Source organism: Durio zibethinus, chromosome 22, assembly GCF_047325235.1.
Source record: "Durio zibethinus cultivar Kanyao isolate XHJ-2024 chromosome 22, ASM4732523v1, whole genome shotgun sequence".
Classification (NCBI taxonomy): Eukaryota; Viridiplantae; Streptophyta; class Magnoliopsida; order Malvales; family Malvaceae; genus Durio; species Durio zibethinus.
In genome coordinates, this window is record NC_143183.1 from 8,808,907 (window position 1) to 8,865,367 (window position 56,461).

At 38.2% G+C, this 56,461-nt stretch overlaps 3 non-coding genes and 5 pseudogenes across 3 annotated transcripts; all 8 read left to right on the forward strand.

Annotated features, from left to right (window-relative positions):
* Positions 1-16,096: 16,096 nt before the first annotated feature.
* Positions 16,097-16,251, forward strand: LOC149512565 (5.8S ribosomal RNA). Its single transcript, XR_016332235.1, has one exon. It is a non-coding gene; the product is annotated as a 5.8S ribosomal RNA (ribosomal RNA).
* A 254-nt stretch (positions 16,252-16,505) lies between these two features.
* On the forward strand, positions 16,506-18,397 carry LOC149512566 (25S ribosomal RNA; annotated as a pseudogene).
* A 16,431-nt stretch (positions 18,398-34,828) lies between these two features.
* Positions 34,829-36,632, forward strand: LOC149512567 (18S ribosomal RNA; annotated as a pseudogene).
* A 279-nt stretch (positions 36,633-36,911) lies between these two features.
* Positions 36,912-37,067, forward strand: LOC149512568 (5.8S ribosomal RNA). Its single transcript, XR_016332240.1, has one exon. It is a non-coding gene; the product is annotated as a 5.8S ribosomal RNA (ribosomal RNA).
* A 1,214-nt stretch (positions 37,068-38,281) lies between these two features.
* Positions 38,282-39,650, forward strand: LOC149512569 (25S ribosomal RNA; annotated as a pseudogene).
* Positions 39,651-48,517: 8,867 nt separating this feature from the next.
* Positions 48,518-50,297, forward strand: LOC149512570 (18S ribosomal RNA; annotated as a pseudogene).
* Positions 50,298-50,588: 291 nt separating this feature from the next.
* On the forward strand, positions 50,589-50,756 carry LOC149512571 (5.8S ribosomal RNA; annotated as a pseudogene).
* A 233-nt stretch (positions 50,757-50,989) lies between these two features.
* Positions 50,990-54,342, forward strand: LOC149512572 (25S ribosomal RNA). Its single transcript, XR_016332245.1, has one exon. It is a non-coding gene; the product is annotated as a 25S ribosomal RNA (ribosomal RNA).
* Positions 54,343-56,461: the final 2,119 nt, after the last annotated feature.

Consider the following 56,461-nt stretch of genomic DNA (forward strand, 5'->3'; position numbering starts at 1 on the left):
TCATCCTAGGAGGCTCAAATTTACTTTTTGTAAAAAATGTCATGCATGAAATGCAAAATGTTATCATGTTATGCACACATTTTATTCTCCTTTGTTAGAAATTTTATTAATTATTTTATTAATATTTATTTTTAATTGAAATTTTGAAGAAAAGGAATTTAATTATATTGAAGATTTTCTATAAATATTCCAATACACTGGTAATATTTTACAAAAAATCTTCTCACCTAGAGATTTCTTAAAGCATCTCTACTCGGAATACTTTTAGAATCCCATCATCGGATAAAATTTCTTTTCTTCTGATTTTTATTACTAATATTTTTATTTTATTAATTAATCAATTATTATTATTATTATTATTATATAAGAAAAAAAGAAAATTTTTATTGTATTGAAAATTTTTATATAAATACTCCTATACACTGGTAGTATTTAAAAAAATCTTCTCACCTAGAGATTTCATAGGCATCACTATTCGAAATACCTTTAAATCTCATCGTTGGATAAAAATTTTTTTTCTTATTTTTTTATTCTTTATTATTTTATAAGATTTATGCTAAGATTAATATAATTATCAAAAACTTTTATTATATATTTTTTGTTAATTATTAGTAGAAAACAACAAAATTTTATTATTTTAAATTTAAACATTTTAACATGCATAAATATTAAGAATAATAATAAAAATAACAAAAAGAATATTTAAAAAAAATTACCTGAACCGGACCGGTTAATGGTTCGGTCAACGAGCGATTTCGTTCGACAGTTCGATCACGTTTAACGGTTCGGTTTGGCAATTCGATTATGGTCCAGATTAGGTTCAGCGGTTCGGTTTCGATTCAGCTAGACCAGTTAGAGGCTGATTGAGAAGTGGGTCGCGGGTCGGGTGTACGAATCCCGGGTCAAGTCGTGGGTTGACGAGCAGATCCTAGGTGCTTAAAACGACATTGTTTCGGGCCTTTATTGAAACGATGTCATTTTGGTTTTGGCAGTTTATATAAAAGGTTCTAAATTTTTTTTTATCATTCTCCCCCTTTTCTAAAACAAAAATGCTTTTTTGTTTCTCTTTTTTTTTCAGGCCGACCTAGGGCCGGTGGCGAGCTCCAATTACCGTCACCGGTGTCAAAAAATTCTAAAATTTTTCAAAATGTTCCTCTCAACACCCTAAACACAGATCCAACCTCATTTTCACCAAAAAGTATCCTAAATTCCTTAGATCTGCTGGTGAAGTTTCAGTCAAACCCTTCATTTTTATTTTCTCTCTTTTTTTTTTGAAATTGATTTATTTTCTTTGTGCAGGAACTCTCGGCGTTGGGTTCCCCATTCCAAGGGATTGAGTTTTTTTTTTGTATTTTTTTGGTATATTTTTTTCTGGCAGAAAGATTTTTTTTTCTTTTATAGGTTTTTCTTCCTTCTTCGTTCCTCTCCTCTCTTTCATGTTCAGCCAGGAGCTCTATTTATATAGCTCCAGTAGTCAATGGCATAAGGCTCAGCATGGGGTGCAAGCTCGAGCCCCATGCTACGTTTATTTGTTTCTATCTTATTTGACAGTGAGGGTAGTGGCTGTCAGCAGGATAGGTGATCAGAGGGGTGGAGGGTAGGGTATGGTGATCAGAGGAGTGGGGGGTAGGGCATGGTGGCAGTGATGTCCCTGACTTTTTTTTTTGTTTTATGTTTTTGGTATTTTGTATTATTTTTGGTATTTTTTTGTATTCTGTATTTTTGTTTCATGTTTATTATTATATTTAATAATCTTTTTATTATCTTATTTATTTAATAAAAAATAGCAAAGCTATCAAGGATAAACTTGATGCTATAGCTGCCCCTCTTTGTACATTGTTGAGAATCAGGAATAAGGCAAAGACAAAGATAACAATTTTGTCCGGAATCCAAATGGATTTTTTTTTCCTTTTTTTTTTTTGAACATAGACTACTAAAAAAAAATTTTTTTTTTCAAATAAAAAATATTTCTCTCACTTGAGGCTCGGCAACTTTTGAAATTTTAAAATCTGAAAAAAGTCTCCTCTTAGCAAAGGCTCAACAATTGTAAAAATTTTATCTTGAAAATGGCTCATCTCAGCAAAGGCTCAACAACTTTAAAAATTTCATCTTGAAAAGCTCCTCTTAGCAGACGCTCAATGACTTTAAAAATTTATCTTGAAAAAGCTCTTCTCAGTAGAGGCTCAACAACTTTTGAGAATTTAAAATCTAAAAAAGGCTCCTCTCAGCAGAGGCTCAACAACTTTAAAAATTCACTGGAAAAAGCTTCTCTCAATAGAGGTTCAACAACTTTAAAAATTCTCATCTTGTAAAAGGCCCCTATCAGCAGAGGCTCAACAACTTTAAAAATCTCATCTTAGAAAAGCTCCCCTCAACAGAGACTTAACAACTTTAAAAATCTCATCTTGGAAAAGCTCCCCTCAGTAGAGGCTCAATAACTTTAAAATCTTATATCTTCTTCAAATCGAGTTCTCATCTTTGATCAAGTAAATTTTTCTCTTTTGAAATCTTTTGTTTAATTAGAAAATGGAATGTCTCTATCCTCATTATTCATGGATGCATGTACTGAGTGCTATAAATGCAATGCATGTAATGCAATTAGAATTATTCATTATGGTAAAAGGGCTCTCGAAATCTCTCGCTTTTTGCTTCTTTTATCAAAATTCTTAATAATTGCCATATGATCAACCTATTCTCAAAATTTGACCAATGAATTCTTCCTTACCAATACTTTTCTTCAAAAGTCTACAACATCAATGTCTTGTCATGTTTTTGTCCTTCTTTTTCATTTGCCTTTGTTAACTTTTTAAAAAGTAATGCTAAGATCTTTCATGTTTGTTTTTCTTTTCATTATTTTAAGTCTAAGACCAATAAAATGTGATCACACATTTCTCCTATTCGTATGGCGGTCAAAAAAATGAGAATAAAGAAATAGATAGGTGTTATTTCCAAAAGAAGGATAGCATATTTTATTAGACTGATAACAAGTGCATGGCAAAGTATTTGAGTTGAAACAAAGGCACCCAAATAATGATCATAAGATAATCATGAACAAAATATTCCCAGATTCTTTTTCTAAAACTAAATTAGATGACTTCCTTGATCCTTCAGAGTTCATCAAACTACATATGCCCTTGTATTATGGAATGATGCTTCTTCTTCGCATCCAAGCCACATTTTTTTGGTTTTCAGCTTAAATGAGTCATTATTTTTCATTTTTTACTTTTTTTTCACTTTTTTCTTTCAAGCAAAATATTTCTTCACAGCATCTGAGTTTATCAGAGTAGGTAAATCACTTTCGTCCATTTCTGCCAAAATCAATGCCCCACCAAAAAAGGCCTTTTTCATCACATACGAGCCTTCCCAATTTGGTGTCCATTTTCTTCGATTATCATGTTGATTTGAAAGGATCTTTTTCAGCACTAAATCTCTTTCCCTCAAGCAATGGGGATGAATTTTCTTGTTATGTGCTCTCATCATCCTCTTTTGATATAATTGACCATGACAAAGTGTTGTAAGTCTTTTCTCTTCAATGATGTTCAACTGCTCATAACAATTTCAAACCCATTCTGCTTCCTCTAATTCTACCTTTATCAGGACTCTCAGCGAGGAAATTTTCACTTCGACCGGTAGCACAGTTTCCATTCCATATGCCAAAGAGAACGGAGTGGCCCCAGTAGATGTTCAGATTGATGTTCTATAAGCATGCAAAGCAAAAGGTAATTTCTCATGCCAATCTTTATAAGTATCAGTCATTTTCTCTAAGATTCTTTTGATGTTCTTGTTTGTAGCCTCTACTGCCCCATTCATCTTTGCATGATATGGTGTCGAATTACGGTGATGAATCTTGAACTGAGTGCAAACTTTATTCATCATTTTGTTATTCAAATTTTTGGCATTATTAGAAATAATTGTCTCTAGAAGCCCATATATGCATATTATCTCTTTTTTTTTGAATTTGCATACCACAAATCGGGTTACACTAGCATATGATGCGGCTTCTACCCATTTTGTGAAGTAATCAATCATCACAAAAATGAATCTATGTCTATTAGAAGCTTTTGGAGTGATAGGACCGATGACATCTATACCCTACATAGAGAATGGCTATGAAGGAGTCAAAACATGCAATGCTATTGGAGGAGTGTAGATCTTGTCAGCCTAGATTTGACACTTATGGCATTTTCTAGCATAATCAATACAGTCACTCTCCATTGTCAACCAATTGTATCTAGCCCTCATAATTTATCTAGCCATCATATGACCATTTATATGTGCCCCACAAACTCCATCATGCACTTCTTCAATAATCCTCTTCACTTCAGCTGCATTCACACACTTTAAGAGTACTTGATCTCGACCCCTTTTATAGAGAACGTCTCCATCAAGAAAGAAACTCATAGCCAACCTTCCAATAGTTCCCTTATCATTTTCTGTTACATGTTTTGGTATTGCTAGCTTTTAATGTATTGCATGATGTCATGATACCATGGGTTCCTATCAACTTTTTCTTCAACACCTAAACAATGTGTTGGTTCATCCTTCACATCTAGCTTGATGGGTTGGATTTCAGTATTTGCATCTTTTAATCATTGTAGCTAGAGTAGCCAATGCATCAGCAATTTGGTTTTCCTCTCTCGGTAAATGCTCAAATTAAACTTCTTCAAATTGTTTGACCAACTGAGAGATGTACTTATGGTACTGTATCAACTTGGAATCTCTGGTTTTTCGTTCTCCTCGCAACTGATAGATGACTAGAGCTGAATCTTCAAACACATCTAATACGTTGATTTTATTTTCAATTGCTGCTTGTAGACCCATAATACAGGCCTCGTACTTAGCCACATTATTTGTGCAATTAAAAGTTAACCTGCCAGTAATGGGATAATAGTGCCCATCAGGAGATATTAAAATTGCCCCAATACCATGACCCAAAGCATTAGCAGCTCCATCAAAATACATCCTCTAAGACTCTTCAATAGGTTTATTTTCTTTAATGACCATCATATCTTCATCAGAGAACTTCAGGTTCATTGGTTCATAATTTTCGGCAGGACGATCAGCAAGGAACTTGGCTGCGCCACTTTTTTTTATAATTTTTTAAGTCACATAAATGATATCATATTCTGAAAACATAACTTGCCACCGTACTATTCTTCCTATCAATAAGGGCTTTTTGAAGATATATTTAATAGGATCCAGCTTTGCTATAAGCCAATTAGTGTGATAAAGTATGTATTATCTAAGCCTTCAAGTTGTCCAGGCTAATGCACAACATATCTTCTCTAATGGTGAATACTTGGACTCATAATCAATGATTTTTTTGCTCAAGTAGTATATTGCTTGTTCTTTTCTATCAGTTTCATCTCTTTGCCCCAACATACATCTCATAGAATTTTCATGTACTGTTAAGTATAAGATCAAAAGCTTTCTTAGAACAGGTTGTACAAATATGGGCAAATTTGATAAGTATTCTTTGATTTTGTTAAAAGCTTATTGGCATTCATCATTCCATTCTCCTGGATCATGTTTTCTAAGAAGCTTGAAAATAGGATCACACTTATAGGTGAGTTGAAAGATGAAATGAGCAATATAGTTAAGTCTCCCTAAGAAAACTCGCACTTCTTTTGGGGTACGAAGAGGAGATAAGTTCTGAATGGCTTGTACCTTATCTGAGTCCACTTTGATTCCTTTTTCATTGACCACAAAGCCCAATAGTTTTCTTGATTTGGCACCAAATGTACATTTAGCAGGATTCAATTTCAGCTGAAATCTTTTCAACCTGTCAAATAGCTTTTTGAGATTGACTACATGATCTTCTCCTTCATGAGATTTCATAATCATATCATCGACATATACCTCTATTTCTTTATGCATCATGTCATGAAAGAGAGTCACCATTGCTCTTTGATAAGTGGTGCTAGTATTTTTTAACCCAAAAGGTATGACTTTGTAATAGAATATCCTTCACATGGTCACAAATGTAGTTTTCTCCATATCATCTTGAGCCATCTTGATCTGATTATAGCTTGAGAAGCCATCCATAAAGGAAAATATAGAATGCCTAGTAGTATTATCCATTAGAGTATTGATGTGAGGTAGAGGAAAGTTATCCTTAGGGCTTGCCCTATTCAGATCTCGATAATCACACACATTCTCACTTTTTTATCCTTCTTAGGAACTGGCACTAACCATTCAGGATATTTTACCACTTCCAAAAATCTAGCATCAAATTGCTTCTTCACTTCTTCTTTAATTTTAAATAGCATCTCTGGTTTCATGAGTCTTAGCTTTTGTTGCATCGGCTTACATCCTGATTTTAAAGGTAACTTGTGCTCTATAATATCAGTGCTGAGTCTTGGCATATCCTAGTAAGTCCATGTGAACACATATACATATTCTTGGAGCAACTTTTTTAGCTTCTGTCTTTTAGCTAGTAAAAGAGATATACCAACTTTAACTTTTTTTTTGTTTTCGCCATCTCCCAAATTCACTAATTCGATAATTTTCTGGTGGGGTTCAATTGGCTTATCTTCATGTTCTATTAATTTTAACAAATCAAGAGGCAATGTGTAGTTATCTGAATCTTTCTCATTATCAAGTTAATCAACATGAATTAAGTTTTCAAAATCAAATCCAAAATTATTGCCATGATTATCTTCGTGTTCTTTGTTTGGGACCTTGCAAAGGGTAAGATGAAAAGAATATTGGCACACAAAAATAGAATGGCAAGAAAATGATGGAAAGAGAAGAATGGAAAGCAAAATGAAGATGAAAACAATAAAAGAAATGCGGATGCATTTTATAAGTTTTTTATTAAAGCAACAAACATAAACACACCATAAAAAATCTTTTAATACTCGTAAAAAGCAATTAGGGATTTAAAGTTTCACAGTACATTACTTTTCCAAAGTTTTAAAGACAATAGGCAACTCTATAACTTTCCAATTATCCAGCTAAAAATATGGAGGACAAGGGTACACGAACAACTCTTCACTTTTACTCTTCTTTTCTCCATCATCCATCATTTGAATGGCTAGCTCTAAAAATTCTTCCAATAATCTTACACTTAGGGCTTCCAATAAAGCTAGATAAATATATCCTCATAAATGAAAGGAATCATAGAGATATGGAATGACCATAAGCTCTGACTCTGGCTCATATCCTCTAAGATTAAATATTATCTTATCTCTTTCCTTTTTCACCATTCTTATTCTATCCCCTCTTGTTGGCTTATATCCCAAGCCAAATCTATTTTTTTTTTTATATATGGTCGATGGCTTCGTGATTTCTTGTAGGTTCTTCCCAAGTTTGGTTTTAGGTCTCCATCCTATCTTGGTAAGTTATTTGACTACCATTTTAGTTGTCGTAGACAAGTGTGGTGAATACAATTTAGATCCTCCAACTATATATGTTGCATTGACAATCTCGAAGGATCTATAAAAGCATTCCAGAGCTTTATCTACTGATTTCACATAAAAAGTATTTATCGATTGAGTTACCAATAAATCTTTTTCTCTTACCACACATGTTAGCTTCCTTTCAACAATGAATTTGACTTTCTAATGTAATGAGGATGGAACAGCACCTGTCATATGGATCCACGGCCTACCCAATAAACAATTATATGAATGAGAGATGTCCATAACTTGAAATTTCACGTTAAAAGTGCATGGGCCAATCTATAATGGCACTTTTATATCTTTCAGCACCTCTCTTCTGATTCCATCAAAGGCTTGCATTATCATATGACTAAGCTTCATATAAGATCCATTAACAGGAAGTTTTTTCAAAGTAGTCACAAGCATAACATTGATGGATGAGCCATTATCAATCGAAACCTTAGCCATTATATGAACTTTACATTTCACAGTAATATAAAGAGCCTTGGTACTTCCTCGACCTTCAAGAGAAATTTTTTTATCGCTAAAAAAGATATAATTTGAAATTGTCAGATTGTTAACAAGCTGTTCCATATATTCAACAAAAGCATTGTGAGATACATATGCTTGATTTAGCATCTTCAGCAAAGCATTATGGTGTGACTTTCAACTAAGCAATAATGACAATAATGAAATTCTAGCTGGCATCTTGTTAAGTTGTTTTACCATGCTATACTCGCTATGTTTTATTAACTTTAGAAAATCACATGCTTTACTCTCAGAGACTGGCTTCTGACATTCTTTTTCTGAGGCTGCGTCAAAACCACTCTGACTTTTTTTTTCTTCTCTTACCTTAGCTTTTTCCTTTCTAGCTTTTTCTAGAGCCTTTGAGGTATAACACCTCCCATTTCGAGTCATACCTCTTACGCCCATTATGTTTACAGTATCTGGGTTGACTACAACATCAAAATCATATTTTCATAGTACTATTTTATCATTCTGATATGGAAAAGGGTCAAGAACTTTAATTGTCACCACTGGTCGGAAGATAGGCTTTTCTAGCTTCGATGTTGGCTTCTCATCATAATAGATAGTTATCGATCTACACACAAACTTATTCTTTGAATCAGTGGTAGACACTTCAACTTTCACCAACTCTTCTCTCTCTTGATAAAACTCTATTCGACCCATATCCATAAACTTTTGTACCTTTTGATGAAATTGGTGACAATTCTCGATAGAATGTCCTAGAACACCTTTGTGATAATTACAGCTTTCAGTTGAGTTAATCACTTCAGAGCATTTTTGAGGTTCTATTGGCTTTAACATGTCAGCTTTGACTAAGACTTCGAACACCTTAGCCATCGAAGTCTTAACTTCATTTATTTTTTCCTTCATGTGGCTTCTTTACCCATCAATTAAGGCATTTATTAATGGTCTGGTATGATTTGGTAGAGGGTTCTCATTAACATTTAGAGTCCCTTGTTGGTTGGTATTAAAGTTCAATATCCTTTCATTGATCAACCCTTGCACTTTATGCTTCAAAGCATTACAGTTCTCAGTGGAATGACCTGAATTCCCATAATGATAATCACAATGTGCATTGGGGTCATACCATTTGAGAAATAGAGGTTTCAAAGGTTCAACGATAATAGAAGCAAGCAGATGTTTTTCAATAAGTTGAGGATACAAATCAGTGTATGTCATGGGAATGGGATCGAAAGTAATTTTTTCTTGGTTATTGCTTAGGGCTCTCAAACCACTATTAGGACTAGGTCTCCATTCTGGTCTGGTGGATGTAGCAAGATGGTTGTAGGTGGGTGTCTGAAAGGTTGGCTAAAAATGAGGTGGATAAGCTGGTTGTGGTAATGACCGAAATGGATAAGAAGTGGATGTAATATTATTTATGGAAGGGTAATGGGTTTGGTAGACTGGTGTAGGATAAGGTGCAAAACCTTTGAATTGTTGCCCCATATAGTTCACTACTTGAGCTTTATTCTCTTTTTTTTTAGGAGCTTCACTTTTTTTTGCTCCACTTGTCTCTCTTGCATCAAACTTACCATTTTTTATGGCGTTTTCAATGATTTCACCTGATATCACCATATCTGTAAAGTTCTTGGTTGCATTGCCTATCAATCTCTCATAGTACAGTACTTTTAGGGTGTTCACAAATAAAACAGTTATTTTTTTCTCAGTGAGAGGAGATTGAACTTGTACAGCCATATCTTTCCATCTTTGTGCATATTCTTTAAAGCTTTTAGTTGTTTTCTTTTCCATACCTTGTAAAGATAGATGATCTGGAGCTAAATCCCTGACATGCTGATATTGTGTAAGAAATGCCCTTGTGAGCTATTGCCAGGAATGAATATGAGTACTATCTAGTTGGACATACCATCAGTTACAGATCCTGTAAGGTTATCTTGAAATATGTGCATCAATAACTTCTCGTCATGAGTATGTGCTGTCATATTATGATAATACATAGTGATATGAGTCATTGGACATTTTGTGATGTGCTGTCATATTATGATAATACATAGTGATATGAGTCATTGGACATTTTGTGCCGTCATATTTTTCAAATTTAGGGACCTTAAGTTTTGGTGGAATGACCACATCTGGAATTGAATAAAGGTCAGCAGCATCTATGAAGCCATAAAAATTCATTCCCTCTATAGCCCTAAGCCTTTTTTTCAATAACTTCATCTTTTCTCAAGCACTGGTATCTTCCACTTTCTCAGGTGTCTGTATCCCTAGCTTTTCTCTTTCCTTGGGATCATCCAAATTAGGAACTAAGATTGGCTCAAGTGGTTTTTCCATCATAATGAAATTGTCTTGAAGTAGATATAGATGTCATTCCTGGATAAAGATTGGGATATCTACCGGGAGTAAGAATTGGCACTATAGTTCCTTAAGAAGGTTAGGTTGATCATGGCTTAAACCCTAGATGGTAGACAAGATCTACCATATCTAGTGATTACTCTTAAAAGCTAAGATTTTCGTCCACTGTTTTTTCCTTGTCAAGTTTCCTGAGCATAATCATTATTATATTGAGATCCCTTCTTAGTTCTTCTTGAACTTTTTTTATTCTCTCAAATTGACTGGCCTGTTCTTGCTCTATGATTTTTGTTTGAGCCCGGTATTGTATGAATGATGAGTAGGTTGGGTCAAAATTTTTGATGGGCGAGTTATTCTTGCACCTTTATTACCACAAAGTATTTTTTTTTTTTAAAAGAAAAAGGAAAAAAATTAGAATGCTATGTGTTAAAAATTTTATTTTTTACTTATTTTATGAAAAATGATGTACATGATGCATGAATGCAAGTGGGAGATATTTGCTATTGGATGAATTTCAACATTAGAAATTTTTATTGATTCCATACAACTATTATTATCTAGGATTTACCATCATAGAGTTATATCCATAGAAGCGTTTGACTTGTTCGTAATGGTCCTTTGTCTCGTCTAGAAAGTTCACTAGGCGTTGTCCATATTCCCCTATGAGATTGACTTTTTTTCTTAATGCTTTTACTTTTTCAACCATCTCTCATACTTTCTTCACTGCCTTGCAAACTTGATTAGTCAAGTGCTCTATGTACTGTTGCCTTCCTAAGCTTTCTAACTTCCATTTCATGTGAGTATCCCTTTCTGAATCACATGTAAAGATCTAATCTTTTTCCCTTCTATGCTACTCATCTATTATTGCTGAAATATGGCTCTTGTGGTCTTGTAGTTATATCTTTAACCCTTGGATCATCTGGTGAAGTGATTCTTTTTCATTCAGTACTTCGAAGTGCTTTCTTCTCTCTTTTGCAAGCATGACTTTTAACCTTTCCTTTTTGTTTTGGCATTCCACCAATTTTGCTGAGGTTGTAGAGTATAATCCCTTCCAATTCTGACATTCTTGAGAAATTTTGATGGTCTCCTTATACTTTTCTTGAGCTTTGCCCTTCCATTGGTTCATTCCCTCTCGGAGCTCATCCATTTCACATTATCGACTAAGGTAAGACTTGGTGACTTTTCCAGTTTTGAATTGAACTCGTAACCTCTTATTTTCTTGGTGTAGATCTTTCAAATCACTATTGGCCACATCTTGTTCTTTTATGGCTTTTTCTAAGCTACTCTTTTGTATCTCTACTTTATACTTCAATTGCCTTACTTTCTCGTGAAGTCTCAAATTTTCTCTTCTTATTTCTTTTTTTTTAGCTTCTAATTCTTTCTTGACAAGCTCAACTTCTGTAATTGCACCTCTTCTGAAAGATTAAGCAATTGATATGAGCTGTCATCAGGAGGGAGTACTATGCCTCTAGGTCACCTTATTTTTCAAATCTGGTAATCAAAAGTGACTTTGTCGATGAGAGGCCCTAATCTCATTCTTCGTGTTCTCTTCCATGCTTAGATTAACTACTCTAAGATTCTTGATGGATTTGGTTCCCCATAAATGAATTCTACTTGGACCAGGCCATGAGTAGCAAGAACAAACTGCTTTACACTAAATTGCCGAAGCACCATTAATGGAGCATAACTTATAACGCCCCATAGCCCTAATAACAATATCCATGGATCATTTTCTCCATGATACAACAAGGGCACACGAGGCATCCAAGGCGCCATCCATTCAATTTCATCCCCAGTAAGCCTTCGTAAGAAAAGAACCCACTCTTCCTTAATCTTCAATGTTGACTATTGGCTTTTACAAAACTCTTTGATTGGTGCCTTATTTCAAAGATATGGTTTTGAAAATGCACTCTTCCTACACTTGAAATGACTTCTAACCCATACGTATAATAGAGCTGCACATCTTATGAATTATCCTTTTCCATTTTATAGATAGAAATTTAATGACTTGATGGTTTCAGCTAGGACTACTGGAGCAGGTTTAATTGCTTGGGTTTTAATTTCCTTAAAAAAGTCTACCACAGTTATCTCAATGTAACCCAGAGTCTTTGAATAGATTACCATGCCATACAACGCTAAAGCAAATACAGCCATACCTTGACATCATTTAAATGCTCTTGAATGAAGTTTTAGAGAAAGTCCCAACGGACGTCGAGATGTTCACCTTTAGTCTTCACAAAGGAATCGATGGTTTCTACTTTAACCCCCATAAGCTTGGCTAACTTTTTGCGATAACTTGATTTTAGCTTTTGGGTAATACTTATCTGGACATTGTAGTTTTATCCCGAGCAAAATCGAATACTCCTCGATAGTTAGCACCAAATCTTTCTGATTAAAAGTGAAGCATCTATAGGATAGATCCCAAAGCTGTATAGTTACCTTGACCAGTTGTTCATCAATCACTACTAAAATAAGGGATGCAATCTGTCCATACTTTTTGTCAAAGCTTTCTTTTCTTTCTTCACTTAATTGACCCCAGACAACAACTAACTCTTTTAAACCATTCTGTGTGAGATCTAAATGCACTTTCTTAGGTAATTTAGACACATAACTGGTAGGCAAACAATCTCTATTTTTTTGTTGAGCTTCTTTCGACCAAACATGTACTTCATTATATAGCTCACATGGCACATTGACTGAGGATGAGCAAATTTGTAGTTCTACGGGATCCATGAAAACTTCTTAGGAGAAATATGTCTTAGAGTAAATGTCTCGATGCAAAATTGTATGATATGACTAATGCAAAAAAGAAAAAGAAAATTAAACAAAATTGAGTTAGTGTAATGATGTGGTTTAAGAAAAAAACATTTTTTATTTTTTAGTGTTTTTTTCTTTTGTGTTTTGAGATTTTTTGTTTGTTTTGTTTTGTTTTGTATTATACACAACTTTTATTCTTAGGTATTTCCTACAAGAAGGTGGACGAAGCTCTACATAAGGCTCATTTCCTAGGCTTATTATATGCTAGGTTTGGATTGACAGGGTCTAAAGGTTCCCAAATTGTTCCTCACTGTCGTCCATGTTAGACTAGTAAGGCACCCCGATCTTCACCCATTACAGGCTACGAACAGAAAGCATTCAATTCAAGTGAAAGTATTTCGCTTGCCATTGCGGAAATTATCACCTTACGAGAGCATAAGTACTTTACTTCCTCCTATAAAGGACGGAGCCTGAGTATAGAGCTCATGCATGAGATGCATCGTGCTATTGTATGCAAATATATCCTAATTTATTGAGAGTAAAAAAATAATAATAAAAATAAAGCATAAGAGACATAGTAAAAGAATTGTGTGTGAATTTTTTTTCTTTTTCTTTTTCTTTTGTTTGTTGTTTTTTACCTTTTATTGTTAAAACGGAAAAAAATCTAAAAAACTGATTAGGACTATTTAAATAAAAAATTGAGGATAACACGCAGTTAATTTTGGCCTGACTCTCAAAAATAAAAGGCTTCCCTAGTGGAGTCGCCAAGCTGTCATAACGGTTTTGTGTTTGCCCAATGAATTTGGAAATAAAATAAAAAATAATAGTCACCACCAATCTTTTTTTGGCTAGGTGCGATTGACCACTTACTAAAATATATCATTTTAATAAAGTTTTAAAATTAATTAAAATTTATTAAAAAGATAATTTTATGGTCTACGAAACAGTCTGAGTTCGGGAGTCCGTTATGCATGGGAAAAGATTAGCACCCCTATAACGTCCGTTAAAAACAGTACCAATTAACAACATTTTATCCTTTGTTTTTGATAAAAATAGTTCAATTTTTGGTGTTCGAAAAATAATTTCCTTGATTTTTTATTTATTAGAAAAAAATTTTATTCTTGAAAAAAATAAATTAAAGCCTTTTTAATGAAATAATTCTTAAAATGTTCCAGTACGTTGGTAATATTAGAAGAACTTTTTCTTACCTAGAGATTTCTTAGGCATCGTTTCTCGAAATACCTTAGAATCTCATCCTAGGAGGCTCAAATTTACTTTTCGTAAAAAATGTCATGCATGAAATGCAAAATGTTACCATGTTGATGCACACATTTTATTCTCCTTTGTTAGAAATTTTATTAATTATTTTATTAATATTTATTTTTAATTGAAATTTTGAAGAAAAAAGAATTTAATTATATTGAAGATTTTCTATAAATATTCTAATACACTGGTAATATTTTTAAAAAAATCTTCTCACCTAGGGATTTCTTAAAGCATCTCTACTCAAAATACTTTTAGAATCTCATCATCAGATAAAATTTCTTTTCTTCTCATTTTTATTACTTATATTTTTATTTTATTAGTTAATCAATTATTATTATTATTATTATATAAGAAAAAAAGAAATTTTTTATTGTATTGAAAATTTTTATATAAATACTCCAATACGCTAGTAGTATTTAAAAAAATCTTCTCACCTAGAAATTTCGTAGGCATCACTACTCAGAGTACCTTTGAATCTCATCGTCAGATAAAATTTTTTTTTCTTATTATTCTTTATTATTTTATAAAATTTATTCTAAGATTAATATAATTACCAAAAACTTTTATTATATATTTTTTATTAATTATTAGTATAAAACAACAAAAATTTATTATTTTAAATTTAAACATTTAACATGCTTAAATATTAAGAATAATAATAAAAATAACATAAATAATATTTTAAAAAATTTAAAAAAAAGATTACCTGAACCGGACCAATCAACGTTCTGGTCAACGAGCAGTTTGGTCCAGTAATTCGGTCGCATTTAGCGGTTTGATTGCGGTCCGAATCAGGTTCAGCGGTTTGATTCTGGGTCAGTTAGATCGGTCAGAGGCTGATGGAGAAGCGGGTCGTGGGTCAGGTGCGCGGATCTCAGGTGGGGTCGTGGGTTGACGCATGGATCCTGGGTGCTTAAAATGACGCCATTTTGGGCCTTTATTGAAACGACATCATTTTGGTTTTGGCAGTTTATATAAAATGTGGTAAATTTTTTTTTGTCATTCTCCCCCTTTATTCAGAAAAAAACACCATTTTTTTTCTTTTTTTTTTCAGGCCGACCTGGGGCAGGTGGTCGTCCGTCGCGATGGTCACCACAGTCCTCACAAGCAACGAGCTCTGATCACTGTCGTCAGTGTCAAAAAATTCCAAAATTTCCCAAAATGTTCCCTTCAACACCCTAAACACAGATCCAACCTCATTTTCACCAAAACGTATCCCAAATTCCTTAGAAATACTAGTAAAGTTTTGGTCAAACCCTCCATTTTTATTTTCTCTTTTTTTTTTTGAAATTGACTCTTTTTGTTTTCTTTGTGCAAGAACTCTCGGCGCTGGGTTCACCATTCTAGGGGATTGAGTTTTTTTTTGTATTTTTTTTTTAGCAAAAAAGATCTTTTTTTTTGCAGGGTTTTCTTCCTTCTTCGTTCCTCTCCTCACTTTCTTGTTTGGCCAGGAGCTCTATTTATAGAGCTCCAGTAGTGAATGGCATAAGGCTCGGCATGGGGTGCAAGTACGAGCCCCATGCTGCTTTTATTTGTTTCTGTCTTATTTGACAGTGAGGGTAATGACTATCAACGAGATGGGTGATCAGAGGGGTGAAGGGTAGGATATGGTGATCAGAGAGGTGGGGGGTAGGGCATGCTGGTAGTGGTACCGAGAAAGGCACCACTGCCATCCTTGATTTTTTTTCTGTTCTATTTTTTTTATTTTTTTTGGTATTTTATATTATTTTTGGTTTTTTTTTGTATTCTATATTTTTGTTTAATGTTTATTATTGTATTTAATAATCTTTTTATTATCTTATTTATTTAATAAAAAATAGCAAAGCCATCAAGGGCAAATTTGATGTCTATATAACTCTCAACAATAGATGTCTTAGCTGTTGCATCGATGAAGAACATAGCAAAATGTGATACTTGGTGTGAATGTAGAATCCCATAAGCCATCGAGTCTTTGAATGCAAGTTGTGCCCTAAGTAATTAGGCTAAGGGCACACCTACCAATGTGTCATGCATATCACCCCCTCCAACCCCTCACCCATTATACTCTAGGTGAGAGGGCAAAAGATGGCCTCTCATGATCTCGTCAGTTGTGATTGGCCCAAAAACAAGTCGTTGACAACAATGGTACAGTGACTATCAATGGTCAAGCTCTCAGTGTGCCTTGCCTCTAGTGATGTACGCTCATTGTCCATTCGAACCCCATCAAAGCCCTTACATTGCTCAGTTGATGCTTACATCATTACCCTAAGTCAAGTGAGATTACTCATTGAGTTTAAGCATATCACTAAGTGGAGGAAAAGAAACTTACTAGGATTCCCCTAGTAATGGCAAATGAGCTAGGAAAAACCCATCTTGAGAATTGGGTGCCCTTGATGTTTGAATTGTAGTTTGGAGAAGTGTCCTCAATGATGATTGGGCCTAAGTCCCCTAAAAAGGGGTGACAAAGAGGGTGAGAGCCCCATTATGCCTGAACCCTGTTGCACCATAAGGCATTCTCTCCAAGTCATGTTGTTTAGGAATATAGCCCTAATTGAGTGGTAAATTTCATCCAAGGCTAAATACGAGTGAGAGATTGATAGTAAAAAAGTACTACAAAGGAAAGATGAAAAGTACTTTGAATACAGAGTCAAAGAGTACTTGAAATTATCGAGAGGGAAGCAAATGAGGGTTGACAATGCACCCCGATCAAATATGGAACAGTAAAAGTTGATCCAATGATTGGCTCAAGATGTGGATTGACACTGATCACAGCAGTGGCCCAAGCTTAGTCTTTTAATATGCTTGTGGAGACGTTGTCGATTTTGGATCATAGCATACACCATCTTAGCATGCCTCGACATCCGTATGCTCTCACCATCAACCTGTGGGCTCTCATTTGGCTTGTCTTAAAATAGAGACTAAGGAGTCTGACATGTGTGTGAGTCAACAGGCTAGAAAACCCATAGGGCACAAGGAAGCTGATTGGTAAGACCCTTCACAAGTACACTACCAAGAGACCTTGATCTTCTGATAAGGGTTCGAGTGTGTGCATACTTATCAAGACTCAAAATATGGTGAACTATGCTTGAGCAAGGTGAAGCTAAAAAAAACTTTGGTAGAGGCTCATAGCTATATTGACATGCAAATAGTTCATCTGACATAGGTATAAGAGCAAAAGACTAATAGAACCATCCAGTAGCTAGTTCAGTTTAAAGTTTCCTTCAAGATAGCTAGAGCCCTTAACGAGTTCTATCGAGTAAAGCCAATGATTAGAGGCATCAAAAGAGCAAACCTTCGACCTATTCCCAAACTTTAAATAGGTAGAACAATGTGACTGCTTAATTGAGCCATGCCACAAAATCAAAAGCTCAAAATGGGCCATTTTGGTAAGCTGAACTAGCAATGTAGGATAAACCAGAAGCCAAGTTACAGTGTCCAACTATGTGCTAACCTAGAACCTACAAAGGGTGTTTGTCAATTAAGACAGCAAGATGGCGGTTATGCAAGTCAAAATCCACTAAGGAATGTGTAATAACTCATTTGTTGAATTAACTAGCCAAAAAATTGGGTGGTGCTTAAGCACGTAACCTATACCCGATAGTTAAAACAAAGGTTAAGCCTTAATAAGTAAAAGGGTAAAACGATCACTACAAAAATTGAAGAGTAAGCTTGGGTAAAGCAGCTGTCAGTGCAAATCTTGCTGGTAGTAGTAAATATTCAAATGAGAACTTTAAAGGCTAAAGAAGGGAAAGGTTCCACGTGAACAACACTTGCACATAGTTTAGTGGACCTTAAAAGATGGGGAAAGCCCATCTAATAGTGCGTTCAATGCGAGCTTCGAAAGGGAATCAGGTTAAAATTCTTGAATCAAGGCTATCAATTGATGACAATGTTAGGGCATCTAAAGATGTTGGCTAAGGCATTAAGAAAAGTTATCTTTTTTGTTTAATTACTTGCCTACCTTAAAAATAGCTTAATAAGAGGTAGGGTTCAGCAAGCAAAAGAGCACCGTATGTCATGTGGTGTCTAATGTGCCCTTAATGGCCCTTAAAAATCTAAAAGATTGAGTGTTGTCCGTACCCAATCCATAACTTGGTCAATGGAACAATGTAAGCCCTTGAAAATTTGGCATACTCATAATTGCATTCGGTCTCCAAGGTGAACAGCCTCTGGTTGATGGAACAATATAGGCATCGAAAGTTGGAAAAATGGTTCATAACCTCAAGAAAAATATTGGCTTTGAGGGCTGGGCATAAGGGTCCCATTTTTGAACCCATCGACTACAGTGCACTACTCGAGCTACTACTGTGGCCAAAGTAAGTCATAGCATGCTAGTCAGGGGATGGACTAGGAACAGCTCCCTGAATGGCCTTCCTTGTATGGTGAACAGTTAACTCAGAACTAGTATAAACAAAGGGAATTTGACTGTTTAATTAAAATAAAGCATTACAATGGTCCTTGTGAATTCTCACTCAATGTGATTTCTACTTTGTACTCTAAATGTCAAAGTGAAGAAATTCAACCAAGCGCAATTAAATGACAAGAGTAACTATAACTCTCTTAAGGTAGCCAAATACCTTGTCATCTAGTTAGTGACATGCATGAATGGATTAATGAGATTCCCACTATCCCTATCTACTATTTGGTGAAACCATAACCAAGGGAACTAGCTTGGTAGAATCGATGGGGAAAAAAGACCCTATTGAGCTTGACTCTAGTTTGACTTTGTGCAATGACTTGAAAGGTGTAGGAAAAGTGGGAGCGTTTTAGTGAAACTGAAATACCACTACTTTTAATGTTATTTTACTTATTTCATGAATTAGAGTTGGGGCACAACTGATGTCAGGAATCGATGGTTGAGATGTCGAAGAGTAATTGTAAATAAAAAAACTCACAAAGAAAACAACTCATAAAAATTTGAATAATGGAAGAATATGGTTATTAGATTAAAAGCGATAGAAGTTCCTCACCAAGGCTAAACACTAAGGGATATAGAAACACTACTTGAAGAATTCAAATTAAGGATATAGAACTATAGAAGTTCACGATTCCAGGAAATCGACCTAAGAGATATAGAACTTGAGAACAATCTCAAAGATTGCTTAAGGATAAAACAAACTCTATTTTGCCTTCTATGAAGAATAACAAAAAAAGAGGCTAGGAACATCCCTCCAAACATGTGTGCTTTAAAAGATTACCTTTTATTTTGGATTGCTAAATTGATGGGATTGCCTTGAATCTTGTGTTGCTGAAATGGTGCCTAAAATTATGGGATTGCATGTGAACACAATAATTTGTAATGTGAACACAATTATCTACCATTTACTTCTGCAAATTATGGCCTTACACATTGATAATGTGCTTAATATTTGGTGTTTAGGTTCATCTATGAATATAACCATAATTCTATCCATCTTTATGCTCTCATTTTTCAACTAGTGTAAAACAACCTCTATATTCTAGCCCACCTTATTTCTACATTTATTTAGTGGATTTGGACCAAGGATAAGCCCATCTTTTTTGGATATGTCCTTCTTAGTTTCAGCCCAAGTCATAAGATGTGTTGGCACTCTGGTGTCAATCTCTTTAGGTTGGAAATGACTTGTCCTTAAGTTTGAATTAGTCTTCTTGCCATGGTAAAGTGACAAATCAGCAACACTAAAGGTAAGAGATACTCCATAAGTGTTAGGAAGCTCTATCTTATAGCATTCTCCCTAAAACGTTAGAGAACTTTAAATGGACCATTTACCTTAGATTGTAATTTTTCAAACTTCTCTAGAGGAAATCTCTCTTTCTACAAGTTAATCCACACCAAATCACCTTCTTTGAACTCCACATGTCTTTAATACTTGTTTGTTGCCTTTTTATATTTCTCATTTTGTTGCAAAGTCCTAGCTATCACTCATTCATGTAATCATTTGATACTCTTAGCCATTTCTTTTGTATCTCTACTAAATTGTTGATTAGTAGGGAGAGGAACAAAATCTAAAAGGTTGATTGGATTCTTATCATACACTACCTCAATAGGGCTACAACTAGTGGTTTGGCTTATTGAATGGTTGTAGGCATACTCTACTTGAGGTAAAACAATATCCCATTACTTGATATTTGTTCCCACATAACTTCTTAACAGTTGCCCAAGCTATGATTAGTTACGTCTATTTGACCATCTATTTGAAGATGATGAGAAAAACTATACTTGAGATTGGTGCCAAGCTTCTTTCAAAGGGTGTGCCAAAAATGACTAAGAAACTTACATTCTCAATCAGACACCATAGATTTAGGAACTCCATGTAGCCTTACAATTTCTTTGAAATACAAATCAAAAACATTAGAAGCATTTATAGTTTTGGTACAAGGAATGAAATAGGCCATCTTAGAAAAATGATCCACAACCACCGTGATGGAGTCTTTGTTCCTTTGAGTTCTAGGTAGTCCTACTACAAAGTATAAACTAACATCCTTCCAATGAGTATTAGGCACAGGCAGTGGATTATACAATTTAGTGTTTGATCATGACTCTTGGCAATGTGGCACACTCTACATCATTTAAGGTATTTCATCACACCCCTCTCCATTCTCAGCCAATAAAACCTATCGTGCAAAAGAGCAAGTGTCCTGTCTTTTTCAAAATGTCCACCTAGTGCACCATCATGAGTTTCATTGATTAAGGCCTGTCTCAAGGAACATGAGGGAATACAAAGGTTGTTAGTCTTGAAAAGGTAATCATCATGCAACAAAAACTGGTTGTGTGGTCCTTACCTGTATTCTTCCCAAATTTAGCCAAAGTAAGGGTCTACCTCATAGAGCCTTTTGATCACATCAAATCTAATAATGTTAATAGCCATAGTCCTCAATAAATAGTGTTTTTGGCTTAAAGCATCTAGCACCACATTTTGAGTTCCTGATTTATGCCTAATAGTGAAATTATAGGCTTGAAGGAACTCTACCCAAGCTATATGCCTTCGGTTGTGCTTGTGCTGGCTATTGATAAACTTCAAGGCCTCATGGTCTGAATATAAGACAAATGGCTTGGCAAGGAGATATTGCCTCTAATGGAATAAAGCTCTATATATGGTGTAGAACTCCTTGTCATAAGTTGAATACTTCCTCTTGGCTTCGTTGAGCTTTTGACTAAAAATTGCTATAGGCTTTCCTCTTTGTCTTAAAACATCACCTATTCCAAAATTGGATGTATCACATTCCACTTTGAACACTTGATCCAAATCTGGTAGGGATAGGATGGGAGTATTGGTGATCCTTGTCTTTATGAGCTCAAAGCTGTGTTGGGCTTCTTTGGTCCATTTAAAAGCTTCATTCTTTAACATTCGGTGATGGGAGCCATAATAGAGCTAAAACCCCTAATGAAACACTTATGAAAAGATGCAAGGCCATGGAAGCTTTAGATATCATGTAAAGATGCTAGTGTTGGCTAATTTAAAATTGCTTCAACCTTGCTAGGATCCATCTTTCTTCTTTCATTTGACACCATATATCCTAGAAACACAAGGTTAGAAGTAAAGAAACAACACTATTTTAGGTTAAAGTTTTTGTTCCCTCATTATGCAAAACATTGTTGTAGATGATTCAAGTGTTGGCCTTCATCTTTGTTATACTCTAGAATATCATCAAAATATACTACTATATATCTACCAATACAAGGTTTAAGGATATGATTTATAAATCCCATGAAAGTACTAGAAGCATTGGATAAACCAAAAGGTATTACCATCCATTCATAGAGACTATCCCTTGTCTTGAAAGCTATTTTCCACTCATCTCCAGGCCTCATTTTGATGTGATGATAGCCACTGCTTAGGTCTATTTTAGAGAAAATAGTTGCTCCATGTAGTTGGTCTAGTAAGTCATCTAAGTGTGGAATAGAAAAGCAATATTCAATCATGATTTTGTTGACCGCTCTACTATCCACACACATACACCATGATCCATCCTTCTTAGGCACTAAAAAGGTTGGGACTACACAAGGGCTCATGCTTTCGCGCTCCATTCCTTTTCTTACCAATTCATCAACATGGTGTTGTAAATCTTCATGCTTTTTAAGACTCATCTTATAGGCTGCCTTGTTAGGTAGAACAACTCTTGGGATAAGGTCTGTATAGTGTTAAATATCCCTCATTGGTGGTAGACTAGCTGATGACTTTTCTTGAACAATATCTTGAAATTCTACCAACAATGGTTATTTCACTATAAGGGGCTCCTCACTATCTTCATTCTCCTCAATTAATGCTAGTGCATATATAGTACCACCTATCTTAATTTTTTTTCTATAATAGGCCTTGGTAAACAAGCTACTTTTTTTTCCCTTTGGTTAGTTTTGACATCACTATGGGCTTGGTAGAGCCTAGGATGATTTTGCTTTCATCCTTTACAAATGTGCAAGTGTTGCGGTAACCATCATAAATAACCCTCCTATCATATTGCCAAGGTCTTTCAAGCAATAAGTGGCAAGAATCCATTAGAGTTACATCACACCACACTTCATCATTATATTACTTTCGTATGGAAAAAAGAACTAAACACCTCTTGCTAACCTTGATTTCATTCTCTTTTTGTAGGCAAGATAACTTATATGGTTAGTAGTGATCCATTATTTTAAGGCCTAATTTTTGCACCATAAATGTAGAAACAATGTTTTCAAAACTTCCATTATTGATTACAGAATCACATACTTTCCATTGGGTAGTACACTGAGCATGGAATACATTTTTACACAACCAATCTTCTTCCTTAGTAAGTGTAGTACTTAAGCTACATTGTATAACTAAGGATGCTCCATAATCACCATAGGTTACCTTTTCTTCCTCTTTGAGGTTTTGATTCTCTTTAACTAGCTCCTTTTCATTTTCCTCTAAGTCTTCCTCTACTAGAGTCACAATCTTCCTGTTTGGGCATTCTAAGGTAATGTGTCCAAGTTTTTGACACTTAAAACACCTTTAGATTTGTGCACTAGGCTAAGGATTGCTTGTTAAGGTTCCATTTTTCTTTTAGGGCTACTTTGGATTAGGCTTAGAAGAAACAATAGTTTTGAAGGCTATTGATATAGCCTTTCTGGGACCTAATTCTTTATTGCTACCACAAGCCTCCTTTTGTTGTCTTTCCACCTTAAAGGCAAGCTTGTGGACATCATTGAAAGTCTAATAAGGTTGTAGCTATACCACATTAGCTATCTCGATCTTCAACCCTGTAAGATACCATGCAATAGTCTACTCTTTTTGTGCCACTATTTTACATTTCAACATGAGGTGGTCAAACTCAGCCATATACTCCTCCACTGAGAGATCTCTTTGCTTCAAGTTATAAAGCCTAAGGAAGATGTCTTGCTAGAAGTTGTTTAGGAGATACTTCTTCTCCAACTCTCTTTTCATTTTCTCCCAAGTTGCAATTTTTCTCCTGCCCTCTTTTTCTATTTGCTTTTTCATATTTTCCCATCAAAAAGATGTATGCTTTCTAAGTTTAATAGCCACTAGCTTCACCTTGTGATGTTCAGGGGTGTCAAGGTATTCAAAGATACGTTCCACTGTGTGTAGCTAATTTAAGAACTCTTTAGGTTACATTTTCCCCTCAAACTTAGGAATCTCTATCTTTAGATTGAATATGCTATGCTGAAGTTGGTTTCTACATAAGTAGTCCCTAACTTGCTGTAGGTGAGGTGGGGTGTTATTGTCAGAATCATTTTTGTTTTCATGGTATGGATTGACCTCTCTTTCATCTTTTTCATTCCTCATTCATTGTCACCTTATTTCCTCACTTTTTTATTACATATGCAACTATTGTTATAGTTGGAAGATTTGTTGCCACATCTCCTCTATGAAGGCATTCCTTAGGTCATCATTTGTAGTTGCTGCAACATTGGTGTTGGCTTCAACATCTTTTGCTAGTGCTTGACAATGACAACATAAAATAGCTTTGATACCAATTTGATATAGAGAATTGATGGTTGAGATGTTGAAGAGTAATTATAGAAATAAAAACTCACAAGAATTTGAATAATGGTAGAATATGGTTATTGAATTAAAAGGGATAGAAGTTCACCACCAAGACTAAACATTAAGGGATATAGAAATACCACCTTGAGAATTCTAATCAATGATATAGAACTATAGAAGTTCACCACTCTAGAAATCTGCCTAAGAGATATAAAACTTGGGAACAATCTAAAAGACTGTTTAAGGATAAAACAAACTCTATTCTACCTTCTACAAAGAATAATGAAAAATAAATAGGCTAGGAACATCCTTCCAACAATGAGAGCTTCAAAAGATTGCCTTTCCTTTTTTTTGGATTGCTAAATTGTTGGGATTGCCTTTAATCTTGTCTTACTAAATTGGTGCCTAAAATCATGGGATTTGCATGTGAACACAATTATTTGCCCATTTACTCTAGCAAATTACAGCCTTGCACACTGGTAATGTGTTTAATATTTAGTGTCTAGGTTCATCCATGAATCTGACCATAATCCTATCCATCTTTCTTACTTTCCTTTTCCAGCTTGTATGAACACAACCTCTGCATTTCAACCCACTTTATTTTTATACTTATTTAATGGATTTGGACCAAAGATAGTCCCATCTTATTTTTGGATATGTCCTCCTTAGTCTCAACCCAAGTTGTAAGACGTGTTGGTGATTTGGTGTCAACGACCCCTTCTTTTAGACCCAAGGCCAGCCTCGATTTGTCGATCTAGGTGAAAGACATTGTCAAGTGAGGAGTTTTGTTAGAGTGGTACCTTTGTTAAAAGACAATGCATGTGTCCTAAGTTAAGCTCAATGAGAATAAAAAACTTGTGCGGAATAAAAAGGTAAAAGCTTGTTTGATTCTGATTTCTAGTATGAATACAAACCATGAAAGTGTGGCCTATCGATTTTTTAGACCTTTGAAATTTGAAGCTAGAGGTGTAAAAAGAGTTACCATGGGGATAACTGGCTTATGGTAGCCAAGCATTCATAGCAATATTGTTTTTTTATCCTTTGATGTTGGCTCTTCCTAGCATTGTGAAGCATAATGCACTAAGTGTTAGATTGTTCACCCATCAATAGGGAACATGAGCTAGGTTTAAACAGTATGAGATAGTTTAGTTTTACCCTACTAATGGTAGTGTCACAATAGTAATTCAATCTAGTACGAGAAGAACCATTGCTTCACATAATTTGTCATCATGCTTGGTTGAAAAGCTAATGGCACATAGCTACTGTGCACAAGATAATGATTGAACACCTTTAAATCAAAATCCAAGCTAGAAGTGATACACGTACCTATCACCCTATTAGGGACTACAATGAGGGCCTATGGCCCCAAGGGTATGTGTTATTGGTGTAGCCCCCATAGCGGATAAGCCATTTGAGCCTACTCGGAGCTAAATTACCATCGACTGATAGGTAGAATCATTTGCAGATGACTTAAATACATGATATGGTATTATAAGTGGCAGAGTGGCCTTGGTACCCTGATTCATTAAGATTTAACCCCTTTGTCACTTTAATTCATCCCACCCCCCATATACCCACCAAAGTCCTATCACTTTATTTTTTTACATTGCAACCCTTTAAGGTTAAGGATGAATGGTGTTCTCCATTGCAACCAGTTTAATTGGGTGATAACATCCTTCCCTCAAGCATCCAAGTAAATGACAATCGATTGCCCTTGGTACAGGCACTTGTCTCGAACTCCTTTGGCATGCTAGTGCAGATTATTACCTTGAACACCATCGATAGCATCTAGCCCTTGGTTGGTGTAAACAATCGCATCCAACACCATTAATGATGTTGGTCTATTGTTGTCTCAGACACCATCAGCATATGCCGGCCCCTTGGCATAGGATGTTGCCTTGGACACCATCACCAGATATTGGCATTTGGTGTAGGCACTTGCCTTGACCACCATTGGCACAAGTAAGCCCTTAGTGCAGGTTGTTGCCTTGGACACTTCTTTGGCAAATGCTAGCACTTAGTGTGCCATGTGTACTTAACCTTCCCACCCAAGGCACTTGTCTACCCCCTAATTGCCATCGGCACCAACTAACACTTAAAGCATGTGTTCGGGCTCTAGTCTTAAGCCAAACTCCATGCATCATTAGATAAGGAATTGATTCTGTTTGCTTAAAACTCAAGTGCTTAGCATAATTCTAGCTTGTCAAAGATTGTGCTATAGTATTGGGACTTCTAAAAGCCCATAAATCTAATATTTTCTAGACTAAGTTCAGGTGTGTACGCACCTAGATCTAATCGTGCATTGGCACCTCCATCATCAATGCTTGCACCTGAGTCTAACCACGTGTCAACATCTCGATCATCAGTGCTCATACTCAGCTTTGATCATGTACCTACAACTTAATCATCAATACTTGCACCCGATTTTGATTATGTGCTCATGAATCATTCACCAGTACCCGCACTTGGGCCTAGCTCAATTATGCTAAACCTAAACATCATGCATGAGCCTTTGAAGTCTTGATCACTACCCATATCGCTCTTTTGGGCTAGTTCCTTGGGACTGAGGCCTCCAGTAGGCCTCAAGGCATAGTCCCCCTAGCTGTTGGACCTTATCCCATTAGAACTAAAATTGCTACTTGACTTGGAGAAAACCCCTAGGCCAGGACTAGCTTACGAATTGTGACACATGCATATGCTCAACCATCATTGTGACATGTTGGCCCTTAGCCTTAGCACATGCTTCAACCACTGTCAGCACATTCTAACCTTTTGTGTTCCTTTGACCACCATTGTCACATGCTGGGCCACACACCATAAGTAGGTAACCAGGGCTCAAGCTACGCACCATGTGCACCATGCTGGGCAGTAGGTGGTTTCAAGAAAATCTTCATATTTCTACCATGCCAATGCCATTTTTATGGCATTTAAATTCATACAATGGTCCTCTAAGCCTTCATGTGAAGTTTCATGGCATGATGACTTATTTTTTATTTTTTATAATTTTTAGAATTTTTAGTGGTTCGAGATTTTTTGAAAATCTTTTAGGATTTTTGGCCCCAAATTTGGTATACATGATCCTTGTATTTTTGTTAACATCTACAAAAAAATTTAGCTAAAAATCAAAGTGTAGAGGATTTTGTGGCCATTTGAAAAAAGCATCCCCTTTTTAAACACTTGAATGGCTACTGGCTACAAACTTGTAAAAGCTCTTATGCTCTTTAAAGGGGTGTGAGTTGTCAAGGTTCTTTAAGGGATAGAGGGCCAGTATAAGGGCTAAGGACTAGCACCCATCACACATTATGTGCATACACCCCTAATTGTCGAAACCCCAAATGTTGTAGATTAGGTTATCCAATGATGCTCCGGTGATGGTGCCTTACGTAAAAAAATACAGCTCTAGTACACGCCCAAGCCTTGCATGTGCACCATGGCCCAGAATCAAACTTCAGCCAAGGCCTTGACCATCAATAGCACATGCTGGTGCATGGTACAGGCAGATGCCTTAACCATCATCTACACAAGCTGGCCTTTGGTACAGACACTTGCCTAAACCACTATTAGCATAAGCTAGACCTTGGTATGAGCACTTGCCTCAAACACCATTGGCATATGCTGGCCCTTGGTGTGGGCACATGCTTTAATTAGCATCAATATAATCTAGACCTAGTGCAGGTGTCACGACCTATGTATGCTTCTCAGACCATGGTTGATACTTTTAAAGGGGCTCCAGATGGGTTAAGCCTTGGTATAGGTATACCAAGCTCAAGTATAAGCACACCAAGCCACAAGTGACCCAACAAAGAACCAAAACCAAGTAGACCCAATAGATAGAAACTTATAGAAGGATCTGAAAAGTCCTAAGGATAGTATAGTTCTCTATACAATTTGAACTCTTAATGTATATCTCATGTAATCTCTTTGTAATCTTCAACTCTGTAATAGCCATTAGATTGAGTCAATCTTGGCCATTGATTCATGAGGGCTTTAACTATAAATAGAAGGCATCCCCACCCTTATTGGATGTATAGAAACACTTGAGTGAATATAAGTTATAGCATTTCCAAGCATGTCTTACTTTCTAGCCTTTTCTAGCTTTAGAGTGCCTTTTGATGTTTTTTTGAGTACTCACTCTTTGAGAGTTTTTTTAGGCTAACTTAAGCATATATGAAAGGAGTCCAGCCTGAGGCCACACAGAGTATTGGCATAAGTCCCAGGCTCATGACAGTTGGTAGTAGAGTAGGTTTTGCTTCAAGGTTGAGTTTGGATTACACTCGAGGTGTTCAAAGAAATAGCATCTCAAAGTGATGTTGGTAGTCAAAAACCAGAGGTGTAGGAGCTAGCTAGTGGAAAGGGGAAAAAGGCTACCCCAAGGAACATGATGTCAACCTTGGATGGCTCTTAGCTAAGGTGGAAATGATAGTGTCAGACCTCAAGGAGAGGTTCATAGAGATTGAAAGAGATCAAGGAAGGATTCCATGATGCCCTCATTGAAACCATAGACATGTTCACCTAAAAAAATAATGCCTTAGACACCTTGGTGAGGCAATGTACAAGGAGATGAATGAGCTCAAAGGGGAAGTCATGGCATGCATGGTTGCCACTAGGAATATGGTGTTACTTATAACAACTAGGGTTTGAGTGAAAGTTCCTAAGATAAAAGAATACAAGGAGCTATGTTCGTAAAAGATATGGATAACTTTTTGTGGGGAATGGAGTAATTCTTCTAAGCCATGGGCATTAATGAGGATGCCACTAAGGTAAGCACATCCTTTATGTATTTGGTTGAAATTGAGCTATTGTGGTGGAGATGCAGGTGTGATGATGCAAGCCATGGAAATGCTATTATCTTGATTTAGGAAGAGTTCAAGGCAAAGTTTAAACAGTAGTTCTACCCTAAGTATGCTAATGATGAGGCAAAAGTGAAGATCCACGAGCTCAACCAAAGAGATAAAGTGTCAGAGCATGTTTGAGAGTTTTTAAAATTAATGCTCTAGATTTCAAACCTTAGAATGGAGGAAAGTTTTTATTGTTTCATGGATGGACTCAAACGATGGGCCAAGAATGAGTTGTAGTGATGAGGTGTTAAAAATTTGGCCAAAACCATGATAGCTGCTAAGTCCTTGGTAGAGATCTACCATAAAAGAAGTTTGAGTCATTCAAGCCAAAATGTAATGGTAGAGACCGACAGTCTAAGGAGAGAGATAAAGGCCAACAGTCCAAGGATAGGGACAAAGGTTAACAAACCAAGAATAGCCAAGGCAAGCCACCATTTAGGAAGTGAAAGCCAATTAGTGGAATAACAAAGATTGTAAGCCACTGACTTGTTTCATTTGTGAAGGTCTGCACATGTCAAGAGACTAGCCCAAGAAAACCAAGATATCTACCATGAACAAAGTGGATGGTAAAAGATCAGAGAAAAAGACCATGAAGCTTGGCTCAATTGTGCTAAATTCAGTCCAAGCAAAAGCGAGCCGTAAATAGAAAAGACTAATGTTTATAGACATGATGATTGCAAGCAAGAAACTAAATGCACTTGTAGGCACAAGAACATCTCACTTGTTCATATTTGGAGATGCAACCCAGAAGCTGAATTTTAAGGTGCAAAAAAAGCTAGTATGATCAAAATAGTTAACTCCTAAGAGGTCCCAACAATTGGAATAGCATTTGGAGTAGAGCTATAACTTGGTGAATGAAAAGCCAAGAAATCAATTGGGGTAATTCTTCTAGATGATTATGATCTTATTATTGGTTTAGAATTCCTTAAATAGTGCACTTATGGTGTTTTTTGCCAATCATATTTGCATATTGAATCATTGATACCCATGCATTATGTCAATGAAATGAGAATTGAAGTTAGGGACCAAGATGCTATTTGCTATATTGTTGGCCAAGGAAGTGAGTAGAAATTAAGACATTTTCCTTGTAACCTTAAAGATGGAGGAGTCTAGGTAGAATAGTGTTGACACCTCCTTGGAATTGCTAGAGGTGTTAAAGTCATTCAGAGACATGATGCCCACTGAATTACCTAAGAGGCTACCACCAAAGAGAGTTGTGGATCATAAATTTGAGCTGGTGTCAAATGCTATCCCACTAGCTAGAGCCCTAAATTGAATGTCTCCCTTGAAGTTAGAAAAGTTAAGGAATTAGCTCAATGAGCTTATTGATACAGGCTACATTAGACCATTTAAAGCCCCATTTGGTGCCCCAATATTGTTTCGATGGAAGCATGATGGGTCCTTGCGACTATGTATAGATTATAGGGCACTAAACAAGCTGATAATGAAGAACAAGTACCCAATCCCACTCATTGCAAATTTGTTTAACTAGCTTGGAGATGTTAGGTGCTTCAGCAAGCTAGACTTACAGTCAGGGTACTACCAAGTCATAATTGCTGATGGGGATGGCCTAAGACAACTTGTGTTACTTGTTATAGATCTTATAAGTTTTTAGTGATGCCTTTTGACTTGGCCAATGCATCGTAACGTTTTACACCTTAATGAACAAGGTACAACAGCCATTCTTAGATCATTTTATTGTGGTTTCTCTTGACAATGTTGTAATTTATAGTCAGTCATTAGAAGAGCTTGTGGAGCACCTTAGACAAGTGTTCTAGGTATTTTGAGAAAATGAGCTATTCATAAAGAAGGAGAAATGTTCCTTTGCTCAGAAAGAGGTGCTATTCTTAGGCCACATTGTTGGAGGTGGCAAGATCTAGATGGATGAAGCAAAGTCCAGGCCATACTAGATTGGAAAATGCCACCAAGGTCATAAAGTTGAGACCATTCCTTGGGTTAATGTACTATAAGCACTTCATCAAAGGCTATTCTACCATCACCACACCATGCTCAAGAAGGAGAAATTATGAGATTGGAGTTAGGAGTGCTAGCAATCCTATGATCGATAAAAACATGCATTGATTGAAGAGCCTATTCTTGCTTTGTTGGATCACACTAAGCCGTATGAGGTGCATATGAATGCATCAAACTTTGCCATTAAAGGGGTGCTAATGCAGGAGAACCATTTAGCTGCCTTTAAGAGCTAGAAGCTTAATGAGATCAAGCGTAGATACATTATCCAAGAAAAAAAGACAATAGCAATTATGCACAGTTTGTGCATATAAAGACATTACTTGGTAAGATCTAAATTTGTGGTTGGAATCGGTAAGGTTGCAACAAGCTACTTTCAAATGCAGAAGAAGCTGTCTCCCAAATAGGCTAGATGGTAGGATTTCCTTATAGAGTTTGATTTTAGTAAGTAGCATAAGGCAGGGAAGGCTAACTTAGTGGCTAATACCCTCAGTAGGAAGGTGATGCTTGCTATCATCAGTCAACCTAATAGTTCCCTAGTGTTGCATATTAAGGGGGACTGGCCCATGATCCTGTAGCCAAAATGCTTATGGAGTATGCCCAACAAGGTAAACCTAGATGTTTTTGGTTACAGAATACTTTTTCAATAAAGGGAATATGATATTTATGCTATAGTATGCAAAGTTCCATAAGGAAGTTATGTAGGAATACCATGACTCCAGGTGGGCTAACCACCCTAGAGTGCATCGCACATTAGCAGTGGTATAGGACTGATACTACTGGCCTTACTTGTAAGATGACAATGAGGCCTATGTCAAAACTTATCTTGTCTACCAGCAGGACAAGGTGGAGTAGAAGTTACCAGTAGTCTATTGAAGCCATTACCTATACCAAAGCACCCATAGAAGAAAATTTTATTGGATTTTATAGTTGGACTACCCAAGTTAGATAGGTTTCAAAGCATCATGGAATTGTTGGACAAATTTTCCAAGTATGGAACATTCATTCTAGCAACCCAGAAGTGTCCGATCGAGGAGACAGCCAGCTTAATCTTAAAAAATGTAATGAAGTATTAGGGCATACCATAAACCATCATTAGTGATTAAGGCAAGCATTTTACTGGGTAGTTTTGGATAGAGTTATTCAAGCTATTATAGTCAAACTTAAACTTTTTCACTAGCACGTATTCGTAAACTAATGGGTAGACTGAGTGAGTTAATGGTTTATTAGACATCTACCTCAGGCGTTATGTTAGTGCAATGTAGCAAGATTGGCTGAAGCTATTGGATGTTGCCTAGTTTTCTTACAACTTGTAGTGGAGTGAGGTAACAAGCAAAGTCCATTTAAGTTAGTGATAGGCTAGTAGCCACTCATTTCAGGTACATTAAACCTAATCTAGTGGCTTATAGATTTGCCAAGGCTTGGCAAGAACAAGTAGACCTTGCAACAATCTATCTACACAAAACAACCAGGAAGAGCAAAAAGTAGGCAAATCACAAGTGATGAGATGTGCAGTACCAGTTAAAGACTTACTGATGGGAAGTTACACTCAATTTTATGCCATAAGGGATACATAAGGGCCTAGTCTAGAGATATGAAAGACCTTTTAGAGTTTTGAAAAGAGCAAGCAAGGTAGCCTACAAGCTAGAAATGCCACCAAAGTCTAAGGTACTCCCAATTTTCCATGTCAACATGTTAAAGCCATTTCATGAGGATTAGGAGGATCTAGCATGGGTAGAGTAATAGCATGCACCCATGGGGATAAAGGCCACGTATGACAAACAGGTCTAGTGCATTTTAGTTGATAAGATTTTGAGAAGGCAGAATTACAAGCCAAGGCATGAGTATTTAGTGTAGTGGATAAGACTTCCCAATAGTGAGGTATGTTGGGAATTAGTTAAAGATCTTTGGCAGTTTAAAGACTAGATCAACCAGTTTCATTCACAGCATATGATAAGGGCATTATGGAATCAGGAGGGAGAGAGTGTGATGGCCCATACAAGTTTTCCAAACTGAGGTTAACACTTCTAGAAAAGCTTCGGATAGACTAAGCCTTGTTACAGGCAGACTAAGCTCAGGTGTGAGCACATCAGGCCATAGCAAACCCAATAGAACGCCAGGCCCAAGCAAACCTAATAGATAGAACCTCCTAGAAGGATTTGAAGACTCTCAAGGATAATATAGTTCCCTATACAATTTGAACGCTTGATGTATATCTCTTATAATTTCTTTATAATCTTGGACTCTATAATAGCCATTGGATTGAGTCAATCCTACCTTTGATTCATGGGGGCTTCAACCATAAATAAAAGGGCCTCTCCACCCTTATTAGATGTATAGAAACACTTGAGTGAATAGAATATATAACATTTCCAAGCATTTCTTACTTTCTAGCCTTTTCTAGCTTTAGAAGCCTTTTAATGTTCTTTTGAGTGCTAACTCTTCAAAAGTATTTTTAGGTTGACTTAGGTGTACATGGAGGGAGTCCAACGTAACATTGCATAGAGTGTTGGCATAAGTCCCATGCCCATGACACAGGCACATGCCTCAATCAGCATTACTAGAAGATGGCCCTTTGTGTAGGCAGTTGCCTTAAACACCATTAGCACATGCCTCGATGACCATCTGCACCTATAGACCTTTATTGTGGGATATGCTTGTTTGGAAAGACTATCCCCATTTCAGACATTTTAATGTTTACTGCTAGCATATCTATAAAATCTTATGCTTTTTAATGGGTGGTTATTGAGGAGTAGGTGAGCGTGATGGGCCTATCATTGCATACATCCATGATAATGTCCTTGGAGGAAAATCTAGGCCATGCATGCATTATGGTCATGTTGTCTAGTGATTGTTTGCTTCTATGACCCGTAGGTGCCTATGACCTTTACCAATTGGCATGTATACAAAAAAGAGGTTCGACTATGCCATGCTCAAACTTGTGCCTACAGTTGATGCTATCCTAAACCAAGTCCTTGAATCAAGCAATGACTCCCTAGGGTGGTGCAAGTAGAAGCTACAATCATGAGCTTGGTCTAGCTAAGTTTATCAGGTATTTGGTAGTCTTGCAGTCCCTTCTCATCAACCACAAAAATGCCTTGGCCTGGCCAAGCTCATGCATGCAGTTGATGTTGCCCAAGAGTCTAAGATAATGTCCCCCTATGTTGGTGATAGTAGAGTTTACGTTTGTGGTCCTAGCCAGACCAAGCATTAGTGGTGTCATACCATTGTTGCCTGTCAGATGGCAGGGGTAGTCTCGTGGCCCTTGCTTATGTTTTTTCTATGCCAAGTAGTTATAGTGTGGCCTTGTATGTCATTTCCTCCACTCACTCATCAAGTAATCAATTGAGTGGCTTATGGACCAATGTGCATAGATGCTGCCACTTGTACACAAAGGGCATATGAGTGGTGCTATGGTTGTGTATGTTGGCAGGCTTCATGCTCAATGCATGAAATTATCGATCGATCATCCTCTTTAATCTCCCTCTATATGGTCATCGTACCTCAAGGGCATAATTGGGATCCTATGTTGTATATCTAAATCAATGAAAATCAGATGTCTTGCCATCCCTCATCCATTTAGTGTCTTTAGGGGTTACCAATCAAACCTCAATTATGCCTCATGTCCCAAGTGTGCCACCCAAACCTTTATGGCCACATTGGTACATTGGTGTTCGATTATGCTCTTGGATGCAAAATGTTTTGTGGGCGTGAGCTCTTGGCCCTTGTTTGTTCGATGCTATGCATTTTACATGCTTGACATGCATGACACTGGTGCTCCATGTTGGCTCTCTGCATCACTCAGTCGATGTGTTGAGGCTTATATAGTGCAAATGTCTCAAAAGAATGCTACTTAGATGATCCTGCCAGAAGTCATATGCTTGTCTCAAAGATTAAGCCATACATGTGTAAGTATAAACTAATTTAGACTAGACAACTGTGAATGGCTCATAAATCAGTTATAGTTTGTTTGATGGTATCTACTACTCGGATCACATTAATAATTCTAAAGCTAATACATGCAACAAATCTTGACTTCTAGAAAGGATGCATTTATTAGATAAAAGGTCAACATGGGCTTTGCCTATTGCTCTTGTGATTCATGATAACTTGATGGATCACATGGCCTTTGTTTCAATGATGCATCATTCAAATTTCTACCCTATCAACTTTTAATGGTTAGATAGTGACCTATCATGGTGGTGGCGAGTGATAGAGAATTAGGGTTCAATTCTAAAAAGGAAGGTTGAAAAATGGCTATCACATCTAAGGAAGGCAGCAAGCACACAAATTACTCAATCCTAACATGGGGAAGTAGTGATAATAAATAATAATACTAGGCTCTAGGAGTCTGGTAATCCAAATTAGTACAATCTAAATCCTTTAACGAAGATCCATTGGAGGGCAACTTTGGTGCCAGCAATTATGGTAATTCTAGCCCCAATAGCATATATTTAAGTTGTCATAGTTAAAAACCTCATAGTTGGAACTAGGGTTAGGTCATTTAGTTTGCCTTATGGTGAGCATAAGTTTATTCATGCCTACTACTAACGATGCACTCCTAGCCTTAATTGGCTGGATTATTCCTTTGACATTATTACTTTGAAAAAATTAGAGTGCTCAAAGTAGGCCATGTTTATATACATTAGCATGGGATAACATCATAGGATTTTGGTCCTATTATGTTGCCATTATGATCAGAGTAATGATTAAAAGGGATAGTCAGGGGCATTCATATTTCATAGTCTAAGGTGAAATTCTTGGATTTATGAAAGATGAACAACTGGAAAGCATTTGCCAAGGATGTTTTCATTAATCAAGAATAAAAGTTGAGGGCTCAAAGATCATTAGATACCATACCAGTCTCAACCATAAATGATGCCAACCAAGGATTGGTGGATGTTACTTTTAGGACTCTGTTGGCATCTTATGACAAATCAAAGTTTTTCAATTCCAATGGGAGTATGGTTGCAAGGTTTAAACTTAAAGGAATTGACAAAAGGGCAACACCATGAATGGTGCCTATGACTTAATTTGACTCAATACAGGGAAACTTACTAGGTCTAAACATAGTAAGGATTGACAGATTAAGAGCTCTTTCTTGATTCTATGGGTGTTGGTGCATGGTTATTCTTAGTTGGTGGAGCGATTTGTCTAGTTAATTCTATTAATGAATGAGGCCTCAGCCTGTTAAGTAGCTATGGGGTGGTGATCCTTCGTGGCTAGCTTCTTAAAGAGACTACGGCTATCGAGGCCAAGAAAGTTTGAGGCAATAATAGGTCTATAATGCCCTTAGATGTTTTGGGCCACACATGTGCTACACTGATGTATTCAATGAGTCTATATTTTTGGCTGACAAGCCTAGATAATCTTTGAAATTTCATCATGATAGGGATAGATCATTGCAATTGTCAGTCTTCAACAAGGAATTCCTAATAAGTTTGACTCATCAGCTCATGTTGAATATGTCCCTGCCCTTTGTACACTTCGTCCATTAGTCCTATCGATTGAATGGTCCAGTGAAGTGTTCAAATTGTCATGACGTGGATGATTTTCTAATCACAATGTCATGAAAAGTCTATTAAATCTTATCATTTAGAGGAAGGAGAAGTCATAACAAGGTTTTTGTAGGTGAACCTGTGGAAGGATTATTATTCAAATCCGCTAAACAAATGACCCACAAATGCGTTAATGAAACACTAATGGGCAGAGGGTGCCTCTATGCCCTTAGCCCCTTCCAGCCTTAGGAATATGCAATAGTCTCTTCGTTTTACCTCTCAAGTGGGCAAAATGATCGGTATCATTTTTCATGACTAAATAACAAACATTTGGCATGATTTCAGAATGAAAAAGATCATGCGTGCTGTCGCCATCCCATTTGTCGAGTGTGAGTGGGTGGCACTACGATTCCTTTTATTATGAAAAGCCAAAATGACTATTAGTAATGGATATCTCGACTCTTACATCGATGAAAAACATAGCAAAATGTGATACTTGGTGTGAATTGTAAAATCTCAAGAACCATCGAGTCTTTGAACATAAGTTTTGCCCAAAGCCATTTGGCCAAGGCCATGCCTGCTTAGCTGTCATGCATCATCGCCCCCTCCAAACCCCCACCCATCAGGCTTTGGGTGAAGGGGGAAAGATGGCCTTCCATGATCTCATTGATAGTGGTTGGCGTAAAAGTGAGTCTTCAACAATGATAGCATTGTGACCATTAGTGGTAAAGCTCCCAGTGTGCCTTGTCTTCGGTAACAAACGCTCATTGTCCACCAATGGAGGACTATAGTGATACTAACATTCAAATCATTTGTTTGACTTGGGTATAGGGGTAAAACACTAATTGAATTGTCTAGTAGCTGGTTTTTTTCGAAGTTTCCCTCAAGATAGCTAGAGCCTTTAGTTAGTTTTATCGGGTCAAGCCAATGATTAGAGCCATTAGGGGCACAACACTCTAGAATTATTCTCAAACTTTAAATATGTAGGATGGCACGGTTGCTTCTTTGAGCCACTCTATAGAATCAAGAGCTCCGAGTAGGCCATTTTTGGTAACCAGAACTAGCAATGTGGGAAGAACTAGAAGCCAAGTTACAGTGCCTAATTATGCACTAACCGAGAACCCACAATGGTGTTGGTTGATTATGATAGTAAGACAATGGTCATGGAAGTCAAAATCCTCTAAGGAGTGTGTAGCAACTCACCTGTCGGTTCAACTAGCCCTGAAAATGGATAGCACTTTAGTGTGTGACCTATACCTAGTCATCGGGGTAAGGGCCAAGCCCAGATGAGTAGAAGTGTACGGTAATCACTGTAAAATATAAGGCATGAGCCTAGGTGGAATGGTCATCGAAGAAAATCTTGGTGGTAGTAGCAAATATTCGAATGAGAACTTTGAAAGCCAAAGAGGGGAAAGGTTCCATGTGAATGGTATTGCACAAATGTTAATCGATCTTAAGAGACAGGGGAAAGCCATCTGACAACTCGTCTAGTGAGAGCTTCAAAAAGGAATCATGTCAAAATTCTTGACCCAGGATGCGACAATTGACAGTAATGTTAAAGAGTCCAACTATGTTGGTGGAGACCTCAAGAAAAGTTGTCTTTTCTATTTAATGACCTACCCACTCTGGAAATAGCTCAACTAAAGGTAGGGTCCAATGGCCAGAATAATACAGCATGTCACATGGTGTCCAGTGCACCCTTGAATGGATTCATAACCTTTAGAAAATGATTCACTTTGAGGGCTGGCCATGCTGGTCCCAATGTCAAACCCATCGATTGCCAATGAATGGCTCGAGCTACTCCTATGGCAAGAGTGGGTAATCGTATGCCAATCGAGGGATAGACTGGGAATGGCTCTTTTAGTGACTTTCTCAAGTGATGAATAGTCAACTTAGAACAATTATGGATAAGGGAATCTGACTATTTAATTAAAACAAAGCATTGTGGTGGTCTCTGAGGATGCTCATGCAATGTGATTTCTACCCAGTGCTCAAAATGTCAAAGTGAAGAAATTCAACCAAAAGTGAGTAAATAATGGGAGTGACTATAACTCTTTTAAGATAGCCAAGTGCCTTGTCATCTAATTACTGACGTGCATGAATGGATTAATGAGATTTCCACTATCCCTATCTATCATCCAACAAAACCACAGCCAAGAGAATAGCCTTGGCATAGTCAACAAGGAAAGAAGACCTTGTTGAGCTTCACTCTAGCCCAACTTTGTGAAATGACTTGAGAGGTATAGGATAAGTGAGAGCCCTTGGCAAAATTGAAATAACACTACTTTTAATGTTATTTTACATATTCTGTAAATCAAAGGTAGGGCATGACCCTTTCTTTTAGACTTAAAACCGGCCTTGGTAGGTTGATCTAGGCAAAAGACATTGTCAGATGGCTAGTTTGGCTAGGATGGCACATCTGTTAAAAGATAGCACAGGTGCTCAAATATAAGCTTAACGAGAACAAAAATCTCATGTGAAATAAAAAGGTAAAAGCTCATTTGATTCTGATTTCCAATACGAATATGAACTATGAAAGCATGGCCTATTGATTCTTTAGACCTTTAAAAGTTTAAGTTAGAGGTGTCAAAAAAGTTACCATAGGGATAATTGGCTTATTGCTGCCAAACGTTTAGAGTGACATTGCTTTTTTATCCTTCAATGTCGGCACTTCCTATCATTGTGAAGTAGAATTCACCAAGTGTTGGATTGTTCACCCACCAATGAAGAACATAAGCTAGGTTTAGACTATCATGAGACAGATAAGTTTTACCCTACTGATGGTAGCATTGCAATTGTAATTCAACCTAGTATGATAGGAACTATTGATTTGCCCAATTGGTCATCACACTTGGTTGAAAAGTCAATGGTGTAAAGCTACTGTGCATTGGATTATGACTGAACACCTCTAAGTCAAAATCTAGGCTAAAAGTGATGCACGTACCCATCACCCATTTGTCGACCCATAGTAGGGGCCCATGGCCCCTAAAGGCATGTGTCTCAGTGTAGCCCATATAGCAGACAAGTCACACGGGCGTTCTTAGAGCTAAATCCCCATTGAGCTATGGGTAGAATTATTTACAAATTACTTAAATAGATGATGAGGTATTGTAAGTGGTAGAGTGGCCTTGCTGCCATGATGCACTAAGATTCAGCCCTTTGTCACTTTGATCATCCCTCCCACCACCACCACCCACCGAAGTCCTCTCACTTCATTTTTTTACACCACACCCCTCTGGGGTTGGGGATAAATGGTGTTCTCCATTGCAACTAAGTCAGTCAGATGATAACATGCCTCCCTTGAGCATTTAAGTAAATGACAATCGAATGCCCTTGGTCTTAGTTACAAGGACAGGCTTGGGCACTTACCTCGAACTCCATTGCCACACACTGGCCCCTAATTTAGGTTGTTGCCTCAAACACCATTGACAATATCTGGCCCTTGGTTGGTGCAAGCAATAACATCTAACACCATCGGTAGAAACTTGCTCATTGCTGCCTTAAACACCATCAATAGATGCTAGCCCTTTGGTGCAAGATGTTACCTCGAACACCATTGCCAGATGTTGGCACTTGGTGCAGGCATTTGCCTTGACCACTGTTGGTGCAAATGGGCCCTTGGTGTGGGTTATTGCCTTGGACACCTCTTTGGCATATGCTACCACTTGGTGCAGCATGTATAACATGACCTTCCCACCCAAGGCACTTGTTTGCCCCTGATCACCACCAGCACCAACTGATGCTTAGTGCATGTGTCATAGGCTCCAGTTTTAAGCCAAACTCCATGTAGTCTTTGATAGGGAATTGACTGCAGCTTCCTAAGTCAACCTACAAAACTCAAGTGCTTAGCTTAATTCTAGCTTGTCAAAGATTGAGCTGTAGTACTGGGCCTTTTAGAAACCTACAAATCTGATCCTTCTAGGACTTTGTTTAAGCATGGTTGCACTTAGGTCTGATTGTGTGCCAACCCTTTGTTCATTAGTGCCTACACTAGGGTATGACCATGTGTCCATAACTCGATCATCAGTGCTCATATGTGTTTGATCATACACCTGCATCTCAATCATCAATGTCTACACTCGAGTCTGATTATATGCTCGCACATTACTCACCAACACCCACACCTAGGCCTAGCTCAATTCTACCAAACCTAAACACCGTGCCTAAGCCTTTGGAGTCTTGGTCACTACCCATACCATAGTTTTGGGCTAGTTCCCCATGACCTAGGTCTCTAATAGGCCTCAAACCTAGGTCCCCTAACTATCGAACCCTATCTTGCTAGAACTAGAATTGCTTCTCGACTTAGAAATAACCCTTAGAAGAGGACCACCTTATAGACCATGACATATGCACATGCTTCAACCACCAATGGGACATGTTGGCCCTTAGTCTCGACACATGCTTCAATCACCATTAGTACACGCTAGCCCTTTGTGCGGATAGTTCCTTCAAACACCATCGACACATTTTGGGCCATACACTGAAAGCGGTTATCTTGGGCCTCGGCCATGCCCTATGTGCACCACGACTAGGCAATAGGTGGGCCTAGGCATATCTTCATATTTTTGTGGTGCCAATGCCATTTTTATGGCTTGTAAATTCATATATGCACTCAGTAGTGCTCACATATGGGCTTGGCTCAATTTTACAGGACATGAACATTGGCTGGCCCTTGGTTCTGTTGTTGCCTCGAACGCCATCTTCATATGTTGGCACTCAATACGGCATGTGTATTGTGACCCTCCCACCACTCTTCTATCCCTCTTTAAGCACTTATCTACCTCTCAAGCACCATCGGCACTAAATAATGCTTAGTGCATATGTCACGGGCTTTGGTCTTATGCCAAACTCCATGCGACCTTAGATTGGGAATGAACTCCATGTGCCTAAGTCAAGCATGAAACTTAAGTGCTTAGTATAATTCCAACTTCTCAAAGATTGTGCTACAGTACTAGGCCTTTTTGAAGGCCTCAAATTTGATCCTCTTAGGACTATGTTTAGCCGTGTCACACCTAGGTATGATCGTGCACCCACACCTTAATCATCAATGCCCTCGCTTGGGTCTGGCTGTGTGCCCATTCATTGCTCACTAATGCCTAGACCTGGGCTTGGCTCAATTTTGCCAAACCTAAACACCATGCCTGAGCCTTTGGAGTCTTGATCACTACCTATACCACTATTTTGTGCTAGTTTCCCATGACCTGAGCTTCTAATAGCCTCATGGCCTAGTTCCCCTAGCTATCATACCCTATCCCACTAGAACTAGAGTTGCTCCTTGACTCGGAGAAAACCCTTGGCCTATACCAACTTGTAGACTATGACACATGTAGATGCCTTAACCACTATCAACATCTAATACCCTCAATGCATGCACATGCCTCAACCACCATCGGGACTTCTTGACCCTTTGTCTTGACACATGCTTCAGTCACCATCGACACATGGTGGCCCTTGGTATGGACAATTCTTTAAATCCCATCGACACATGGTGGGCCATACACCATGCTTAGGTATCCCAGGCCTGGGCTGTGCACCATGCGTACCATGATTGGGTAGTAGGTGGGTTTAGGCCTAACTTAATATTTCTGCCATGCTAATGCCATTTTTATGGCTTGTAAATTCATATAATGGTCCTTTAAGCCATCATGTGAAGTTTCATGGCATGATGACTCATTTTTAATTTTTTACGATTTTCAAAATTTTTTAAGGTTCAGGGTTTTTTAAAATTTTTTTAGTAGTTTTAGCCCTAAATTTGGTATATATGATCCTTGTATTTTTGTTGGCATAAAAAAAATTTAACTAAAAAATCAAAGTGTAGAAGATTTTGTGGCCATTTGTAAAAAGCATCCTAATTTTAAATACTTGAATGGCTACTGGCTACAAACCTATAAAAGCTTTTATGCTTTTTAAAGGGCTATGAGTTATCATGGTTCTTTGGGAGATAGGGCCCCAATATAAGGGCCAAGGACCAACACCCATTGTAAATCATGTGTGCACACCCCTTTGCCCACCACCCCAAATTGTTAAACCCTCACTGCCATTAGTCAAGTTTTCTAGCATTGGTGCCCTAGGCAAAAAAAATGGCACCAGAACATGCCCGAGCTTGCATGTGCACTGTGACCCAGAATCAAACTTTAGCCAAGGCCTTAACCATCAATGGCACATGCTATTAGATGGTGTGGGCACATGCCTCGACCATTATTGACATAAGTTGGCTTTTGGTATGAGCACTTGCCTCGACCATCATCAGCATAAGCAAGCCTTGGTATGGGTACTTGCCTCGACCACCCTCGACAAATGCTGGCCCTTAGTGTGGGCACATGCCTTGATCAATATCGGCACAATCTAGACCTGGTGTGGGCACATGCCTTTATCACATTAGCAGAAGATGCCCCCTGGTGTGGACAGTTACCTCGAACACGATTGACACATGCTGTGTTTTAGTATGGGTACATGCCTTAACCACCATTAGCACCTGCTGAACTTTGGCTTGGGATATGTCAATTTGTAAAAAGCATCTCCATTTTAGACACTTTAATGTCTACTGCTAGCATATCTGTAAGATTTTTCAAGCTTTTTAGGGGGTGTTTGTCTAGGCCCTTCCTCTCCCCCCCACGAGGGGAGTCAGTGTGTGTGATGGGCTTGTCATTGCATAGATCCATGGCAACATCCAAGCCATGTGTCATGGGCCATATATTTCTTAGATTGAAACCATGTGTTTGTGTGGCACTAAGACTACTCTTAGTCAAGGTTAGCCATTCTTGAGTCCATTTGTTCATGGACATATCATTTCTGATCCTTCAAGCCACATACTCGTGAGCCTTTTTTGGCTCTCACCCTGTAGGGTCACACATTCCCAAACTCAATGGGGAGGAACCCAACTCTAATCAACTCATCAATCCATGATTCTCAGGGTGGCCATCAGCACCCATTTTTGCCCACAGGCTTCAAGGTCCTGAGCACCAACCCACCTTGCTCATAAGGGCATATAGCCTCGGTTCTCATACTATTATCTCATTCTGGTGTGGTGAGAACCCAACACCATACCTGCCTACATCATATGCAAGCTCTCATGCCTAGAATCTAAAGGTGCAACACCAAAACTAGTTAGTAGCCAACCCAGAGTGACACTCAACTCATCTTGTCCTATGAAACTTATATCTTAGGGCATTAACCCTTAACCTTATTCTACGCTACCCGGACGTATGATGGACACTTGACATCATGCTTATCCCACCTCGAGGAACTCAAGTGTGCTATCCACTAGTAGCACACCTCTATCGATTGGCCACAAGGGTCTAGCAATGTGTCTTCTTGCTAGCCCGCTCATCCCTCAAGCTTGATGGTGCCCTTCATATGCAAACACGATCTCATGATCCTTTCAACTCAATGAGGGGAAATAGAAGGGCATAGGGCATAGCAAATGCTACCACTTAACCTTATGGTTCAACGCAAAAGTGTGATATAAGGCTTATTAGCCCTAAATGTCCCCAGGTTTACCATGACCCTAAGAGACATTGTGCCACACTTCTGCCCACCTAGACACCACATGTGCCTAGGATTAGCTCACTTCAGACTAGCCGGGCCCCTGGCTACTCGCTAGCCAAGAGGGTGGTGGATAGCTAATACCAATTGTCCCATTATAAAGAGCATAAGAGATTTCCTAGTCATCCTACCAAGAATTGTAAGAGTGTCTGAAATGGGGACACTTTTCTCCCTAACCATCGTAAGGCCTTTCTTCACCCAATTCAGGGCCTAGTGACCTTCTTCTTGGTCACCATAATTCCAACATTTCACTCATTGCTCCACCAACCCACTTCATGCACATGACTTTGACCAATAGCACTTGACTGGCTACCAGGCTTTAGTGTACTTGCACACTAGCTTGCACTTGTCCACCCATCTTGGGACAAGGGCACACATTGCCTACACACTCTATCAGCATCATGTTCTAGTGCTTACACTACATGCCAGTAACTCTAGGACTACTGTTCTACTAATAGGGCCTCATCCACTGCTCAGCTTAAGGTTAGTCATGTTAGGATTGAGGCACACTAGGGCCTGACCATGACATTCTTCCCTACTTACTATGTTAATGCCCTTATTGACACCAAAACTACACCCAACTTTCTTGTTGCACATAGTTGACATTTTCTCATGTCTCTCAGCTATGCCCTCAAGGATTAGGTCAAGATCCTGTCACATAAGGCATTGCCGACTATACTCATTCATCTTTTATGTGGACAAGTTTCATCCCAGCTCCATTGCCCCTCTATGTTATCTCCATATATGACTACTAGACTTAAACTGTTCTTGATAAGTGCCACTGCACTGGTTCATCCATGATCACATAATGTTATGACCTCAAGGCACACTTGTTAATCATGACCCTTAATAGAATAAATTACCACCTACTTTGGCACACATTGGTACACCTCGTTGATGTGACTCATCATATCAGCCACATGCTTATGGCACCAACTTTTTGATGTGCCCCTTTGGACATGGTGCTTAAATCAATTGCACTCATGCGGTAACACCCATAATAAATCTTAACATGGTGGTGTTCAAATAGTTTGACCATCTCACAACTTGGATACTTTTGGCCCTTCCTAGGTCACCTCTCTAGGTATGGTTTTCTAGCCAACTGCCCTTATGATGACACCTTAACACTCGTTATCTCAAACTCAACTCATGCTCAATAAAACTCATAGGTTTGCTTGCCTTGGCTTAGTACCACTAGAAATCACAAGTCTCCCCCACTTCTACTCAAACTTAACTCGACTTTGCATGTAACCATATCTCCATGATGGTTCCATAACTTATCCACCTTGACACTAGCATAGCTTGTAGGCAACTCAAAGCCCAAATAAAGGTCAAAGATCCATCAATCCACTCGATCACACTATTCACTAACTGCTCAATCTCAGGGTTTACCAACCCAATCGCTCTTCAAGGTCCATAGACCAATTTGAACTCAAGGCCATCCCATTGGCCAACATCTACTTAGAAAGTTACACCATCCCAATTGACTTAATTTTACCTTGCTTAAACTCATGTAGCTTATTAGCTAGATCCCACTCTAACACCAATACCATTAGCTTACTCAACTCAACCGATCCTTTAACTCACACAACTTAAGGCCTTGTAAATTAGCCAATTCCTACTTGCTTATTTCATTGAACTACACACAGTAATGGTCCACTGACCACCATATCTTATAAGGCCTTTTTTTTTACCAACACAAGCACGATCCACTGATTGGCACAATCTTGTGATACTCTGATCACTAGAACTCTTGGTCCACTAATCATCACAACTCATGGCTTCAATCCTCAGCTAACTTAAACTCGTCTACCTCTATAGAATGGCTCCATGATTGGACTCCAATACTAGGCTTATACCCCTGCTAGGTTACCTGCACCATACAACAAGTGCATGCCTATTGGTAACTAATCTCAGCAAGCTCAACTCAAGTCCCTCAAGAGAATACACACATCGTGTCCCACATGGCCTTGCTCAAACACCATTTCAAGGCTCTAATACCACACCCACATCTAGGGCTATGTTAGTCCCACCACTAAGCCAAATTAGGCTCTAATACCACGTGTCATGGGCTATGTGTTTGTTAGGTTGAAACCACGCATTTGTATGGCACTAAGACTACTCTTAGTTGAGGTTAACTTTTTTTGAGTTTATTTATCCATGGACAAATCATTTTCAATCCTCCAAGCTGTATATTCATGAGCCTTTCTTGGTTCTGATCCTATAGGGTCACACATTCCCAAACTTAATAGGGAGTAACCTAACTCCCATCAACTAATCAACCCATAATTCTCAAGGTGACCTTGAGCACCCATCTATGCCCGCAGACGTCAAGGTCCCAAGCACTAACTTGCCTTACTCATAAGGGTACATAGCCCCTGTTCTCATATTATTATCTCATTCTAGCAGGGTGAGAACCTAACACCATGATCACTCATATCATATGCAAGCTTTTGTGCTTAGAACCTAAAGGCCTATATCATTTCATCCCACAAAACTCATATCGTAGGGTATCAGCCTTTAGCCTCATTCTAGGTTGCTTGCATGTATGATGGACACTAGACATCATGCTTGTCCCACTTTAGAGAGCTCGAGTGTGCTACTTGCCTATAACACACCTCTACGAATTGGTCACAAGGGTCTAGCAGCGTGTCTACTTGCTAGCCTACTCATCCATCAAGCTTAATAGTGCCCTTTCTATGCAAACACCATCTCATGATCCTTCTCACTCAATAAAGGGAAATCGAAGGGCATAGTAAATGCTACTGCCTAACCCAATGGTTTACTGTAAAAGTGCGATATGAAACCCACTAGCCCCAATCATCCTCGGGTTTACCATGACCCGAGAAGACACTGTATCACACTCATGACCTGACAATGCCAACCCAACTAAACACTACATGTTCCTAGGAGTAGCTCACTTCAAACTAACCAGGCCCCTACCTACTTACCAGCCAAAAAGGTGATGGAGAGCTGACACCAGATACCTCTTATAAAGAGAGTAAGAAGAGATTTTCTAGCCATCATACTAGAAATCATAAGGCTATTTAAAAATGGGACACTTTTTTTCCCAGTTATCTCAAGGCCATTTTTCACCCAACTCAGGTTTTGGTGACCTTTCTCTTGGTCACCATAATTTTAGCATTCGACTCATTGCTTCACCAATCCACTTAAAAATGCATGCATACAGCTTCGATCGATAGCACTCAACTAGCTACTGAGCTCTAGGGTACCCATACACTGGTCGTACATTGGCTTGCATTTGTCTGCCCATCTTGGGACTATGGCATACACTGCCCACACATTAAATTAGGATAATGTTCTTGTGCATACACTGTATGTCAAAAACTCTAGTACCACTATCCCACTAAAAAGGCCTCTTCTATTGCTCAACTCAGAGTCAGTTAAGATAAGACTGAGGCACACCAAGGCCTATCCATGACACCACACATGCCTTTTAATTCTATTGACTGGTGACTACTTGTTTCACTTATATGTAGGCAACCATAACCTTGATTAATTGGCATGCATGCCAAAAATAAGCCTCGTTATACTGAGCTCAAGCCCTTACCTATGATTTATGCTACGTTAAACCACATACCAAGTCTTAAATCAAGCAATAGCTCTTTAGGGTGGTACAAGCAAAAGCTATGGTTACGGGCTTGGTCTAGCTAAGACTCTCAGGTGTTTGGTAGCTCATGGTCTCTTATTGTCGATCATAAAAATGCCTTGGCATGGCCAAGCCTATATGTCCAGTCGATGTTGCCCAAGACCCCATGAACAAGTTCTTAAATCAGATAATGTCCCCTTAGGGTGGTGATAGTAGAGTTTACGTGTGCAACCCTAGCTAGACCAAGCATTGGTGATGTCATGCTATTATTACCTGTTGGACACCAGGGGTAGTCTCGTGGCCCTTGCTTGTGTTTTTCCCAAGCCAAACATTATGGCATAGCCTCGTATGTCATTTTTTCTACTCATTTGTAGAGAATTGATTGGGTGGTTTATGGACTAGTGTGCATGGATGTTAGCACTTTTACACAATAGGCATATAAGTGGTGCTATGGTTGTGCATGTTGGTAGGCTTTATGCTTGATGCATCAAACTGTTGACCCATCATCCTCTTTAATCTCTTTTCATGTAGTCATTATACCTTGGGGGCATAATCGAGATCCTATGCTACATACCTAAATTGATGAAAATTGACTATTTTACCATCTTCCATCCATCTTGTGTCCTTTGAGGCTATGATTCAGAGCTTAATTATACCCTATGTCCTAAGGGTGCCACCTAAACCTCTATGGCTACATTAGTGCACTGACATTCGATCGTACTCTTAGATATGAAATGTTTATGGACACTGGCTCTCGATCTTTGTTCATCCAATGCTATGCATCTTATGTGCTCAACATGTACGACGTTTGTGCTCAATGTTGGCTCTCTCCATTGCTCAATTAGTGCATTAAGGCCCATACAATGCCAACATCCTAAAAGAATGCTACCTGGTTGATCCTACTAGTATTCATATGCTTGTCTCAAAGATTAAGCCATGCATGTGTAAGTATGAAGTAATTTAGATAGTGAAACTATGAATGGCTTATTAAATCACTTATAGTTTGTTTGATGGTATTTACTACTCGAATAACCATAGCAATTCTGGAGCTAATATATGCAACAAACCTTGACTTCTAGAAGGGATGCATTTCTTAGATAAAAGGTCAATGCATACTTTGCTCATTGCTTTGATGATTCATGATAACTTTATAGATTGTTAGCCTTTGTGCCAATGATACATCATTCAAATTTTTACCCTATCAACTTTCAATGTTATGATAATGGCCTTCTATGGTAGTGATAGGTGACAGATAATTAGGGTTCAATTGTGAAAAGGGAGCTTAAGAATGGCTACCACAACCAATGAAGGCAACAGACTCATAAATTACCCAATCCTAACATGGGGAGATAGTGACAATAAATAACAATATTGACCTTTATGAGTTTGGTAATTGGAATAAGTACAATTTAAATCTCTTAATGAGGATCTATTTTAGGGCATGTTTACTGATAACAACCATGGTAATTCTAATAGCATATATTTAATTTGTTGCTGTTAAAAAGCTCATAGTTGGAACTGGGGTTAGGTCATCCGATCCACCTTATGGCGAGCACTAGTCTACTTATCCCTACAGCTGATAATGTCCTCTTGGCTTTAACTAGCTAGGTTGTTCCTCTAGCATTGTTACTTAGAAGAAATCAAATTGCTTAAAGTAGACCTATGCTTGTATACATTACCTTGGGATAACATCATAGGATTCTAATCCTATTATGTTGGCTTTTGGGATCAGAGTAATTATTAATAGGGACATTTAGGGGCATTCATATTTCATGGTTAGAGGTGAAATTCTTAGATTTATGAAAGATGAACAACTGTAAAAACATTTACCAAGGATGTTTTCATTAATCAAGAATGAAAATTAGGGGCTTGAAGATGATCAAATACCATCATAAATTTAACCATAAATAATGCTGACCAAGGATCAACAGATGTTACTTTTAAGACTTCACTGGCACCTTATGTGAAATCAAAGTCTTTGGGTTTTAGGGGGAAGATAGTCATAAGGCTAAAACTTAAAGGAATCAATAGAAGGGCACCATTAGGAGTAAAGCTTGCAACTTAATTTGACTCAACATGGGAAAACTTATAAGATCTAGACATAGAAAGGATTGACAGACTAAGAGCTCTTTCTTAATTCAATGGGTAGTGGTGCACGGCCATTCTTAGTTGGTGAAATGATTTGTTTGGTTAATTTTGTTAACAAACGAGACCTTAACTTGTTAACTAGCTACGTGGAGGTGATTTTTTGTGGCTAGCTTCTTAAAGGGACTATGGCCACTTAGGCCAAGGAACTTTGAGGTAATAATAGGTTTGTGATGCCCTTAAATGTTCTGGGCTACATGTGCACTACACTGATGTATTCAATGTAAGCCCAGGTAATCTTTGAAATTTCATCATCATGGGGATAGATCATTGTAACTGTTGGTCTTCAACAAGGAATTCCTAGTAAGTGTAAGTCATCAGCTCATGTTGACTATGTCCTTACTCTTTATACACATGCTTGTTGCTCTTATCGATTAAATAGTTCATTGAAATGTTTAGATCATGGTGATGTGGATGGTTTGCTACCTATGACGTTGGGAGAAGTCTACCTAACCTTATCATTTAGAGGAAAGAGAAGTTGTAATAAGGTTTCCAAAGGTCAACCTAGAGAAGGATCTTTGTCGAAACCCATTGAATGAATGACTTGCAAATGCGTTAATGAAACATTGATAAGGCAAAGGTGCCTCTATGCCTCGAGCCCCTTATAGCCTCAGGCATGCCTGATGGTTACTTTGTTCTGCCTTTTGAGTGGGTGAAACAATTGGTATCATCACCTATAGCCAAGTAACGAACCCTCAATGTGAATCATGCCAAGGAACCAGAATGAAAAAAAGGATGTGTGCCATTACCATCCTATTTATGGTGCAAGCATGAGCAGCACTGTGACTTTTTTTGTCATGAAAAATCAAAACAACTCTTGGTAATGGATATCTCAACTCTCGCATCAATGAAGAACATAGCAAAATGTGATACTTGGTGTGATACTTGGTGTGATATATAGAATCTCGTGAACCATCGAGTCTTTAATCATAAGTTGCATCCTAAGCCATTAGGTCGAGGGCATGCCTACATGGGTGTCATGCATCATTGCCCCCTCTAACCTTTTACCCATCAAGCTTTAGGTGAAAGGGGTAGAAAATGGTCTTCCAAGATCTCATCGATCATGGTTGGCCCAAAAAAGAGTCCCCAACAATGATAGCACTGTCACCATTGATGGTACAGCTCTTGGTGTGCCTTATCTCTAATGATGTGCACTCATTGTCATTGTATAGCTCATCAGATCCCCTATATCACTCAATCAATGCTCACATCATGACCTCAGGTCAAGCAGGATTAGCCACTAAGTTTAAGCAAATCGATAAGTGGAGAAATAAAAACTTACGAGGAATCCCCTAGTAATGGCAAGAAAATTAATAAGAGCCCAACTTGAGAATCCTGCACCCCTGGCATCTGAATTGTAGATGAAGAAGTGTCCTTAGTGGCAAACCAAGCCTAAGTCCCTAAAAAAGGGGCACTAGACAGGGTGACAGCCCCACTGTGCCTGGACCCTATCGCATGATGAGGCATTATCTATGAGTCAGGTTGTTTGGCAATGCAGCCCTAATCGAGTGGTAAATCTCATCTAAGGCTAAATACTGGTGAGAGATCGATAGTGAACAAGTACATCAAAGGAAAGATGAAAAGGACTTTGAAAAAAAAGTCAAAGAGAGCTTGAAATTGTTGGAAAAAAAGTGGATAGAGATTGGTGATGTGACCTAGTAAGATGTGGAATGGTAAGAGCCAATCTGTCAATCAACTCAAGGCATGGGCCAATGCAAGTCATGGTGATGGCCCAAGCCCAGGCTTTTGATATGCCCATGGAGACATTGTCACCATGATCATGGAATGTAGCATGCGCTGTCTTGATATGCCTCGACATCCATATGCTCTTGACGTCAGCTTGTGAGCTCTCTATCCAGACTAAGGAGTCTAACATGTATACGAGTCAATGGGCTAGAAAACTCATAAGAGGCAACGAATCTTATTGGTGGGATCCCTCATGGGTTTACTATTGACCAACCTAGATCTTTTAAGAAGGGTTTGAGTGTGAGCATGCCTGTCGAAACCTAAAAGCTAGTATATTATGCATAAGTAGGGCGAAGCCAAAGGAAACTTTAGTAGGGCTTACATTGATATTGACGTGTAAAACATTCATCTAACTTAGGTATAGGGGCAAAAGACTAATCAAACCATCTAGTAGCTGGTTCCCTCCAAAGTTTCCCTGAGTATAGTTGGGACCTTTAATGAGTTCTATTAGGTAAAGCCAATGATTAGAGGCATTAGGGGTACAATGCCCTTAACCTATTCTCGAACTTTAAATAGGTAGGACAGCATGGCTGTTTTGTTAAGCCTCTCTATAGAATTGAGACATCCAAATGGGCCATTTTTGGTGAGCAAAATTGACAATGTGAGATGAACCAAAAGTTGGGTTATGATGCCCTACTGTGTGCTTACCTATAACCCACAAAGGGTATTAGTTGATTAAAATAGTAGGACAGTGGTAATGGAAGTTAAAATCCATTAAAATGTGTGTAACAACTCACCTACCAAATTAACTAGCCCCGAAAATGGATGGCACTTAAGCATGTGTCCTATACCCGATTGTTGAGGTAGGGCTAGGCCTTGATGAGTAAGAGGGCACAATGGTTGGCATAAAACCTGAGATGCAAGCTCAGACAAAGCAGCCATATTAAATCTTGGTGGTAGTAGCAAATATTAAAATGAAAACTTTGAATGCTAAAGAGGGGAAAAGTTCTATGTGAATAACATTTACACATGGGTTAGTCAATCTTAATAGATGAGGGAAGTCCATCTAATAGCGCATTTAGCATGAGCTTCAAAAGGGAATCAGGTTAAAATTCTTGAACCAAGATGCAACGATTGATAGCAAGGTTAAGGAGTTCAAACACGTTAGCGAGGGTCTAGGGAAAAGTTATCTTCTGTATTTAATAGCCTACCCACCATTAAAATAGCTCAGTCGGAGGTAGGGTCCAGTAGCTAAAAGAGCATCGCATGTTACATGGTGTCTAGTGTTTCCCCGATGATGCTTGAAAATCTAGAAGACCAAGTGCCGTTTATGCCCAATTGTACTCATAGCAGCATCTAGTCTCCAAGGTGAATAGCCTCTAGTTGATGGAATAATGTAGGCAAACAAAGTCAGCAAAATGGATCCATAACCCCAAGAAAAGGATTAGCTCTAAGGCCTAGGCATAGGGGTCCTAGTCTTAAACCCATTAGCTGTCAGTGCACTATTTGAGATACTCCCATAGAAAGAGTGGGTCACCATGTACTGGTCGAGGGATGGACTAGGAGTGACTCCCTTGAGGGCCTTCCTAGGGTGATGAGTAGTCAACTTAGAACTAGTACAAACAAAGGGAATCTACCTATTTAATTAAAACAAAGTATTGTAATGGTCCCTACAGATGCTCATGCAATGTGATTTCTGCCCAGTGCACTAAATGTCAAAGTGAAGAAATTCAACCAAGCACGTGCAAACGATAAGAGTGACTATGACTCTCTTAAGGTAGCCAAATACCTCATCATGTAATTAATGATGAACAGGAATGGATTCCCATTGCCCCTGTCTACTCTTTAATTAAAGCACAATCAAGCAAATGGGCTTGGCAAAATAACCAGGGAAATAAGACCCTATTGAGCTTAACTCTAGTCCAATTTTGTGAAATGACTTGAAAAGTGTAGGATATATGGGAGACCTTGGGCAAAATTGAAATATCACTACTTTTAATGTTATTTTACTTAATTCATGAATCGGAAGAGGGGCATGACCCTTTTTTTTTAAACCAAGGCTGGCCTCGATCGATTAATCTAAGCAAAAGACATTGTCAGGTAAAGAGTTTGGCTGGAGCAACACATCTATTAAAAGACAACACATGTGTCCTTAGATGATCTCAACGAGAATAAAAATATCATGTGGAACAAAAAGGTAAAAGCTCATTTGATTCTAATTTCTAGTACGAATAAGAATCATGAAAGTGTGGTCTATCGATCCTGTAGACCTTCAAAATTTAAACTAGAGGTGTTAGAAAAGTTACAATAGGGATAACTGGTTTGTGGCAATGAAGTTCATAGCGACATTACTTTTTGATCCTTCGATGTTGGCTCTTCCTATCATTGTGAAGCAGAATTCACCAAGTGTTAAATTGTTCACCCATCAATAGGGAACCTAAGTTGGGTTTCGATCATTGTGAGATAGGTTAGTTTTACCCTACTGATGGTAGCATTGCAATAGTAATTGAACCTAGTATGAGAGGAATCATTGATTCACATAATTGGTCATGCACTTGGTTAAGAAGCTAATGGTGTAAAGCTACCATATGCTGGACTGTGGCTGGATGCCTTTAAGTCAAAATCTGAGCTAAAAGTAATGCATGAGCTTGTCACCCTATTCCAACCTACAAGAGGGGCCTACAGTCCCCAAAGGCATGTGTTGTAGGTGTAGCCCCCATAGTGGACAAGGCATGCAGGCCTTTTTGGAGTTAAATTCCTATCTAGAGATAGGTAGAATCCTTTACAGATGACTTAAATATATGATGGGGTATTGCAAGTGGTAAAGTGGCGTTGCTACAACAATCCATTGAGATATAGCCCTTTATCACTTCAATTAATCCACTCCTTACCCCCCACACCCATTTAAGTGCTCTCACTTCATTTTTTTACACCATACCCCTCTAGGGTTAGGGATGAATGGTGTTTTTCATTACATTCGCTTCAGTTGAGTGATAACATCATCCCCTCGAGCATCCAAGTAAACACTAACTGAATGCCTTTAGTATTTGTAACAGGGATGGGCTTGCCCATGTTCCATGTACTTGCCTCAAACTCCATTGGCACATACTAAGCCTTAGTGCAGGTTGTTGCCTTGAACGCCATCGACAACATTTGGCCCTTGGTTGGTGTAGGTAATCGCATCAAAACCATTGGCAAATGCTGAATCGATGTTGTTTCAAACACTATTAATAGATGTTGGCTCCTTAGTATGGGATGTTGCTATGGACACCATCGTTAAATGCCACTTGGTGTGAGAACTTGCCTCAACCACCATAAGTGCAAGTAGGTCCTTGGTATGGGTCAATCCTTTGGACACCTTTTTTATTGAAGCTAGCACTTGGTGCAACATGTGTACCATAGCCCTTCCACCTAAGGCATTTATCTACCTTTCAATCTCCATCCACACAAACTAATGCATGGTGCATGTGTCATGGGTTCTAGTCTTAAGCCAAACTCTATGTGGCCTTAGATAGGGAATTGACTCCATCTATCTAAGTTAGCTTACAAAACTTAAGTGCTCAAAATAATGCTACAGTATTGGGCTTTCTAGAAGCCAACAAATATGATCCTCTTAGGACTCTGTTTAAACATGCTCGCACCTAGGTTTGACCTTGCACTAGTACTTAAATCATCAATGGCTACACCTAGGTCTGACCATGCACTCCTCGATCATCAGTGTCGGTACTTAAATTTGACTGTGTGCTCGTGCATCATTCACCAGCAACCATACTTGGGCCTAGCTCAATTCTACCAAACCTAAAAAATGTGCTTAGCCTCTTGAGTCTTGGTCATTGCCCATACCACTATTCTAGGCTAGTTCCTCATAACCTGGGCTGCTAATAGGCCTCAAAATTTAGTCTTCTTAGCTATCGAACCTTGTCTTGCTAAAACTAGAATTACTTCTTGACTCGAAGAAAACTTTTGGGCCAAAACCAACTTGCAAACTACGACACATGCATTTGCCTCGACCACCATCAAAACATGTTGGCCCTTGCTCTTGGCACATGTTTCAACCACCATCAACATATGCTGGCCCTTTGTACGGGGTATTCAAGGGCTTTTCCCTTGAACACCATCGGTATAAGCTAGGCCATGCAACATATGTGGGTATCTTTCGCTCGAGCCACGCACTATGCACACCATGATCGGGTAGTAAATGGGCTCACACACATCTTCATATTTCTATCATTCCAATGCCATTTTTATGACTTGTAAATTCATATAAGTGCTCATCAGTGTTCACACGTGGGCCTAGCTTAATTTTGCTAAACATGAACACATGTTGGCCCTTGGTGCAGGTTATTACCTCAGGCATCATCAGTAGATGCTGGCAGTTGGTATGGCATGTGCATTGTGACCCTCCCACCACTCTCCTATCCCTCCTAAGGCACTTGTTTGGCCTTTGAGTGCTATCAAGATGAAATGATGCCTGATGCATATGTTGTAAACTTTGATCTTAAGCCAAACTCTGTATGGTCTTATACAGGAAATTGACTTTGTTTGCCTAAGTCAGCCTATGAAACTCAAGTGCTCAGTATAATTCCTACTTGTCAAAGATTGTGCTATAGTACTGGGCCTTCTAAAAGCCTTAAAATCTGATCCTTTTAGGATTGTGTTTAGGCATGCTTGCACTTAGGTCTGATCATCTACCTTGATCATCAATGTCCTTACCTGGGTTTGACTATGTTCCTACACATTATTCACCAGCTTTCACACTTGGCTTAATTTTGTCAAAGTTAACCATCATGCTTGAGCCTCTAGAATCTTAATCATTACCCATAGCATTATTCTGTGCTAGTTTTCCATGACTTAGGCCTTTAGTAAGCCTCAAGGCCTGGTCTTTTATCTATTAGACACTGTCTTATTAGAACTGAAACTACTCATTGACTCAAAGAGAACCTTTAGGCCTAGACTAGCTTGTAAACCATGATATATGCACATATCTTAACCATCATCG